General features: G+C 40.0%; 2 protein-coding genes across 10 annotated transcripts in view; one reads left to right on the top strand and one right to left on the bottom strand.

The window, feature by feature from the left end:
• The window catches only part of SLC35F5 (solute carrier family 35 member F5), a 25,301-nt gene extending 11,649 nt beyond the window's left edge, over positions 1–13,652 (bottom strand). Inside the window, exons 1-7 of one of the 9 annotated variants that reach the window (XM_027679088.1) lie at positions 13,596–13,652; positions 10,447–10,517; positions 8,799–8,878; positions 6,240–6,381; positions 4,942–5,085; positions 2,635–2,697; positions 1,118–1,199 (exon numbers count right to left, since the gene is read on the bottom strand). In XM_027679088.1, coding sequence (XP_027534889.1) covers positions 1,118–1,199; positions 2,635–2,697; positions 4,942–5,085; positions 6,240–6,374 — 424 coding nt within the window. In that variant the 5' untranslated portion in view covers positions 6,375–6,381; positions 8,799–8,878; positions 10,447–10,517; positions 13,596–13,652. Of the gene's footprint in view, positions 1–1,117; positions 1,200–2,634; positions 2,698–4,941; positions 5,086–6,239; positions 6,382–8,798; positions 8,879–10,446; positions 10,518–11,194; positions 12,980–13,502 lie in introns of those variants that run through there. The other 8 variants (XM_027679092.1, XM_027679090.1, XM_027679089.1 and 5 more) reach the window with 8 other exon arrangements.
• A 14,366-nt stretch (positions 13,653–28,018) lies between these two features.
• On the top strand, positions 28,019–58,118 carry ACTR3 (ARP3 actin related protein 3 homolog). The gene is made up of 12 exons (XM_027679087.1): positions 28,019–28,144; positions 43,430–43,485; positions 47,704–47,828; positions 48,353–48,463; positions 49,419–49,514; positions 50,656–50,763; positions 52,874–53,017; positions 53,739–53,912; positions 54,294–54,386; positions 54,834–54,959; positions 56,711–56,794; positions 57,198–58,118. The coding sequence occupies exons 1-12, from the start codon at positions 28,101–28,103 to the stop codon at positions 57,291–57,293; spliced, it is 1,257 nt and encodes a 418-aa protein (XP_027534888.1). The 5' UTR covers positions 28,019–28,100; the 3' UTR covers positions 57,294–58,118.
• Positions 58,119–72,089: the final 13,971 nt, after the last annotated feature.

Below are 72,089 nucleotides of genomic sequence, written 5' to 3'. Positions count from 1 at the left end.
TAAAGCACAATTACTGTTTTCCATCAGTACAGTTGTCCACCCACGAAAACCTCACTGAAAAGCACCATCTCTGCTCCCTGTCAAAAAACCCAACATAAGGTAACAACAAATTTTTAGATAGGAATTATTCCATATTGATAAAATATTACACATAAGATTTTCTTTAATTGTTTAGTAGCCAAACAGCCCAAACCTGCACACAACTACACCTAACTGTAAGGATAATGTTTCATTCAGAAGATGAGAGTCCAACAGACCTCAAAGCCTAGCAGAGATCATAAAGTCATTTGTTCTTTTGAAAACCACCCACTAACTAAGCTTGCTAACCAGGATCAGCTCTTATTCATAAGTGTATTGTAAGTATCAATAGTTTTCTGTGTAAAGAAAACATTACACTACACACTACATGTAAATGTTATCCTAATTCAATTTAAAAATAACCTATTTCCTAAAAAATGTGAAGGGAAAAGCTATGGCTTAAACAACTCTGAAGTGATTGGAGTACGTTTTCACAGTACAGCAGGGGCTACCAAAGTGGTTCTTAACATCTAGAAATTAAAGAAGAGGCTTTGCCTTTTATAAGCAGGGACTCTTTTGCTGAGGACCAGATTATTGCCTTGTTTGACAGTCAACTTTTCTACAACTGTCTGGGACAATTAGGCCTGTTTCAGGTACTATCACAAGATAGTGAGGCTTAAATAAAATCAGAATGCACATAGACTGTTAAAATTCTTACTTTGACTGCTTTGCTCCTGCTCTAAAAAGGACAATAGCTTGTTTTTCCAGAGGCTGACTCACTGCTGCTGGTCATACAAGCCCAGAAGGAAAGAATCACAAGTATTGAACCCAGTTGGTCCCTTGAGATAAACATAGGCTGGATCTGCAGTGACCAAGAAAGGTAAACTGAACGACAGGCCTATGTTTTCTCTACCTGAAAGTAAATATATGAGACTGGAATTCATGCAATAAGGGATTTAAGGAAAGGGAAAAAAAAAAAGGGGGAGGGAAGGAGAAAGGGGGAGGTGAGACCTGCAACATGACAGCAGTTATACTAAAGAGGAAAGTACTTCCTTCACCAAAGAACTAACATTTCAGCATTCCAAAAGTCTTTACTCACTTTTCTCTGCATCACTATTATTACTGCCATTTTTTTCAGTTGGCAAGTCATGAAACTTTACAGGAACATATAAAGGTTCACTCTGCAATGAATCAGTATAAGTAAAAAATACAGTTAAGAGGGATATTTAAATTATAAGCAATAGAACTAATCTAGCAAATCTGAAAACTAAATAAAGAAAAACTTGGTGAATAGTAACAGAATCAAACTTAAAGTGGGTTTGAACACAGTGGATAGACTTGTCAAAAATGTGCATGCATAATGTATATAATGTATTTGCACATGTTGGTAAAATGCAGTATTCAGAGAAAACAGTGCACTTCTGTGTATATCGTCATGAACACAAAAATTATGACCAGAAAATTCAAACCTGATTTAAAATGACAAAATAACTGATCAATATCACAGATGTTTATTAGAACTATAATTTGTCCAAAATTTAAATTAGAAACATAAACTAGAAAATACAGAATATATATACAAAAATTACTGTGTTCTCATTTTCTCACAAACTAGAACTAAACGTCAAAAAACTTTGGGAAAGGAACTCCAACATATAAGACACTTAGAAGTATTTTAAGCAATTAAAACTTCTGCTAACAAGACAAGTTTTAAACTGCTTGTTTAGATCGAATTAATAAACTGTAAGAGTGAAGTAATGAAAAAGATCTGGTAGTTGCATTTTCATTAGGCTCCTTGTTAAGGACCAGAATTTTTGTGGATGTTTAAATTAATGCATAATTGTCCAAGATTCTAGAGTGTGGTGATCTGAACAAATTGGGCAGACTAAGATTTTATTCTTAAATGTAGATAGATAAAGTTGCAAAAAAAAAACCCAACAAAAAATTAAATGAAGAATATGTCTGAAAATAATCTCTCTTCAACTCAATTGCATCCCCCTACTCTGTTACAGAGATGGTGCAAACTTTAAAAGTTTTGTGGTTTGGATACATTTCTGCATGTGGCCCTCTGATTCAGGTACACTAATTAAGCAGCAATCTGTGATCAACAGGGGCATAACAAACTGTCATCTTTGGATGACGAAAATCACCCCAAAAATGCTGCCTGGCAGTGCAGCTTATCAGGACTGACACTGAAACCGAGTCTGTTTCTCTCTCAAAATGCAATGCAGGATCACAGTGTACAAAATACTCCACTGATTGAATGATTCTGTTGTATATTTTAGACTTGAAAACTGTTTGGCTTTACCACCAGCTCTCCATATGTGGCTTTGGCAGGTACTGAGCTGAATATTTAAAGGTTTCCTTTGTATGACATAGTATTTCTTTGACAAACTGCTACAGAAACATTCAAAAGTGTTTTATGGAGCTGAGAAACCTGTATTTCTTATAATAAGCCATGTCATCATTTGCAGGACTTATTAGTAGTATATAAGTCACCAATCCCCTTTGCCAAAAACCGTAACATTTAAGACTACCATATTTTAAAATCAGTAATTCAGGTTAGTGGTGCCATGTTATTGTAAAGCATTGGTCTTCACAAATTCAGGCACTTACCAGAGAACTGTTTACAGTGTTATCTGTTGTACAAGCAGCAAAATAACCTTCGGCATCTGCAAACTAATTACAGAACTTTAAATGTAATAAAAACTATCGAGGTAGAGTTATTAACAACTGAAATTTTTTCAGAATAAGTTTTTTAATGACTTTTTCCATAATTCTGTCACAATTCCCTCTCTCCCCTCAGCCCTCCTCCCCAATACCAAGAGGGCTTAAAAGTTCAGTAAATAATTTTGGTATTTCCTTGTATCTCTTGGAGAACTCCCCTGAATTCAACTACTCAGGTATGAATGCAGGACAAGGTTGTTAAGAAAGCCAAAACCTGTTTAGTCTTAGCAAGACATGCTTCACATGTGCAGGAATTAACAACAAGCTGCTCCTTTCTTCATTTTACTGAGGCAGAGTTCCTTTGCATAAAAATGTGGGACTCTGCCTCAGTTTTAACAACACTTAAATTACAATGAAGTCAAGTCCCACTTTCCCCCCTTTCTTTCTGCACCATACCAAACCCTGTTCCCTGACCTGCAGGTTGCTGTTCTACCATTATCCATTAAACAAAGGTAGCAATCTATTAAACAAAGCCTCTAATGTGGAAGAGGACTTAAATGTAAGGTGTGAGTGTTTACCCAAGCAATCACTATTGAAATAAAACCCTATAAATGTATTTTTGTTCCAGATTAATAAACACAAGGCATTTTAAAGGCACTTATAATGATTATACAGTTGAATATTTAACTACACTGCTTGTGGGGGGGAGGGAATCTTCTAACTTCATACTACAGTCCTGTCTGCACTGTACTTCTGAAATAGGCTAACATCAAAGTAATGGCTATTTCCTACAAATTATTTTAATATTATTTTTTATAGGATTAGAAAGGAAAAATAGTGAGATTCCAGCAGCAGTGTCATGAGTGCCATACACGTGACAGACTGAGCACTCTTACTCATAGCTATCCAGTTCATGAGATCATATTATCTCTCTTAGAGAGAGCAGTGTACAAGATTCAGCTGGTCAATGTAACCACTACAACTCACATTAGGCAGCATCTTATTCTTATTATTCTACCTATGTGTTCAGATTAATAAATTTGGTCAGTATAATTGTTCTGCACATCACCCTAATTTGACATTACTGCCAATAAAGAAACTGCAAGCTCTGTTTATGTCCTGATTATCTTATGAAGATCCTGAACAACATCAAGTCTAACACGTGCCATACTATGCACAGACACTTGGCATTGATCTAGCAAAGATTATGTCAAGATATCAGCCATCTGTAAATGTTCTTTGTGTTTAACTCAAAATTTGAAACAAAAAACCCAAAATGTTTATTTTTCTGGGGTTATTTTTGTTCTTTATGGTCTGGGGTTTTTTAAATAAAAATAATTTGGCTAAAAGTCATGTAACACAAATTTAATTATGATAGTGTCACTATCAGTGAAGTTTAATATATCCAGAAGATCTGAAGTCCGTTCCTTTCATATAAGCTCATTTCTATAACAACATGTTGATTAACAGCATGTTCTTGGATCACATTTTCTGTTCTTTTAATGCAAGATTAATATCAGGCCAAATGCTTCACTGCTTCCTGAGTCCTGCTGTTCAGCATTCTGAAACACTGGCACAGAACAAGTGCCCTTCCCAGCATCTCTTAATTTCCTTGCAAAAAAAAAAGTATTTCTGTCATATAACAATAATTTTAGACTCTAGCACAAACTATGCCTAGCTCTAGAATGGGCAAAGGAAGGTCACTCATGCATAAAGGCTATAAAAAACCCAGTATTAACAACAAAAGCATAATTCTATCACCCTTACTAAATATAACTTCAAACCCCTCAAAACCTCTTAGCAAACAGTTCATAGTTGCGCCAGAGACAAAAAGAGTCAGTACTAAAAACCAACTACAGAGTCCAAATTCTGATTCCATTGGTTACAGTTGTAGGGGAAATAAAAGAGAAGCAACAGCCAACAGCAGTGAGGCTCATTAGTTCTTCTTAAAAGGAATTATATTCTGCAACTGTCCACAATTAAATACCAGGTAAGATAGGCCAATGGTCTGGCCCAGTAAAGCGTTTCTTATGACTCCTGGCACATCTCATATTGCTTTTTCCTTTCCTTTCATTCTTTCACAAGACAACTACGACTGCCATGTCCTCCTGTGCCAGGATTCAGTTTATAATTACTTTTCTGAAAGTACTATTTCATAAATATATAAACTTTGTTCCTCTCTAGTCTCTATTTTAAGCTTTTTTTCTGTACAAACTTATACAAATACCACAACATTTACAGAGTTATGATACTTACAAAGGCTGCATGCCTTCCACGAAACCCACGAGTACACTGTTGCCTCCATGGTTTCCAAACAATAAATCCCAAGAGGTATAGAACAAACATGGATGTTTTTGCAAACGTACTGAAAAAAGGTTTGTTGTACTTTGTAAAAACATACTGTGGAAAGAAAATAATTGTAGTATCCAAAATTACCAAATAGGTGAGAATTCACAAAAATTAATGAACAGGTGTGAGAATATACTCCAGAACAGTATATTTGTTATATATTACACATGAATATATATATATTTTGGTTCCCAAAAAGACAGCACTATGAACATTGGCAGGGATGACCAAAATAACCATGTGCCCTACTTGTTCTGGGGGTACCCCCTTCCAAGCTATTTCTAATGCCAACAAGAAGGCACTGAGCCATTTTGTAGAACATAATGCCACCAGAAAAAAATTATTTATTACTTGTATCTAACCGCGTAATATATTTCTATGCCACTGAACTCAAATAGGTCTGAAAACACATTTATATACAAATATTTTCTAAATTAAAGATCCCTTTTGTAAGCAATAATATAGTAATCAAAAATTAGAGAAGATTGATTAAGTAACATTTCAGTACCAATAGCAATTCCATCGGCTCATTGGAAAAAATGTTTTATTAATAATACAACATGTTAAGCACAAACATTTGTATATGTTTAATTTCAAGACTGATACAAAACAGAACAACTTAAAGACAGTTCAGAAACCTGAATTTGATCAGAATTTATTAAAAACTCAATTTCCATTGCTAAAGCTCTATTTTAAGTCCTAAAACTTAACAGGAAGTAAATACCACAACAGTTTCAATATGGTGAACATATGAACTAGATGCAATTACAAGGCTTAAACTCCATGACCTGAGTCCTTTCATCCTGGACTTCTATATGCCCTGATCTACAATCCTCCACCAGCCTGCCATGTTATCTTGTTTACTACTTTTTGGGAAACATATGGGCATTATTTTAATCATTATGGCAATAAACAAAACAAACTCCCTATTTACAGTACGTAGTTATGAGCTTATGCTGCTCTATTTTAAAGTCATCAGTAAGACCTTCTGTCTCAAAAGCAGCAGTCACTGAGTTGATCTTACTTGCAACTTTTAGTGGATACAGGCTGGTTCACTAACCCAAAGGGTATCACCTTCCCCGTACTGAAAAGGTTAAACACTACACAACAACACCCACTGGGTATTTGAGTGACCATGTTTCTGCTGCATCTTTCTCTTCAACAGGCTTCTATATTCCCTTTAAGATGTGTGGAGCAGTACTTACAGAAGTGAGTTCCGAAGAGGCAACCCATATCACATCAACGAGGAGGAGGATGACGATTCCCAGAGCCAGTCGCCGACGCTGAGCGGATGAACTGCTCTGGGAGCTCATTCGGTTCATGATAAAAACCCACACCATTTGTAACCTGGTTAAGGTCAATAAAGAAACAAACACCAAGAGATTACAAACAGTGACACAAAACCCCCCCAGTAAACAGCAGGACAAGTGTTTCATATACGTGAACTGGGCCCATATGTAAGGACACATATGCTTGTGCTTGCTAAAAAGCAAATCTTTGACAGATATGGCATGAAGTTTTCATTGGGGCAATTAGAAAGTAAATCTTGACTTTTAGAGAATTTATCAACTGCTCTAGCACTGAAGTAAGCACAAGTAAGTAACACATACAATACCTTTTTGGAATTTCTAGGCTACAAGTTCTGCTAAATTTGAAACTACTATATTTTGGTAAATTCAGATACCAGACAGTAGAAATAAGTTTGATGTCTTGGGTCAAAAATAATTCTGCTAAAGGTAGTCAGAAACATGTTTAAACTTAAGTATTCAACAAACATTTCCAAAGTCATAGCAGGACATTTGGATAAATTATGATCCCTCAAAGCATGAAGAGTTTAAAAAAAAGAAGACAAATTGATTGTAAACTTAAAGTAGTCACCTTTACAGAGCAGCTCCTGATTTTCCCAGTAAATAGAGGTGATCTACTTTGCTAACACAGTTTGATGAATTTAAACTAAACTTTGTTTTTTCCATGTGTCAACTTACAAATACTTACTATCTCTTCATTATTTAAAATTATTTATGAAAAAGACAGTGTCACAATGTCTTCAGTAAGGAAGCTCCATTTCTTTTTTCCAGAGTAGCCTGTTCGTCAGATTAATGATTCAAATGCCCAGATATGCACAAGTATATTGCAGAAAATGGCTTTGTTTCCTGGTTTGACTCATGCCTCCCTTTACAATACAGTTTCTGCCATGTTCAAATCTTGACACTTTTTCCTCCATTTCTCAAAGGGTTTCTTTCCAAAGAAAAACGAACAGGCAGAGTTCCTGAAGTGTAATTATACCACTAGATCTATGCTGATATATTCCATGTGTGGGCATCAGTTCTGGATAATTACTCTGCTTTCCTGACAGAATGGCGGGATTGACAAAAGAAAGCAGAAGTCTGTAAGTAGGGAGGGGCAAAGTTATGAAAGGCTCAGCAAGGAATTACAGTTTTTACTCGATAAGGAATAAAGGAGAACCATTTGTTCTCAAAGAGAGAATAAATCGGTGTATTAAACTCGAGCAAACCAACAGAAAGGTTTTCATGCTTGAAAGCTTATAAAGGTTTTTTCAGGTTTTATGAATTGGTCTAATAGATGCTACATATTATACTCTACAAACTTTGCCTTCATTTTATTATGACTAATAGCCTATGAACCATTATATTAAGTTATATTATATACAGCCTAAAAATTGCTCATGTGGTTGCATAATGGGAAGCAAAAACGGAAGGTGGGCATGAAAGGGTTCAAATGAGCTGGAAGGAAGAAATCTCACACCATGTCAGGCTACAGCACGATTCATGAACAGTATTAAGGTGTACTAGAAATGGAACCCACTCCAGTCTCCCACCAGTTACATGCTGCAGGAGGGAGGGGGAGATACAGCTGGAGACAGGAAGGAGCAGCAGTGGTCTGATAAACTGGATGTCTCTACATCAGATGTTCACATCTACAGCTTTTCTGTTCTCACCACAAACTGCTTCAAAGGGTATAGCACATACACACTGTGAACAGAGATCATGCAAAGATATCGTGCACAGTCTGTAGTTGCTCAGTATTGTACTCAGCTTGTCTACATCAGGCTTGTACAAATCCCTTGCTCTAAGATCCCTCAGCAGGAAGGAAGTAAAGAATGATAGAATATCCACTACTTCTTAGAGAAGAAGTTACATATAAAGTTATTCACAGTCTAACTACACACTGCACCATTTCTTTTGTACTCACGATAAGTAGATTCTAAAATTCTAAATAAAGAGCCCATAATTATGTCTTGAAGTTGAAATTTTTTGTATGTTACAGTAAGAGCAGCTATTACTTTCTCATCTGACTGCAAAGTGTCTGTTTAACATTTCTGTGTGCCTAATACAGCCCTTTCCTTGATTCTTCCATAACAAGGTAAAAAGCTTATGGAGAAAGGGTGAGTACAAAGTCCTCATTGTGCAGCACGATGCACCTTCAAGCTATAGGCAATACTTAAAACACCCATAATGCTCAGCAGAAAAACAGAACCCTATGGAAACTGGTATACTAAGTTTTAGGACAGGATTAAAACCCTGTAAAACATCACACAAAATGCAAAGACAGAAAGAAACTACTATTTTGAGAAGTTTTAGACAGATACATTGTCCTACTAATTAACAAAGCACCAGTACTGATGAACTTGCAATGACATATATCTCCACACATTTCTTTATGTTTGGCTTCTGTACATTGAGGGCAATATAGTCTGACAAAAATGAACACAAAAGAATAAGATTTACTTTTCTCATACATACCTTTCACAATAACAGTAAAAGAAAAAGAAAAAATGCTGACTAAAAAGCTTCACACATCATGTCAAAGTGAAGACAGTCTCCTAAAATGAAAAAAAATAAAAAAAGCGCAAAGTTTAAAACATTGTGTGCACGTGTATATTGCACGTCTCTTTGCAAAACATTTCCTAAAATGTTGAGTTCCGTAAGTTCTGCTGCAGCTCAAGTCCTAAGTGTTGAGGACAGACAGGTCTACAACCTTAAGAATCGACCTTCATAAAAAATGCTAGGACAGTATTGAATCACAAGAAAACAGCTTTTTTAACTTTACTACTTTTGATATTTCAAAGAACATGATCCCTTCCTTATTAATTAAAGAGGTTCACATGAGAAACAAGAACCTGATGACGTTAAATTCTGATTTTTTTAAGCGATGCAGAGAAAGGCCCTATTGTTAAGCCCACATTCGTAAGCAAAGAATCTAAACATTAGAGTTAGGAAGGCAGTGGAAGACTGTATAGGCTTTTTGCCCTTAATATACTCTAGAAACATAAGGCATCTCCATGTTATGTCTTGTGGAAACCCACTGAACTCAACATGTACACACTGCTCAACATCCACCAAGTTCAAACCTTTTCCACGCAGTTTACCAAATCACTATAGCTGATAAAAAAAAAAAGCCAACAAAAAACAATAAACAAACAAACTGGAAGATGTATTTTGCATTTTTAAGACACAAGTATGTGACTATCCATCTCCTATTCCACAAAGCCTAAGCTCACTGTAGATCCTGAACACCTGTTTAGTTCAGTGCCCTCACATACAAAGAGTAGCTGCTAGTCATGTTTTTCTTCTTACACTACCAACCCAATTAGAGATTAAGGTCAGTATCTCAGATAACCAAGACTTAAACCAGAAGACTTTTATTGATACAAAGCTCAAACAGTTTGAACATGCCCAATTTAGGCATCCAAAAGAACCAAATATAACAATAACAAAAATAAAAAGAAAGCAAAAAAGATACTTAAAAATTCTTCCCTCCATGTACACCAACACAAAGATCACTAAGGGAAAGATACTATTCAGTTGCTTACTTCTCACCCCTACTTAATCCATGTTTTAGTTATATTCAAGTGACCAGGTGCAGAACTTGCACCTAAATTCAGTTGTTATGCCAGACACATCTCAACCCTTTATCAGCACGCACAATCTACTGTGGGCTGTTCTCACTAGAGCTGATCACACAGAACCCTGTTCAATGTTTATTACCAATAATTAGCCCATTTCAGGATAAGGACAAAGGTTTAGCATATTGACATAACATCTGACACCTAAACCAAGAACTGCTCAAGACATTTCTCCCTAAGATCATGGTTTTACCCTTACAAAAGTGCACAAGTTATGATAAATCTAAGCCACTAGAAGATATATAGGCTGAAATAGAAATGATGGTTTAAAAGTATTAAATACAGCAGAAACTTCAGCATGTCTGCCTTTTGTTTCCATTATTAGGAAATAAATATGCTTTCCACATGCTGTAACTTTAAATATACCACTCAAAATTTGACATTTAAAGGAATATTCATTTTAAAGGCATTTCTCAATATCATTATCATTTTCAGCAAATAGCATGGAGATGTTCTAAAGTGGGGTTTTTTATTCATTTATTTACCATTTCCACAGTCTTAGATTTGGTGCTGTCATCTTGTGGAACCATTTCTAAGCCAGTTACATGAGGATCTTCTGAAAAAAAAATTAAAAATATACTTAACATTTCTTGTCATGACACTGTACTTTGGTTTTAAAATGTTGCAGTATCTTAGATCATGTAAGCAGAGTCACTGCTTTAATTTATGATACCAAAAAAAATACAAAAAATGGTCTCACTATGTAGTCTACAATGTACGTTCACATAGATGATTGCACTAAAGCCACCAGGCTCAGCAGCCTGTCAAACTCTGCTGTTCCAAACGTGCAACAAGCAACCCCTGAGGGCAGAATGTATAACTGCATCATTGACACTTCATGTATAATCTTATTTTAATAGCATTAAATATTTCTTTGTGCAGATTATCACTTTTCCACATTAAAAGTTCCACCCCAAAAAAAAGAAAAATCACATGAAACTCACAAACTATGAAATCACTTCTATTGCATTGACAGTTAGGGAAGAGAACATTATAAGCCAGAGAACTGCCAAATAACTGCAAAACAGAAGTATTGCATCTGGCTGTTCTATGAGGAAAATACAGCCCCTCCTGCCCCAAAAGAAAAAAAAATAATCAAAGAGTACATAACAAGAATGACAAGAGACCGAGAACAGCAGCTCAGTCACAAACCATGGTGCAAGCAAGTCAACTTGAAATTCTTCCTTGTATTTACTCAAGATTATTTCATATACAATTTGAAAGACAACATACCAAGATAAGGCTTGCACACAGAAGAAATGGGTTTAGTTTTTCCAGTTATACTGGCTGCTCCAATAATACCAGTTCTGGGATACAACCTCCTCCCCCCTCACGTGCTGTCATCAGGTGATTCTTGTTTCACATTTGATTACTTTTGAGATAAGATAAACAGAGACACTGCTTTCACTCTAACCAGAAAAAATCTGAAAGTAAACTCATTTTAAACCTATAGGAAATGTACATTAAATCAATGCTAATCTAACACAGCCCTAATTTCCACTACAAAGGGTGTCACAAGATGAGAAAAAAGGCAAGAACCTCCAGGAGAGGTGGAAAGCTGAGCCTTATGCAACACGACTATTACATTCACTACAGCCCTGTCATTTTTACTCAAAGAAAGTTTCCTGTAGGATCTTTAAAATATAGTGAAGCAAAAGATCCAGAAAACACGAAGCCAAGTTTTCCATGCCAGTATTGAGTACCGCAACAAGAGATCACTGTTCCTAGCTAAATAAAAAGTTATACAACACCAAAGTTTGAACACAAAGGACGTTAATTGTATTACCAAAACAAGAGAATTTAGCTTAACATAAAGAGACATTTTAGGAATCTGGCACTACACAATGTAACAGTTACACTGTCAAACTGTCATGGCACAGCTGGATCCTGGTATCTAAGGAATAAAAAGAACACCTGAAATTCAAGTTTCCTATCCAGCACTTACCCAAAATTCATGAAACAACATTTCTTACACAGAACTAGTAACACAGAATATTAACTTATTGCATACTTCAGAGTATTTACCAGCTACCAGAGCATCCAAGCACTCAGTTCGTTCTCATGTCACCCCAGCAAGGCTGTGACCCTGTTGGACGCGAACAACTCAGACTGCACTGAGTTAGAAACACCCAAGTTTCAGGTCTGCAGAGTGAAAGCTGACAAGTGGAACTGACACTGATCTCCTTCTCCTGCTCGTCCAGGAACATCAGAAGAAAAAACCCCATGTCAAGCTGCCAAGGTGTTACCTCGTACAAAGCAATCTCTAGCCACCAGTAGCTATATATTTAACATCAGCTGAGGATTACATATGACATCCCTTTCACATGCTGCAGATCTAATCTTGTCTAGTGCAAGGACTAAACATATCGTGCTTTGTCACAGGATATACAGCCATGTATCCCTGATAACGACCAGCAGGGCAGCTTTCAATGGGACACTCTGGCAGCTGAAAGCTGAGCCCTCCAGGCACAGAAGAAATCGGCAGAACCATCACACTCAGAGTTAAGGGAGGGTCTCCTCCTTCCTTCCTGTCACTGGTATCTTTAGGGGAAAGTAGCGGGAAGAGAGGGAAGGAAATGAGTAAGTCTCCTTAATGCACTTAAGAGAAAAGTGGATGCCTGAGGAGAAAGAAATGTGGATCAAGCCCTTGGGCTCTTGGAAGAGGAAGGAAGGATAAGTATCGTGCACTTGCAGCTAAAATACTAGAGACCACTGGAGCAAAGGGAGCTGCAGCCCAAGCAGGAGGTGCACAGACCCCACACACACACACAAGGAGAGGCAGGACAGCGGTGCCAGCTCAGAATCAATGAATCCATCAGGTTGGAAAACACCTCTGAGATCATCAAATCCAACCTATGACCAAACACCACCGTGTCAACCAGAATATGGCACTGAGTGCCACATCCAGTCTTTCCTTAAACGGTTCCAAGGACGGTGACTTCACCACCTCCCCGGGCAGCCCATTCCAGTGTTTAATCATCCTTTCTGTGAAGAATTTCTTCCAAATGTCCAACTTAAACCTCCCATGGCGCAACTTAAGACTGTGTCCTCTCGTCCTGTCACTGGCTGCCTAGGAGAAGAGCCCGACCCCCAGCCGGCTAAAACCTCCCGTCAGGGAATTGTAGGGAGCAATAAGGTCGCCCCTGAGCCTCCTCTTATCCAGGTTGATCCTCTGCTCAGCTGCTCCTCACAGGACTTGTGCTCCAGACCCTTCATCAGCTCCGCTGCCCTTCTCTGGAGTCTCTCCAGCCCCTCAGTGCCTTTCCTGCAGTGAGAGGTGATGGGGCTGGGCACAGCACTCGAGGTGCGGCCTCTCCAGTGCCGAGTTCAGGGCGGAATCACTTCCCTGCTCCTGCCACACTATTCTTGCCACACGCTGGGTCTGGGCAGAGCGGGACCTCTCCGTACGCACCCCCTCTATCCCGGGCAGGGGCTACCCGGGGCGGGGAGCGCAGAGCGCCTTCCCCGAGCCGCTGTCACGGGCGGACGGGGCCGAGGGGCGGCGGCACCGAGTCACTCACTCACTCACACACACACACACCCGGCCCAGGCGGGGGGCAGAGCTCCCTCCCGGCCTCGCTGCCCGCAGCCCCGCGGTTTCTCTCTCCCCTCAGCCGGTCGCCCCCGACGGTACCTGAGGCCGCGCCGGGCCCGGCACCCCCCGCGCTCCGTCCGGCGGCGGCACCGCCCGCCCGCGCCGGACACCCCCAATCCATCGCCGAGACAGCGAGCGATCGCCCCGCCCCGTTCTCGGGACGGCCCCATCGAGCCTCTCGGCCGGCAGCTCGCCGCCCTTGCCGTGACTGCGGGAGGAGATGGTGGGGGGGCCCGCGGTGGGAATGGAGCCGGTTGTGTTCCCATCCCCGGCCGCACTCCCCTTCCTGGTCGCATCCCTAACCCCGTCTCCATCCCTATCCCTGTCCCCATTCCCATCGCCGTTCCCATCCCCATCTCTGTCTCCGTCCCTATCCCCTTCGTCGTCCGCATCCCCATCCCATCCCCATTCCATCGCCGTCCTCATCCCCTTCCACATCTGTATCCCCATCCCCAAACCCTTCGTCATCCGCATCCTAGTCCTCATCCCCATACCCATGCCCGTCCCCACCCTCATCTCCATGACCAACCCCAACTCCATCCCTATCCCCGTTCCCATCCTGTCTGTCCTTTGGTGCTGTGCCAAAGGCTGAGGTCCCGGTGCCCGCACCGCGGTGTCCCCGGGCGCGGCCGGGGGCGGGCGGGAGCAGCTTCGCTCCATGTCCCGCTGGGAAACCCCGCTCCGCTGCCGGGAATGCCGCGCTGGGCTCCGGCTCCTCTCCCGGAGTCCTCTCCGGCCCGGCGGGAACTGGGGGACAGCGGGAAGAGCCACAGCGGGTGGTAAAGCCGGACTTATAGTGGTCCCACCAGGCGTGGGACATCCCCTGCGGCTCCCGGGCAGCTCTTCCTCGGCTCCTGGGAGCAGAACTGGCTGTTCCGTCGAGATGGACCCATGGGAATGGGTAGAACACCTCTGATGAAGGAGAGCTCCCTCGCTATAGACGGGCAGTTATCTAGGACTTATACGGGCTTTTCCAAAGCACTGAGATAAGCAGGTCAAAAAAAAAAGGAAAAGAAACTAAAATATGAGGGAGTAGAGAAGGCAGAGGAAGAGAGCACGGACTGAAGAACTAGAGATGGAGAAGTGGGATGGAGCTTGAAACCAGTCTGTCAAAAAAAAAGGGAAGAAAGAAAAACCAACGTGTGCAAGACCCTTGAGAAGTGTCCTAAAATGCAGTGAGATGGGGGAACCTTTATTTCATAGTTACCATAATCTTTACACTCTGTGATAGAAAATCTCACAGGACTGGGAAGTAGTGTCAACTAATTAAATTCTCAAAATGTCTGCTTCATAACATGCTTTTAATAGTATAAAAAAGTGAAATTGTGTAGATGTATAAGCTATATTAAAGCAGACTTCCCTTAAATTTAAGATGTGTAAGGTAGTGACTAACAAGCTGTAAAAAGAAATACTACACAAAATGCACCAAAAATAATGAATAAAAAGAACTATCATAGGCTTAGGCGAAATTGCAAAATCAGGTTCTGGTCTTGTTTGTGTTGGTTTTGTAGTCCATGTTACCTCCTTGTAGTCAGTGTTGATTCGTATTTAGGAAATGAGCTCATAATATCAACCTAAAGATAACCAATGGTGTATGTCATATGTTCCAGATTATTCAGTATTCACCTGCTAACAGAAATAAAGCTCTTTTTAAAATGTAACTACTACATATTTTGGGAATTTTACAGTAAAAACTGCTAGGAAATAATAGTAAGCAATGTATACATATGAGTAGAAAGGTAAATGATGTTAAATTGTAATTAGGTGATACATATGGTATAGCTGTGAAGTTATTAAGTGCTATTCATACTTACAAAGTGTTGAAGTCAAACATGATATTTCACCCTTTCTACAAGTTAGTGATTGAAAAAATCCATTATCTCATATAAAAATGTTATGTCTTATCATCATCTACCTGGGTATTACTGTTGGGCTTGAATTGTTTCCTATATATAAACAAAAGTTACTTATTAAGAAGAAAAGAAAAAACTTTTAAGCACTTTTAGTCTCAAACTGCTTTGGGCTTTTTATGTGAGACTTAATTTCTTAATATAGCTGTATTTTAATTTGCATATAATATCCCTAAGAGACTTCTAACAAGCTTGATGCCTCATAAAACTGGTTGTTAAAAGTAGTAAGATACAATCCCTACCCTGAAGCATTTATAGCGTAAATGACACAAGGAAATGTAGTGAATTACACTTTTGGTTCAAACTGTCCTTTTTTGATGTACTCTCGAGTGTATACATTATAAATGATAGCGTATTGATTTGTTGTGCTTCTGTCCTCACTAACTTCTACCTTTAAGCCAATATTGCCAAAATGTGCAGTATGGTGCTTTTATATGAAATTTTGACTTTACAGCTTCGGAAAGAGATTTTAGGTAAAATGAATTTTTTAGACAAAGCTGCAGGAAAATAGCACTGCTCTTGAAATAGTGCATTCTGTGAGATTTGGAGGAGCTGAAAATTACACAAAATGTAATTGCAAAAATGTGTGTACATCTGACAGCATCTAATTTTGTTGGGTCTCGCAGATCTTTGCTTTAAGTATTTATGGTGAAACTCAGTAAACTTACATGGCTTATCCAAGGTCAGCCAGTTATTAAGTGGCGAAACCTGAGAAGACAACCAAAGAGTTATGACTACAGTATTCTGACAGAAAAACTACACGTAAGACTTCTTTATAGCTAATAGTGCTTTTACTAAATAATATATTGAAGAATATTATGCATAATTTATATTAAAATAGGGTGAATGTTTTGTATTAGAAAAAAAGAAAAACGCTGTGTTTGTTCTTGTGAACAGGGAGATAAATAAGGCAACAGGGACAGTTGAGATTCTCTGTCTTGTTAATGTGTTGATAGAAAAGCTCTGGAAAAGGGGAACTCATCTTTGAGAACAAGCATAATAAAGCTTGGCTTGGTTTGCTGCCCCTGGAAAGTGTTGTCCCACAGTGAGTGGCAGTAGCTGGTGCTAAGGATAGCAAAATAACTGATATGCAGATTTTCTGTCTTTTCTTCCTTTAGTCTCCTTTGACAGTGGAAAGTATATGAAATCCCAACTGAATTAAAACAAGCTTTCTGGGTGTAACTCCATGTGTCCTCTCCTGTATGTGAGTTTTCTTCTTTAGGAGGCTACACAGTTTGCATCTCAACATTGCAACACAGTTAAATCTACCTTGTCAATGTTTTGATTTTAAACATTTTGACTGGGGCAGGCAAACAGGAGAGAACTGCAGTCCTTAAGGTGGAGTGCCCAGATTCTCTTCATCACAGGATGAGGCACTTATGCTGTGGTTCCTGAAGCATTTGAAGAAAAACAGGTCAACACTGTCAGAAGCCCAGAAATTTGTACTTATTGCACATATAAATATTACAGGACTTCTGTATTTTTAGCTCTTGACTAAGTAATTTTCTTCCTATTGTAAAAGTTCACATGATGATCTTGTGTCTTCTCTGAAAGAAACTATTATAAGAATGATTTCCTTTTTTTTTTTTTAACTGTTCCTTTTTTAGGAATTAGATTTCAGTAAACACACCTCATAAAACTATATGTATCTTGCAAATATACACATACTGCATATTTATTTTTCTTGCTGTGCATATTTTAGTTACATAAATAGCACTTCTTATAGGCAAAGCAAAATTACATCTACTTCCCAGGAGCACTGTAATATTTTCATGAGATAAAACATCTGCTATTTTTTACAGACCTGATAAATTGCACTTATCAAGAGTATTTGAATTTAGTTTCTGCTCATATACGTTCTACTTAAAAGAACATAGCTGATTTGGATAAAATAGATGTGATCCCCAGAAGGAAATTTAATACTCTGTAGGTCTCATAATAGGTCTCTACAAATGAATTGAATCTACTTATTTTAGAGAAATGCTTCCTTCAGAAGGATTTGGAACAGATCTTTGATGAACAAGATATTCATGTTGATGAACAAGGCAAAGCAGCAGAAGAAACTGTAATAAAATTTAAACTGACAAAGTCAGTTTTGATCAACTTCTGTTCTCCTTAGGGAAAGGATGTAGTCTGAGTGTTGAGGATGTATGACAGCAGAGTTTTCCCCTGTTCTGTTGGGTTAGATCAAAAGTCCATTTAGCTCAGAATCATCGTGTCTCCACATGACTCATAATAGATGCCTGGGAAAAATGGTGTTGGAAACAGGGGAATAGTTATTTCCATGTCACACCCTTCTAGTTTTTAGAAATAAATGGTTAACAGCATCCTTATCTGGAACTCTGTAATTCAGCCACTGTATTTAATAGCTCTTGATGGACCTATGGATTTGGCCAATCCCTTCTGTGAACCCAGTTATACCGTAAAACATGAGCTCTTAAGGATTTATTTAGGCAGAGTCTTGTGGTGTAAAAGAAAGTGTTTTGTTTCAGTGGGTTTAGGCCACCGGTTAATAATCTTGCCACATAACTCATGATCCATGTTCCATTTCACCTTCTTTGCATTATTTGTCTTAACATGTCTTATATTTGTCCTCTACTGCCCTTGAGGTGTCCTCACATCCTAGGTCCTTCTCTGCATGAAGCCACTTGTGACCAAGGGAACGATTCTATTGCTGCCTTCCCCTCCTCCCAATCCAATTCTTGAGATGCTGAAATGAAAATATTCATATGAATATATGAAATATAGTTAGACTGTTACAGTTACAATTTTCATTTTGTTTTCAGTCCTTTTTTTGGTGTATTTACAAACATTTTGTATTTTTGACCCTTGCTAAGCCTGTTATATGGCTGTTTTCTTAGCTGTTTTACCTGATGACAAGGCTCTAAGAAACCTCAGAGCTTAAAAATGTTTTATTTTGAATAAAATTTATGGTGATTACTATGAAAACTACCAGTACTTAACAGGAAAAATGTTACACTGCAGATGTAATAGAAGCAAAAACCACAAATATTTTTGTAATGTGCTTTTTATCAACTGTTACTTTTAATACCTGTAGAAAATTAATGGGAATTGAGAGCTTTTTCTGCTTCCTATTGAACATTACTTGCAAATATTAGCTAGTAATAAAATTACATACTAGTAAAACAACTCGTTTGGGGAACTTGTCATCACTTATTTCAGTCTCTTTACTCTGCTGATTTATAATACGAAAGAAAACAGGAAGCTTAATTGGCAATGGGATTTCCCAGACTGAAAATTACTAAATTGCTATCACTCAATTATTTTCAGTAGATGAGTTGTGATCATAATTTGTTAAAAAAAAAAAGACAATTTCAAAAACCATTTGGAAGCTTATTCAAGCAAGCCAAAAAGTAAATGGAAAGTAAACCTTTCAGAATTGTTCTGAATTACAGAATTACCATGCCATTGAGAAAAATCATACACAGGAGGGGACTGCGTGTGTAACCATCGTGTGGGTTGACAATTAGGAAGTCATTTGAAGCCCAGAGCTAAAATGCATGAAAAGCATGAATAGCTGTGCTGCTTGGAGATGTGATCCAAAAAACCAACAGGCCTTAACAGAGTCAAATGTGATTTTTACTCACATCAAGTATCCCCGTTAAAGCAACTTTTCTAAAGGTGGAGTCAGGCAGTTTTCCCAGCACAAGGTTAATCAGCTGGAATTGGGTGTAATTTGACCCTGTATGTTCAGAACACAGAACAGTTTTTTGTATTTGTGCTTTTGCACATTCCTGGGTGAATAATCACAATGATTCACTGGGGCTCATTGCAACATAAGGTGCTATTCAAAGGGAATTGAAGTATTGCCCAACATGGTAATAGTTAACTGATCCCTTGCTGGGCATGCATAATGTTCCAGATAAGGCAGGTATTCTCCTAAGGAGGGCCCAAAGCAAAGGAATAAATGTCCCATATTGATTTTTACAGCATTAGCAAGGGAGACTAACTATGTATATACAGGTTCTGTATAGAGAGCACTCAAATGGATTAACCTGGAAGGCATTCTGCAGGGAAATACAGGAGGGAAAGTTTCGTTTTTCACATCTTATAATTTTAATATGTCCCTCTGGCCTTTTCAATGCAGGTGCTCTTAACATGCATTGAAAATGAAATTTTATCAGATGAGAAATTGCACGGACAGAGCTACTGATTTGGGGCTTTGCCAGTGCATTATTTTTAGATAGAAGGGTTTCAAAATATATCATCCTAAAAGGTCAAGTTGATTGGCTTGTTAGGATGGCACAACAACTTGAAAAGGTGTTTAGTGCTCCAAATAGGGATTTTAATGCCCCTATTCTTACAGTAAATTAATTCATGTAATCTGCCAACTTGCCCACCTTACATATTCATTAGCATAATTTACCACAGTGTTTGCTTTTAGTACTCTTTTTCAAAGCAGTAGAGTGAGCTAAACACTTGGATACAATGTTTATGTTAGTTTTGATATATTTTTGATACTGCACACGTGAAGACCACATCATTAAATGTGGTCTTCTTCAAAGACATCAATGTAATCTTTATAATGGTTGACACAGCACTGTAGAGCTGCAAATCAGCTTTTACACTTTTTGGTGATCCATTAAAAGTATTATTTCAGTAAAATTTCCTACAGTCTTTCAGCAGGACAGCAAGAAACCCCAGCTTTACAGAAATGAGTTAATGGTTTCTTTCTCTATATATTACCAAACAGGTTGAATAAGCCCAGTATGAAGCTACCCGGCACTCAGAAATAGTGCTTTGAAATTGTTTCCATTTTTTATGCATGCAGCATTGTCACTAGAAATAGATAGAGTTATTTATTTATCAAAGAACACAGCATTTTAAAGTGTTCCACTGTTGACTAACTTGACTAGTATTGTTCATTGTTTCTAAATAAATCATGCATCTTAATAAGAAACTTGGACTCCAGATAGCTGTGATAATTGAAAAAGATACTGCACGAGCTGTTCATTGCCTTCCCACAGCTCTGCTGGAGAGAACATTCCTTATTCTGTGAGAGAGAACATTCCCCATCCTGATAGAAAGAAGGCAGCCAAATTATTTAACCCATCAGAGGGGATATTTTTAATTATGTCTCATTTTGTCTAGAGAGGGACTGCTTATTCATGCTTCTGCAATGGAACTGTTGATGCTGTAATATCCAGCTGAGTGGAAAGGCTGGTACCATTTTCAAGCAGCACCCTGCTGCACCCAGAGGAGAGCCGTCTAGGTGAGTTCCAAATTCTCCTCCTAGTTCTTCTCTCCTCCCTGCATTATCTTAAGTAAGAATAACACGGCACAGTGACCACAGTTGTGATATAATAACTTTATATCATCTATTGTCTTCCAAAAGCTAATCTGAGGACTCAAAGTTTGGATCAACTGAAAAGAATATATTTTTTTCAAAAGTCACAGCTGAGGAGAAACCCAAATACGCAAAATATGAGTGTTTCTAAACAATCCTCTTATGAAAAGCCATTTAGCAGGAGAAGTCCAGTATTAACAGCCAAACACTCTCAAAAATTGGTAAACGTCTGTTAAAGCCTGAACAAGTGTCTCAGAAGAGAAACTCATTTGTTTACCTGTCACACACTCAATTGCTTGCAGTTTCAAATGGTTGGATAGCTAAAATAAACCATGATGCCGTTGAACGTTCTGTGACTCTTCACGGTATTCTTTTGTGAAATGACTCACTTGGATCATCTTGATCCTCTCTTCCAAGCATTGAAGATCAGGCACTTTTCTTGCTCTTATACTTGTCACTGTTTTAAGGCTTGGCTTTACCCCGGTGAGCTTCTATGCTCTGCTGGAAAACTCATTGGTTACAGATAAATGCAACAGCTGCTAAACTGCAAACTAGCAACATACTGGTTTGATTTAGCACATGAATGACATCTTTGAATAAAAAATAAAAATTACTAAATTAAAAATGGTGGATTTACATAAATTTGCAAGTTTTCATGGGGTTTACTCAAGTTAATGGTTCATGACATGGTGAACGTGCACATTGATGCCTAAAGTACAACCACTAAGGCAGGTCAGGTACTTACAGCTGTTGCTGATTTAGGTTCTCAGTTCTGTTGAAATGAGTAAGTCATATGAAAATGGTAGCAATAGACATTTGTTCCAGCCAAGAAAGTAAATAGATACAACTGAGAACATATAATATTGTTTCTATTATGTACAAAAGCATTTTCCAACCATGGTCAAGCTGTGTACTACTATTACTTGGATACCAGGTGTGACTGTGTGGAGCTTGTGCAGTATAGATACAACTCCAGGGCAGAGGTTTGTATCCTGCTTTGCTATTGTAGGAATCCTGCTGCCATTGTTCTGCTAATTCCCTTACAGAAGCTTTTTAAAGGAACAAGATGTACTGGTTATGAGAAAGCACAGAACGGCAGCATAAAGATAACAAATTTTGAATGGAAAAGCAAGCTGTAAATAGGAATCCAGCATTTCACTCGACTGCAGGACTTTTGCAGATTTTGTCTCAGCCCAGAATATCAAATTACTATATAAGCCATCATATTTTCAGTCAAATTCTTTTTCTAGGTTTATCTTTTGACACACGTTTTGCTGTTATTCCCATCAATTACAACAGGCTATAGCAGTATTATCATATAATAGTCCAAGGATATAAACAAGACCCAGCTTATAAGTTTCTCTCTCTCCTTGAACACCTTGTTTCAGTGTACAAAGAATCATAGTTGGTTTTATTTCCCATCCGTTATGTAGAAAGAAATTATGATTAGACTAATTATATTTTGAAAGTTAATGGTTTTAGTTGATCTAAGTCAGAACTCTTGGAGAGCAGCCACATCAAATGAGTTCCTGGTAATTTGCCATGACTTCACCATGTGCAGCTCCATGAAATTACATGCCTCCCATATGGCTGTTGCTATAGCTATGCCAAAATCAACCACTAACACTGTAATTTTTCTTGTGGCCCTTTCTGGAAGAAATCTACACACATCTTATATCTGGGTAGATAAAGCGTGGTTTTTTGTTTAGGCCTCTGTAGTATCCTACCAACAATTGGAAAAATTGTTTATATTAAAATACTCAGAAGATGATGGATAAGTGATTAAGCAATGTACTTTATAATAAAAATTCACAATAAAGGAAAATTGTCTAATGGATAGGCTAAATCTGATTTTCTTTGGCTGTTTCTCTGGCTTTTATTGTGAGCTTTACCTGGGCTCAAGGGCTGTTCAGTGTGATGTACTGGATATTAACGTGCCTTTTAAATTCAGTTTATACCAATTTAAATGGCAATATACTGTCCTGGGCAACATCAGATTCTAAGCCCTCCTGAGCATTTCCAAAATCCTTTCGCCCCTGCAACTTTTACTTCCTTTTGGTTTTGTTTGTTTGTTTTTTCTTTTCTTTTTCTCTCTTGTTCCTTGCACTTTACTGTGCTTCCCAGGCCTGGATCTATATATGGATTCACAGCGTTGTTCTTTCTGCATGCTCAAAGGCAGGCCATTAACTGCATGAAAACGATCCAGAATGAGCAGGACGCTGAAAAGCTTCCCACATAGCTTAGCAAGGGATTTGAAATGCTTTTGTCTAGGTACTCACTTCATCAGGCTAAAAGACTTGTTAAATTTTAATACTTAGTATTGCCAGAGCTAGTAAATCATACCTGCACCTTGGGAAACTTTGGAGCTCCAAGGCTTTGTATAAAAACTGAGGAAAATTATCTGCAAATTCTCTCCATCTGAATCAAATTGTTAGACTGCTTCTGCGTTTACCTGTTGACTAATAGAATCACTTCCCTTCTGACTTTTATCCTCTCATTCCTTATTCATTTGTATTCATCTGCACTCCCTTGTTTTGTGTTTAGGATGTAAACTGCCTGAAGGCATATGGCAACAGAAGGAGGATGCTCTGCAATGGTAATTACTTCTGTTATCATAGATATGTAGGAAAAGATTACCTGCAACCCAATCCTGCTTATAAAAGCTGGACCTGATGCATCACAGAATGATGCTATTGCTGGATTACGTGTGCTGTATGGGATTTCACAGAATCATTCAGGTTGGAAAAGGCCTCTAAGATCATTGAGTTCAACTGTTAGTCCAGCACCACCGTGCTACCACTAAACCATATCCCCCAAGTGCCACAGCCACATGCCTTTTGAACACTCCCAGGGATGGTACCAGATAAAGGCAATTCAGGGTTTTATTCACTCCCATTCCATTGGTAAGATTGAGAATGTACTCAGACATTGACTCTACACATTAAAAATTTGATTTCTGGTACACCCTGAAATGGTGAAAAGCTTTGCATAAGTTTGGAACTGACTTCTGGCCAAATAAGGACTAAAAGATTCAGATAGTTACACCATGAAAACAGACTGTAGGCTACTACTGCTCCTGTACTGAAGAAATAAGTAAGGATTGGAAAATATTTCCATTCAAGAAAGTTTTGAAATATATCAGTCAGCACTGCAATCTTGCTGGATCTAGCTGAACTTTAGCTTTATAAGCTCGGTTTTGTAATTTAAGCACAAGACTTCTATGCTAAAAATATCCACCAAGACAATCTAGATGCCAATGTACAAAACTCCAAAGGGTCTATACAGGAAGCAGTATTGAAATTTAGATTGATCTATTTGAATTTTGATGAGTAATATGTCAACCTTGTGTTTATGGCTTAACAATGTGAGAAAATATTGCTTAAAGAGAAATCTTGTCCCTTTATTTTATTGGACTGGCGCCTGAGTCCACAGCCACCTGAAGAACTGCATCTGGCAAGACTAATAAAATGAAACATGAGCTCTCATGGCCAGGGAGTTGAGCCTTTCAACTCCTTCCCTTGCAAAACTGTGATTGACTTGGCACCTTGATATTGAGAGAAATCCTATGCTTTTTGGTCCTCAAATGTAAATTCCACTGTAATTCAGTAAAACGAAAATGACCAGCACTGCTGTTTTTCTTCGTGCAGACTCAGGAAGAACAGAAACTGATAGCAAAAGATTGCAATGGAATTGCTTAACAGAGTTGTTTCACTTTCCATATGAACTGCAGTATTTCTTTTTCTGCTCAGTGTCCTACCATTTCACAGAAAAAAACTGTACTCAGAAGGACAAAAAAAATACATACAGCCGTGGGATATTTTCTGCAGAGTGCATTACATAAGTGCTTTTGGGTGTGATTTAATGTTTTATAGTGAAATGATGCTTCTGTTAGCAAAAAGTCATCAGCATACTTTTATAGCCAATAGTTCTAGTGTCTTGTCTTTTGGCTTTGCTATTAAGGCTTAGCTAGACTAATCAGGAGCATTATTTGGAAATATTAGGTAATAAAGACCAGTCAGCTATGGGACACTAATGACTGCTCTGTTTAAATCTCACTGCAGCTGGGCAAACTAACTCGGTGGTGCTGATCCCCTCTGTACCGGCTCCATGAGCTGTATAGCCAGGACAGGACCTGCCAGCTCCATCCTTTCTGCCTGCCTCAGGTTTTTGGCCCTTGCCTCATGCTCCTCCAGGGGGATACTTGAACTCCTGCAGCTGGAGCCCTAAGCTGCTCTCTCATTCCAGGGCTCCATCTGCCAGACGCAGCAGTTGAACCTGCTGCATGTATAACCCTGACTATCAGGTAATAAAACCAAGACGGAAGTGAAAAGTCCACGTTCTACTTTATATACTAACTGTATTTATTGTAGATAAATATTCACCTATACACAGAGACGTGTACATAAAAAAGGGCTATTTGCACTTTCTCTGAAAAGCTTTTAGAGATATTCATCTTTAATATTCCAGCACAGCATAGCTCACAAGATACACAATATCCGGCAGAAGTCCCTTTCATTATCTGTAAAATGCCTCACAATGTTCTATTCATAATTTGCTCTGACATTAAAATAAAAATGTTAATATTCTCAATGTCTCCTTTCCTTGGTTATGTTCCTCAGGAAGATCTGGCAGCCCACAGAAGCCAGATGGTGACTTGAACTTCCCAACCAAACGGCCTGGCTGCTGCTACAAAAGGGGATGGTTTTGCTTCCTCCTATCTCATCCTGAAGGGCATGTACCTAGTCCTTCCTTTGCACTGGCACTGACTTATCTAACCCTCCACTCAGGAAAAGAACCTATTAATTAGAGATAGCTTAAATTATGTGAGGAGAACCAATGCTTGAAGAAGGGAGTCAGACCACTGTGAGGGTAGTTGGAGGGCTAGTGTCTTCCTACAGGACATGGGGCCGCCTCCAGTTGCACAGGTCTGAGATGAAGCCAGGCTGTCAGTCAGCAGACCAGGACTTGGACCAGTGGTGTTAACCAGGGAGGCCCACAGGAACAAGCCAGCAAGCAAGTCAGAACAGCACACACCTACAGCATAGCTCAGACAAAAACTGAGGGCCCAGGGCTGATCTTAAATGGGTCTCCTCTTCTCTCAGACAGGGACTGTGGAGTGGAGGCTCCTGGTAAGGCTGACTAGAGCCATTAAGGTCCATTAGTGCCCACTGAGCCCTGTCAATGGCAATTACTCCTTTTGATGGACTATCAAATTTGTCCCCAGCATGACATCAGATTATGCCATGAAGCTTACATCCTCACATTGCCAAGGCAGGAGCAGCAAGGAAAGAATTGAAAATACCCCAAAACCTCAATATCAGAACCATTAAAACATTAAAATACTTTGAAAACAAGCAAAAAAATAGCGTGTGGCTACAGTACACCATGGGGCAAGGACTGGTTCAGATGTGGTAGGCACAGCACCCTGTCCTTCGAAGCCTAAAGAGTTGTGGAAGGTGGAAAGAGACAGAAAGAGAAGAGTACAGACTGTATTTTGTCCACCTCAACACCAAACCTGAACAGTGGATTGCCCCTTGCCCACTTTGGGACCGAAAATCCTTCCAACAGTGGCTGGTGGCCTATGGTTAAACCCAAGAAGTGGTGGACACCACTGATCCCATCAGTGCATGTGCTGGGATGGCTGATCGTGGCAGGGCCACGCTGGTTTGCTCCAGTTATGTGGGAGCATGGCACGGAGACAGCGGCACTGGCACATACTGGTGGGCAGCAGAGCAGGCTGGTGGGAATCCGGGAAAAACTGCTGGCTTGGTGGGACTGGCAGTGCTCCAGTCCACCCTGCCTCAGGCTGCAGGATTTGAAAGGACGGGGAGCATGAAGTGGGGGTTTGGCACTCCTGTGGAGGTTTATGGATGGAAGGGGTTCAGGGTTTCCTTTGGATACACCTGAGGGGAATCAGGTTCCCAGGGAGGCTGGGATGGGTATTTGGTCCCTTTCCGAGCAGGTGTTTCATTCCCCAGCCCAGCTCCTGTCCAGCCAGTCTCCATGAGGGGCCCAGCCTCCTGCACTGGCTGGTCAGTGATACTGTTTCTGCAGAGGACTTTCAGTCCTGCAGCAGCAGGACCTGCAGGAATCCACCCCCTTGTCATATTCAGCCCCCTCCTCACAACACATAGCCCCTTGCCCTGTATCCCCTCAGGTTTTCAGAGATGAGCAATGAAGCTGTTGAAGGGTTTGGAGCACAAGTCCTGTGAGGAGCAGCTGTGGGAGCTGGGGTTGTTTAGTCTGGAGAAGAGGCTCAGGGGTGACCTTATCGCTCTCTACAACTACCTGAAAGGAGTGTGTAGCCAGGTGGGGGCTGGGCTCTTCTCCCAGGCAGCTAGTGACAGGACAAGAGGATACAGTCTAAAATGTGCCAGGGGAGGTTTAGGTTGGACATTCTGTAGAAATTCTTCACAGAAATGGTGATTCAACATTGGAGCACTGTGACTAATTCTGGGCTCCTCAGTAAGAGAAAGACAAGGAGCTACTGGAGATGATCAAGTGGAGGGCCACAAAAATGATGATGGATTTGGAGCATCTCTCTTATGAGGAGAGACTGCAGGAGCTGGGCCTGTCTAGAAAAGACTGAGAGGGGATCTCATAAATGCGTATAAGTATCTCAAAGGTGGGTGCCAAGAAGAACAGTGCCAGAGTCTTTTCAGTGGCACCCAGCAACAGGACAAGGAGCAACTGCCATAAACTAAAACACAAGAAGTTTCACTTGACCATGAGGAAGAACTTTGAGGGTGGAAAAGCCCTGGAACAGCTGCCTGGGAGGTTGTGGAGTGTCCCTCTCTGGAGACATTCCAAACCCACCTGGACACGTTCCTGTGCCACCAACCCCAGGTGACCCTTCCTTGGCAAGGGGGGGTGGACTGGATAATCTCCAGAGGTCCCTTCCAACCCTGACAATACTGGATTGGAATGGGCTGCCCAGGGACGTAACAGGAAAGACTGGACGTGGCACTCAGTGCCATGGTCTGGTTGACATGGTGGTGTTCGGCCACGGGTCGGACCCAGCGACCCCAGCGGTCTTTCCCAACGCGATTGACTCCGTGATATCTGTGATTCAGCACTAAACCCCCGCTCCCGCCCGTCCCGAGGACCCTCCCGCCCGCTCCGCCCCGGCGGGGCGTGGCCGCGCCACCGCGCGTCACGGCGGGCGGGGCGGGTCAGCCATCTTGGGCTGGCCGGGCGAGCAGCGGGCGGGGGCGGAGGCAGCGCCCGCCCTGCGGAAGTCCCTCGGTGCCGCCGAGCGCTGCCCGCCGAGCCCCGCCGGAGCGCCAGGGCCGCCCGCCGTCCCCAGCACCGCCGCTACCGACCAGCATGGCAGGGCGGCTCCCGGCCTGCGTGGTAGACTGCGGCACGGGGTGAGCCGCGGCCACTGACAGCTCGGGGCCGCCCGGGGCGGGGCCGGGCGGGTTCCGCCGCTGCTGCTGCAGATGGCGGCGGGGGTCGCGCTGCCGGGCCGGGGAACCGACCGCGCCCGGGGCCGGCGGTGGGGGGAACTGAGCCGGGCCGGGCTGGGCTGGGCTGGGCCGGGGGGAGCATTCACCGCCTTCCCTTCCCCGCCCCTCGCTCTCCGCCCGGCGGGAGCCCTGCCCTTCCCTTTGCTCTCCGGGGCCGCTCGGAGCCTCTCGGAGCTTCCTCCTTCGGTCCTCGGCCGAGGTTTGGGGTCCCTGTGCGGCTGCCGGGGTCGGGGGTGGCCACTGGGGACAAGGCTCCGGCGGTGCCCCGGGATGCGCTGGCTCAGGGGAGCGGCCGCTCTGCCCAGCGCCGTCTCGGGGGGGGCTTTGTGTATTTATTTTTTTTTTTTTTAACGTGCGGATAATGTCATTTATTCTGTGATACTTCTCTCTCTCTCTGTGGAAGGGAAAAAAATCCCCTCCCCCTCCCATCGAGCAGGCGCAGAGGAACTTCCTTAGTTTTGTCAAAGCCTCTTCCTGCTTTCGGGCTTTTATACCTTATAAGGCAGTTTTGAGTGTCAAACCTGAACCAAATCCGCTTTGGAAACGCTTCTTTTCGTTCAGCAGCTGCCAGGCTGTGCAGAGAACGCGGTGCCAGTGGTATACACCGTAAGGAATGATTCGGGAGAAGGCCCTCGGGATTCGGGCTCCCTTCTCCCGGAGGTTTGGGCTGGAGATGTCTGCAGGGAGCCGACCTGGGCGGGTTCCGCGGTCCCGCTTCCAGGAGCGCACTCGGGAAGTGAAAACCGCGCCGTGACCTCCCGTCTGCGGTGCGATTTAGGCATCGTGCATCAGTTTTTCATTGGAAAGGAAGGCACTGGTATATTTTCAAGGCTGTTTAGCTACCACTGATGGCATGCTGCTTCTTTAACTAATTTTTGTTTTGTTTTGTTTCACTTCTTATCCGTCTTGCCAAAAATAAAGAATTTTCTGTGAATGCACTGTAGTGTAGGTACAGGTATTTATAATACTTATTTGAAAGGGCGTGTTCTCTGAAACTTGTTTTTGAAAGCACGTGCTTATCTTCCCCTCAAGGGAATCTGTTTGGTCTAGGACATAAATAAATTAGTCTTTAAGAAGAGGAGGTACACATGTGTCTGTCTCTAATGTGTGTGTCTAACAGTTGTATGCAGAAATCATACCTGTAGTTAAAGAAGAACTAAAACCTTGAATTTTGTGGGATGAAGGAAAGTTTGCACAGCAGGAATGAGAGTGTGTAGCTGAGCGTAATGGAGGTATATGCGAGTTTAACGTGTATATTGCTGTTTATCTTTCAAAGCAAAAGTTCTGTAACACACTCCACCACATGCCGCCAGAGGCTTTTTCCCATCACATATGCTTGTGTATCACAGGTAGTCCCATTAAAGTCAATAATCATGTCTGTATAGATTTGCAAAGTACAGGTTGTGACCACTGGCGTAGAGATTCACTGAAAGCTTTCAGTGGTGCCCTGCAGGAGCAGCATGCAAGCATAGAGCTGTGTAAGAAATGTCTTTGTCTTCATGTGAGAGGTGTACCGAGGGACATGTGTGTTAAAACAAATGATCCTGGGGAAGATGTGTGTGTAAGTACACCATTAATTGACTTCAGTGCACAGGGCATACTCTAATCTTCTTGAATATGATGTTGACCAAGTCTTGCTCCTGTTTTATTTATTTCCCTCCAAGTCTTCACAAAATGCTCCAAGATGCTGTTTTATTGTGCACTAGTATTTTGTATTTTTTAACACAGCACGACTTATTCTGCTCTTTAGGCCATTCATTTCAGGTGCATTTCCTAATCCAAGGTTGTTCATCCTTGAAGTTCTGCTTCAGTACAGTGAGGACAAAGATTTGTAGCATTGGAATCATTACAGAGTGTTGGAGTGGTTTGAATTCATTGAGTTCGGTAGACAGAGGTATCAAGTGGTGAATTTACAGAGGAAAGATCTAATATTATGGTAAAGAGCAAACAGGTGGGTGGTAGTGCAGTAGGATGTGATAGCATAATCATGCTCTTAGCTTTTAGTTTTTAATTGTTGCAGCCCTCCCTGTCCATCTCATTTTGTGTGTATAAGTGAGAGTGAGAACATGACATGTAAATTATGTCAGCTGTGTGCTCAGTGCAGATCTGTTGAGGTCTCACCCAGGGTACTGTCCTGTCTGCCAAAATGAAAGGAAGCAGACAAATGAAAGATAGCCCCTGAAAATAGGAAAAGATGTTTTGGAAGTGCAACCAAAGCAGAAAGGGTGAGCAAGTAAGGCGTTAAATGTTCACCGATTTTCCTATAAAGAGGCTTTTTTTAGAAGGGGTGGTTGATTATTAATTTACAATCCAAGGAGCATTTACCTTACTCAGCAAAGGAGTAGATGTAGAAGAGATATTAAGGATGTCTTCCTATCTTGTGCCTGTTGATCTGAGTGTTTAGTTTGGGGTTTTTTATGTGTAGGTGCATTTTTGCCACCTAAGACAGAGGCATAAGGAAGTTGACAGAGTTGTGCTTTTCAGCATCAGCCTGCTCAGATACAAATGATAAGAACGTCTTTCAAAGCATAAAGAGACCAAAACACAGAAGAGGTTGGGGAGATTATGCAATCCCTGTCACTTGAGGTTTTAACAGGTTAGTCAAACTTTTTAGGAGTCATCTAAGTACATGTCATACAGCTGGAGCTGGGAAATGGGTGAAGTCAGAGACATGGCAATCAGATTATGGGTGCAGCAAAAATTCTTCCAGTGTTACATTTGTTACCTTGAAATTTGCATTCTTTGCTTAAGCAAACTTGATACCTAGAAAATAAGGTAATTGATACCTAGTAAGAGCAGGTAAATACTTAATTGTGGTTTTAAAAAGCTGCTTGTCTGACGCAGTGTCCTCTTAATTATACAGTAAACTTATAGACATGAAATGAAAAATCTGAAGAGCCCAGTTAGTTTAACATAACTGTTAAACCCAGTATTAATTCTTTTATAATCAGTAGCCTTGTCTGATTTAGTTCTAAACATATTATAGTTTTGTTGGGTAATCTATAGAACAACATTGTGGACCTTATTGTCAGGAAGTATATGTCCATGTTAGTGCTGAATTTGACTTCACTTGGCTGCTGAGAGCTCTTTTCTTTCCCTTCTTTGCACAATAGATGAGCACCCTGTCTGTGAGCAATGAGCTGTGAAGTAGCACCTGTGTGGTGTTCTCTTTGTATCCTTCAGACAGTAGATTTTTAATGATTTTCTCTAAGTTAGGTGTGCTGTGAATGGACTTACTTCATATTGTGGTGTATCTAAGGATTACATGCATTTTAAGGTAAAAAATACAAAATAGAAGAATAAAACGAAGTTATTTCCATAAAGTAGATGAGCAACATACCAAAGAAGGAAAAAGGCTCTTACTCATTTTTTAATCACAGTAGGCTGCAGTCTTTTGCTCTGTGCCTTTTGGGTATTTGAATAGTTCTTGCTGCCTGTTGTACAGGCAAACACAGCACTGCCTGCAAGTCATGATTAAAAGCTCTTCCTACGCCACTTTAGAATTTAGCTTGATTAGGTTGACAAGTAGATTTTAACTGTGTCTTTCTGTGTGAATGCACTTTTTTCCTTTAGTATAACTTATATAACACTGAATTAGCTCTTTCAGGATGGCAGATAATTGCAAGTGTTCAAATTAATGGCTCTTCAGCTGAGCTGAAGTAAGTGGCTGTATAACTACTGCAGTTCCAAAATGAGAACTTAATTTTAACAATGAAAGGGATATGAAGGAAATGACTTGTATTTTCTATACCTGAACTTTCCATTTCCTCTAGGCTTTTGTGCCATTTTTCTGTGGCTGTCAGGGGCATCCATTTGATACTTGAGTGTCACTGGTGACCAGCTTCTTCAGTGTACCCAGGAGTCTTTTGTTGGGAGGGTCGTGTGTGTTGGTTATCCTCTTGAGTCAGTTGGTTATGTGATTGTGGAAAAAACCCAACCTGTTGTCGTGGATCTTGCTTTCTTCTGCTTCTTCTCCTATGCCAGCCTAGGGCCCTGTTTTCACTTCCCATATGCAGGTCACAGAAATGGGTGCGGTTTTTTAACTTCTTCTGTCTTGAATACTAGGGAAGAATTAAAGATTTTGGGGTTGACTGGAGAAAGATTTCCTGTTCTTGACGGGAGCACAAGATTCCCTTGGTACCTCATGGCAGTCTGGGTTCCCTCTGAGGTGAGAGCCAGGAGAATTGAGGCTTCTCAGGATGTCCAGGATTTCTTGACGTAACGTTGCAAGCTGTTCTTTGGAACGAATCACATTTATCTGAGAGTTTCTTGGCTGTTCAGTCTCTATAACTGGTTTTGCTGTGAATAAAGGAAGGATTAACTTTTGGGTACATGGAAACTCAGAAAAGTGGTGGCTGAGTGGTGCTCAGGTGGAGTGCAATGCAGTGAGCTGTGCTTTGGGGCATTTCCCTGCAAATCCTACTGCTCTAGGTAATCTTCATGCAACACTTCTGTAGGTTCATACTCTTGAGTAGAGCAAACTATTTATGGGTTGAATGTCTTCTGATGTGAAAGGTTATGAAAGGATTATGTCTTCCTGTTTCATGTCTGGGTTTTCGCCTGATAATGCAAATAAGAACAAGACCCATGAAAGGCAATAATCTTAAATAGACAGCAAAGATGTGTGAGGGGTGCAATCCAGTGCTATAAAAGCAGGGTGGGGGAAGTTACAGCCTTTATTTTTTGTGGTTTCCAACTTTTTTAGTATCTTACACTGGACCTTGAAATTATTTTTCTTTCCTAATGTTCCAGACATGGGTTATTTCCACAGGTTTTTCAAAGCATAACTTCTGTTTAGTGTAAAGTTTCAACACTGTGATATTTTTGCAGTTAAGCTGGATATCTTGTCATGACTTTTCTGTGAGTTCCAGTCTTCATGAAAACATTCTTTTTTGGGATGAATTTTCTGTGCGTTGTGTCATCCCAGAAGTAATTTTTCAACATGGAAAGCATGGACAAAATATTTCCTTAATGGCATATGGAAAAAATACTCTTCCAGGGTTTTAAGGATATCTTTTGCTTGCCAGTGGCTGAAGTGGTTAGGGAGGGAGGGGAAAATGCCTCATCCTTAAAGTGCAAAAAGGAGCTGTGCTAGATTAAGAATTGTGGTTTAGAAAAAAATTTGCAAAGATATTCTAAAGACTGATGATGACTTGTGGTGTTCTCTTAAATGATTCTAATACATCACAGTTCATGTTGCAACACTAAATGTTCTGAGTGTGCAATATAGTTAAGAATGATAGGAGTTCAGTTAGGAATATATATATATATTCCTATACACACACACACATATATATTTCTTTTGTAATGCCATTGCAGGAATCAGTTTATATCTTATTTGAGTGCATTTCAGAAGCCGTTCAAGATGCACGGCACTTTCCAGTCTTGTTTCTGCTTTGCTTTTCCTGTGTCTCACTTAATGCTTGATACAGAGTAAGTGGGTGGTGGCATTTCAGGGTAGAGCACAAACACACTTGCATCCATGGGCTGGATCTGTAAAGTTAATGGTAAATAAACCTCCTTCTGCATTAAAGAGCTCCTGGCTGGGGGGAAGGTTTTGAGGGAGGGCAGGGTTGTAGGTGTGCCTGGGACAGGGCAGGTTCCGTTCTTGTTCCTTGGTGTGTTTAGTACCTGGCTTGGACTTTCTACCCAGAAAGTATGTTGATTGCCTGAGTCCTATGGACATTTACTTGTCTAAAATAGTTGAAAATAGAGTTTTTAGCAGCTCAGAAATACTGCACAAGTTCCTGAGTAGTAATCCATACTCTGTATTATTTCATAGGCACAAATAAGAAACTTTGCAGTTGGTCATTTAGTTCATGCAATTGAAAAGTTTCAACATAATGTTTCAACATTTAGTTTCATCATTGCAGACTTTCTTTGGGAAATGCTAAAAGGCTTTGACAATTTCAAACAAACTTTTTAAAAAAAACTTTAATGAATGTTTGTCCAAAATTAAAAGACTCTAAGGAGACGATGTTAAGTTCAAAGGTGAAATAACTGAAGATATGCTTCAGTTTGTCCTCAAGGAAATTCCAAGTTTTTTTGTGCTCTGTGTAGGAAAAAGAATCTCTATTGCTATAATTTTTAATTTTTGGTTTTGGTCACTGAACTAAAATATATTTAGGTGTACCGATCTAGCAAAAATCATCCTTGGGTGGATGCTTAAAAAAACCAATTGGATTACAAACTCGTTATGCCCATAGCAGGATTACTTTAACCATCAAAATGAAGTATCATTCCTTTCCAAGCACAAGTGATGTATTGCTGGGGTTTTGTTTATTCAGTTATCAAGGAGGGTTATATCCAAAATTGAAAAAGTCATTGCTCTATCCACTGACTTAATGTAGAGTATAATGTGATTGAATCTTTTTTTCTTTTTGTTCTGATCATGAGTTTGCATTTTCAAGAGTAGATGGAAAAACTCTAGATAAATATAAGTTTTTCATTTTTCCTGAGGTTTCCTTTTTCTCTTTATTATTCTCTTGTGGTCATTGCAAATGTTTGCAGCTGTGCACAGGATGTGTTTTGGCATGCTCAGTTTGTGGAGAGCAAGATGCAGACAGGAGGTTGTCTGTTGATACTTTATTTTGATTGTACCCTGCTATCAGTGAATGAATCCAAATTTTAATCTTTACTTGATGCAGTATCTCTTATCCAGTTTTTCAGTATTAGTATTTTGTCGTGACTTGCCTCAGATGTAGAACGGTGTTTATCACCTGAAAGAGCTTTCACAATAGGACTGCTTGCATATTTACAGTCAGACTTCAGAATCTCTGTGATCCTGTTAAACGAGATCTGCTTTTTATATTAAACAAGATCCAGTGGTGTGGTTTTGTCCACAGCTTAGTGGGGCATTTTTTTCTACAAGCCAACTGTTTCTAATCGGAAGCCGCCTTTTATTAGAAGCGTGGTGTAACATGATAAATATGTAATCTGATGGTTTAGTGCAGGCCTGTTCTTGATGGAAAACATTTGCTTACCTACTGGAATGCTGAAGTGGTAACTGGTGTCCAGAGAAGATTGTCTCAACACACTTCCAATGTCCTTCAGTGCTTGCTGGGTGCTCCTGCTCTCCAGTCCCTACTCTCCCAGTCCAATTGGTTTCATCTTATCCTCTGCTCAGATTGGTGTGATTGGGGTGATAGCAGTGACTGCAGGTTCAAAGTGACTGCAGGTTCTCAAGTGCTGAAACTATACAAATAGCAAGCACAAAAGCTCAACTTTTTTTTTTTTTTTAATGTGGAATAACTTAAAAGGTTTAGCCACTGTATTGCATTTGCTTGGAAAAACCTCCAAGTCAGGTTTATATCGGCTAAGGCTCTTTCTGCATCATGACTTAGATTTTACCTGACTAATTTCTTCAAGTGCAAAATTTTGTTTACTTGCAAGTTATGTATTTGTCCATTCACTTCATCCCTCCTTGCTGTATCGGTTGAAAAGTGTGTATAATTAATTTATTCTCTTGGTTTTTTATTTCTTGATAAATGTCTGTGCAATCATAGAATATGGTTGGGAGGAACCCACAAGGATCATCGAGTCCAACTCCTGATGTTCAGCTTATTTTGGGTAAATGATGTAGAAAGTTGCCAAATAAATCTCCCCCTCATAAGTAATTTATACTATTAAATAATTAATCATTCAGACTTCCAAACTTTTGGGGCATTCTTTCCTCATTATTTGGAAATATCGCATGAAATAGGCAGGCTGGGCAAAATGCTCAGAAAACTTGCAAAAAATGACATATAAATTAATTAAAAACCCTACCAGTATAGGTGAGTATTGTGTGGGTGTGTTGTAACACAGAGGCACTTGTTAAGACACTTGTTAAAATGAATTACTCTAGAAGTCTCAAAGGAAGCAGTAAGTAGAAAGAGAGCATTCTGCTTTTGCCAACACAAACTACTCTACTCTCATTATACAAAGATAATATCCAAAGCAGTTTGCTCTTCTTACTTTGAGGAAAAGGTAGTCAAAGGAATGCAAACGTTTTCTGTGTTAGTATGTGCCAACTTTAAATACTAGAAAGGGGATTTACAAATATAAATAAAATTGACAAAGACTACAAACATCAGAATGCCAGAACTGGGATTTTTTCAGTTGAAAACACTTAAATATTGGCTGATTTTGAGACTCCCATCATAAGCCAGGGTCTTTTGGTAATAAATACGTCTTATCTTCCTGTATACTTTTAGGAGAAGAGAACTTTCCTAGTGGTATGGGGATTTTTTTGAGTTTTCTTTTTAAGTTGTGATGCAAGTAAACATAGAGCAAATTGGAAAGTTGTTTTTCTTATACTCCATCCAAATGTTGGTAAAACCAGAAGCAGCACAATGCAGTAGCTTCCTCTGTTCTCCAGACTGGTATAGAACTGTCACCTGGAGTCTCTTACTACATTGCATGTGAATTTGTTCAGAATGCTGTGTAGCACAGGCTGCTTTTGCCTCATGTTGCTCTTGGACTTGAACGTGGAAGGCTCTGGTCTGGCTGTGTGTGGCTGTGACTTTGTGGTTTTCACTGCCCACTTCAGCTGGATTTTACTAGCAAGCATTATAGTCTTGTCTGTGTTTTGAGTTGTAGATGTAGCTGCTGATAAAAAGCAGCACAGGATAAATTTCTATATAAAAATATAGATACTTTTAAAGATAAGTTACCCTGTTTTAAAGGCGTGGTTTTTTGTATTTAGGAAATAAATATGTGTTAGAAGCACTTCGCTTTCAAGCTGATTTTGAGCTCATTTACTAAATTGCACACTCCTTTAGTCTGCTTATGGTTTGTTTTACAGTAACAGTTTAGATGTGAGGCAAAGTAGTATTTGTCAAGGTGACAGTTCTTGCTCAAGTGGACTGATATTTTTCAGGGGAAATATTGTAAAATAATAGTTTCAGGCATGCAGTAATGCAGTTAATTCCAAGGCCAAGGTTGTAGACTGCCAGATTTGTAACATTTCTGCTGTCCAGGTGGGACCTTCTATGTTGTTGAAATACTGTACTCCCTTTTACTATCCCTTCATGCGTCTCAGCTACAGTTTATCAAGATTCTTCATCTGATAGCACTTCCAATCTTGTGTGCTTTTTTCATTTATAGAACTATTTCTCTGGCTTTCACTATTGATTACTTGAAACACTTGTTGATAAAAATAGTTTAAAAAAGCAGCTGTTATTTAAAATTGCAAACTAGTAGTATGTAAAAGGTAATATATATTAAGTAAAGATATAAAATATAAAAAGCACGACTCACTTCACAGTCTTTCGCTGTCTTGTGTTTTATCAAGGACATTTTAAAAGAGTAAACTAATTTATTAATACCAGTCCCATTTTCCTAATATAATCAGTTCTTCAGGGACTTCTGATCTGCTGCTGCTTAACCAATTTACACCAGATACCAGAGCTGGGACCTTTTTTTAAAGGGGCAAGGTGGCTTTCCTCTTTCACTGTAATTTTCTCATTATTTCTCTTTGCAGGGATTTGAAAAGCAAATACTTCCTAAGCTTTTCAGTCTCATGTGGTGTACAAGAAGGGTGATAGAAGAAAGGCAACAAATATAAAAAATAAAGGCTTGTTCAGGCTTTTCAGTCACATGAGGCTCTGTGTATGAAGATTAGGGATTCATCCATGTTTGAGAAATTTTCCACTTCTTTTTTAAAGCAGCTGTTATCAGAAGACATCAGACATAGTATCTAACTTATAATTGTGTAGAATTTATCCAGTTTAAACAGGAAGGGATATTAAACCCTTTTTGATGAAGTCTTTGATGGACAGACCATCTGTAAGCAGAATCCCTTTCCATTCTGTTTAAAGCTTCAAGTTTTTGCCATATGACTTATTTCATACCCTTTTGAATATATTACCACGTGTGTGTCCTCCTCAGACTATCTCCACTCTGAGCTTTCCTGTAGTGCCTTCTATAACCTGCTTACTTAATTACAGTTCTTCTAGAGTTAAAGTAATGTAGCCAGCAATGAATGTATGTTGCATGATGTGTGTTGCAATCATCTCACTTTCTGTCCTTGGCCCTCCTTTCTGGATGTCTTTTCCACGTGGTTTCAGGAAAGAAATGCAAAGCGCTCCTGCCTCAGGGGAGTTCATAAGGGGATGGCAAGAGACTGTCATGGGAAATGGGAGATTGGCTCTAAAGCATGGAAGAGGATGTGGAGTACAGATCTGCTGCCTGAGCAAGAATGACACCTTGCAAGGCAGTATCAGCTTACGTTTAAGAGTAAATGCATTTAACTCTGTGTAAAGGCTAATCCCATCACTGAATGTTAAACTTGCTTGGAGCAAGACCCCCTGGACAGGTTCTGTACAGGACTTGAGGTGTGTTTAGTTAAAGAAACCTTGCTGGGCTTGATGTGCAGGCTGTGGCACACACCAGAGTGGAATTTTAGAACTTACACATGCAAGCCAACATGTGTGCTGTACAGGTTACTCTGCTTGGGAAGGCTATTGCATCATACAGGCTGAGATACAATCAAAGGATATGTTGCATTTTGAGTTAGAGCTTGCAGAGAAGGGTTGTGGCTCAGATGGACAGTAATTCAGAGCCATCATGAAGAGAGCAATTTGGTGAACAAAAAAAAGCCCTCTGAAAACAATATCCTTATATATGCTTGTTTTTCTAACTTTATGCACCTTGAAGGTAAACTAGAAAGAGACCATTTTGATTTTAACCTAATCCTGACTTTCCTTCTAGACTGTTTTGGGTTTGTTACTCCCACTTGCATTACTCCTCCCTTCCCACAGAAAAGCGTGTTTGTTTTTCAAGTTGCATTGCATCTTTCCAGTGAGACTAACGGTGAAGGTATGTCTTATTCATGTTTGTATGTGCATCTAAAAGAGTGTCCTGTGCATGAAATGGCTTTTAGCTAGGTCATTAGGAGTAGCTGAGGGGAAGGCTGTAACCTGGATTTGCTCTATAGGAGTTGAAGGTCAGGTGACATTTGTCCTCAGGTGTCTTCTCTGCTTGTGCTTGGCTAATTGGTGTCTTTGTGTTAAGCTGTCAGTAAAATTACACACAACTCCTGTTGGACCCCCCAGTTCTATTGTACTTGGAGCAGCTGAACAAAGTAATTACCCACAAAGCAGTTGTCCCCCTGTTCCTCTCTCCTTTGTTACCATTGCAGTTGTGCTAGACCAGGGTGGGTGTATAACTTGGGAGAGTGTATGACCTCTGTTGTGGGCAGGACAGAAATGGAGCAAAGGCACGTGGTCAGTTTGTGGTTTGCAGAAGGAGGTTCTGTTAATGACATCGTCGTTAGAAGTTCTTATCCTCTGTGCTATTTCCTTTTGGCTTTAAAATTGTCTGTGACTAATATGTAAGTAACCTTCAAGTGACATTGCTTTCATGTCATGGCCTTGGAAATGTCTATTCTAGGTGAGAGAGCACATGGAAGAAATCCCATTAGTGCAGTTGAGAGTATTGTTGGAAAGCCCTTTGGCTGTCCTTCCGGAGAGCTCCCAGGCAGATCAGCACAGACCTGAGGTGCAGTTTCAGAGTGTGAATTTGAGGTTGATGTGACACTAGAGATGTTTCTCCACTGATAGCTGAGATATGGGTTAGTGGAGTTAACTCAGAACCTTCATTGGTTGCTACTCACACCCTGTTTGTGCTATGAATGTCCCTTACAAAAAATCATGTTTTGTTTGTCACATCATTACATCTGTGTAGGCCAGAGGGTGGTGCGTGAGACCCCCATTTCCTTTTGGAGAAGGTATTGCAGGGAAGTCACTGGGCAATATTAGCACCATATATGTGTAAATTGATAGATATTATGGAAGGGGTGTGTATGTGTATGGTGCTCTATATACTGGCACATATGTATGGAGACTTTGTGGAATGTTCTTGGATACTCTGTAGCCAATCTTCTGAAGTAAATCTGAAGGTCACTATTATCCAACAATTTTTTTGCCATATTTGTTTTTAAGAGTTCTTTTTCTTCCCTTTTTTTTTTTTTTAAGTGAGCTGATAGGCCACAGAAACACATTCCAGGTAGTGGAGAAATAAAGGAAACCATCTGAACAATCAAGGTTAAATTCAGGTTTTCACCTCTGGGATTTTGTAAATCAGTTCTGTGTTACAGATTTTAATAGAAATCTGCTTATACCTTTATACTCACATGTACAGTGCCTTACACTCTTACTGCTGAGTACCCCAAATTCAGTGTGGGAAAGCTGAATCTGAGGTTCCTTAAATGAAATGTGCCTGCCTGTCTCTGTGGAAGTCCGTTCTGCCACTCTTCAGTGCTATGCTGCAAGCAAGACAAGCCAGGATTTACTGGAAAACTGTGATCTAATATTGGCACTGCCTTATGATATCTTAAATATCAGGATTTTTTTCTGTACTGGCAGTGATTGCAGCTCTGAGAAGACGGGGTGTGCCTTGTTCCCCTGTGAATCATACTTTAGTCAGACACACATTGCCATGTATGAACTGCCTGTGGAAACTGTACTTTGTGGAATCTGGATTGCCTCCGGTATTTTTTTTCATGTGATTTAGATATGTACTTCCAGTGATAGAATTGATCTGATTAGTCTGAATAAAGCCTCATCTTTGCAAGTTAATTTGTAAAGAACCCCATTGTTACTAGATTGTGCATTTGGAGAACTGAAAGTTTTTATCAGCTGTTAATCAGTTTTAAGTTACCTTTTGTCTCACCTATCACATGTTTAGACTCCATTTTGACTCAAGTATCTCTATATGTGTTTAGTTATGAAAATCAGGCTTAGTCTTTATTGTGCCACTGTCCAGAGCCTGGAGTTCTCAGTCTCCATGGGAGCACTGCAGCAGAGTGGATGTGCCCTCAGGCCTGAGGAGCCTGAGGGAGCAGTGGGTCCTTCCCTGACCCCTGGGCAAGCAGTGGTGGCATTCCGGATGCGGAAGGGAGTGTGGCAAGAAAGTCTTGGCACACTGGAGATGTGAAACATTGTGTTGGAGACTACAGTGGAGACTTGCTGATAAAATGCTTTGATATTCAGAGACCAGAAGTCATGCAGATTTTCCCCCCTTTTTTCTTTTTTTTGGAAGTCTAAAAATGCACTACTTTTTTTTTCATGAGTCAGTAGTACACTTCTTGCTGAGTAGGGCATAGCATTTTTATATATGCTGATTTTATGTCTGAATAGAGTCCTTTTATGTAAAATGCATCTTTCATGTGACTGTTTTTCTTTCAGTCTGCTGGCTGTGTGTGTGCTGGGCAGATTCCCACCCACAAGCAACTAGGCTGCCTGTTACCTGCAACAGTTTAGCTTTTGCTTTCTTTGAAATAGTGAGTTTAATGATCAAACAGTTTTAACTTTTTTTGCTTGTTAAGGCACTTCTAATCTAGTTGTAGGTTTATGTAGTCATCAGGTTCCAAAGTTCTTGTGTAGATTTAGCTTTAAAATCTACATGCCACAGTTTTGGTTTGCAGGGAAGGTAGAGGGAGTGAGTCAGTATTTGATGGTTTTCTTAATTGTGGCACTAAAAACCTCTTAAAACGCTCTAGATACAGTGATCAGTTTTACTCTGCATTGTAGGTTTGAAGCATCAGTTGGTGGAATTCTTGGCATTTCTTTGGGGAACTAGATATTTAAGAAGAAAATTAAAACCAAACTTGTGTGCAAAATCTGAGTTGCATGTCCTGAGTTGAGGCACATACAGTGCCTAATGGTGCTATCTTCATGAGATTTGAAGTTCTTTCTGGTATTTAGGGTTTTTTTTTTCTTTCCCGTTATTTATTTTCTTTTGCCTGTGAAGTTTTTTTTTTTTTTTTCAATAAATGTTCCTGTTGGTAATAAGTCAGGTTTTTTTGCATGGTTACTCCCAGCTGTTACTTTCTGTTCCACACAAGATCAGGTTTACAGTTTCAAAAATACATCTCTGGCGAAGCATTTTTGGTGTCAGATGAGGTCCTGTGTTAATGATTTTGCTATTTGGAAAGAAATACACCTTCCTGCTGAGGATATGTGTCTCTTGGCCCAGCACTGATGAGAGCCATTAGTGTCAGTGATAGAAATTTGTGTGGGTGTTGTGTGTGGGCACGTGCACAAGTTGCTCACGGCTTCATGAGTGGCATCACAGCAGAACCTTCTGCAGCAGCACCCCTCTTCCAGCCTGGGAAACCCAACTTCTTGCTGTATTTGTTGCCAGGCATTTTGCTGTGTTATTGTCAGAAATTTATGGCTTGTTAAAGTTAGTCCTGCCCTACACCTCCTAACATATTCCAGTTTTATGTCAGAGTGCTGAAAACTGTAGAGGTGCTACTACAGTGCTCTGTGCTTTTGCTGATGGTGCTAATTTAGTTAGTGCAGCTGTCTGATTGTACACAGAAAATGAGAACTTGTCATGTCTGTGTTGGTTAAAAACATGTAGGTAGACTCTAACTCTGAAGTTAGAGCAGTGCATTTTGGTCTGCATGTTTTAGAGTTTGCTTATGCTATTGGTAACTCTTTGGAAAAATTTTAGCAGCTGGATTGTTTAGTACCCTGAGTTTTGTAGTTACTTTTCATGAATACTTTGTTAATTTCTTCAGTTGTCTTATATCGTGACAATGAAGATGATGTATATATCCACAGCTTGTTCTGGAAATTGGGTGGGTGAAGGCATGTAGTTATTTTCCTCTTGCTTTCTTAACTTATTAGACACATTTTAACACTTTCTCATTTGTTAAATGGAATGTCTTTTGCTACTACTTGTCATTTTCAGCTGTCAGTACTTGCCACCTACAGTAGCCCATCTTGGGAAATCCATGTGATGTGATGATGGCCAGCCCTGCCACATGCCCAGCTGGCAGTCCATGGACAGAGGAGCTTTTTCCCCCATAGTTAGCAGTTACAAAACACTTCTACCATTAATATTTATAGTATGAAAATATTTCTATAGAAATGCTAACTGCTGAGCAGCGAGGAACTGCTCTGACAAAGTTATACTCCTAAGCAGTGATAAATTGAATTACATACTTTGTATTCTTTAGTAAAATTTTACTACAGTAGAAGGTGGCAGTGATGCTTGATCTGTGGTAGGGAACATTGTTTTACACTTTAAAATAGAGTTATTATTTTGCCTGGGTTTTTTTTGTTTCTTTGTTTTTAAAGGAAAATCAGTGGATCTATCTGATAAGGGAAGAGGGGTCTGTTCATTAAAAAGGGAAGTATCCTTGGTGTTTGTGTTATTGAATATTATAACCTAATCCTTTTTTTGCCTCAACAGGTATACAAAGCTTGGATATGCGGGTAATACTGAACCCCAGTTCATTATTCCTTCATGTAAGTATTTGTTACTTGTGTATGAATGCCAAAGTTACTCTTGGAGTTTTTGTAACGTGCTTGTTTTTATGTTTTGGGTTTTTTTACATAGCAACTTGAGAAGACATCTGAGAGATGACACAGAGTAATAATAGCGTGGCTCTGTTCTGTTTTGCTGTGGATACTCAGTGTAGAAAGATACATTGACTAAGAAAGGATACTAACACTTGAAGTTAATTTGTTGGAAATTGAATTCATGTTAAAATCCAGTAGCACGGCTGTATTTACTTTTTAGAAGGTTCTTGCCCTGTTAGTGATTTATCTGGTAAAACTTTAGCTAATTGTAAATATAGAAAAAATTCAAAATTGTATGGTTTAATATTTTTAGGGTTTAAAGTGTTACACTTCCAGGTGTTTGTCAATATTACAGTGGTGTTAATTTACTATGTTTTGCAAACAGAACAAGAAAACATTTCCATTTTTTCCCTATGCAGAACAGCTTATTTATTCACTCCCTGTTTTCTGAACTGTTTCTCCCACTTAAAGTGATACAGTTCTACTCTAGAGTGGAGCTCACTCAGCTTCCTTTAGAAATGCTTCACCTTTTGACCCCCTACACCACTTGGCAGTTTGTCATTGTTCATCGTGCCAAAGTAATCGCGTATTACATCCTGGTAAAAAAGGAGTAATTAGCACACCCAGTTTCCTTGTAAATACAACAGGAAGAGAGCTGGAACTAATACTGCTTCAGCACAGCCACCGTAAAATAGAACTTGGTAGTTCTGGCTCTGTGTTAATTTTTCTAGGAAACATACTTCAAAAAGCAATTTCCATGGAAAGCTAAGGCTGATTCATTTACTTGTATGAGAACAGGAGAATCCATTAACAGAATCTTTTAAATGTCTTCTGCTTTGGCTTTTAATATGTAGTTTTTAGTTTGTTTGGTTTTCTACACTAACTTCATTTGGTTTATCTCAGTGATGTATAAAACATGCTACAGTTTTGCTGTTCACACAAAAATTTTAACATTAGATTAAAAAGTTTACTGAAACCCTCTTATATTTCTCTTTAAACTTCTTAGCAGTCATTAAGTTGTAAATGGCGAAATGATTATTTAATTTCAAATAAATAGAGTTTTTATACTTTTTCTGCATCTTCAGATTTGACTTATTTAATTTTAAAATCACTTTCTTGTTCCAAAAATGGAGACGAAATATCATGACATTTTAAACAAATTTGGGAATGAAATGACCTGTCAGATCATTAAGCAGAGAAATTTATACAACAGTAATGCTGTTAAAATAGAAGAGAAAGGGAGGAAATGAGATTTTTTTGACAGCTTTTTGATCTAGTGTGGTGTATTTAAAAACGGATGCTCAGTTTAGAAGCTTCTAGAGCTGAAATGATCCTTGACTGTAATTCTGTTAGTAAAAAAGGCCTTTTTCTCATGTGTACTGCAACACAAGTTAGATAATTACACTGACTGCGTGAGTTTGTGTTAATCCTCTGCCTCGAACAAAATAGAAGAGCACTGGTGTAATCCACATTAGAGAAATGAAAATAGAGTACAACAGTTCCTAGTTTCAAAGTGAAATGTTCCAAATATTGTGGATGTCTTCAAAGCACATTGGTGTCTTTAATTTCCTTAATATTATCCCCAGTGGAAAAATGGTTTGGTTTCTCCTTTGGCTTCCAGCAGTGGCAGTTGCTTTTTATCACTTTGGTTCTCTAAAATTAATGTTTGCTGTTAAACAGGTTGGAGCAGCATTCCTTCTACCTTGTTTCCTTGCAGCTTATCTTATTTACTCCTGCTCTTAAAAAATTTTTATCTCCTTATGCTGTGTTCTTGATTTAAATCTGAATATGCTTCTGTAGAGATGATAAATGCTTGCATGGAAAGTGAAGTAAATGAGGATATATTGGGCTGATTTTTTAAAAGAGACTTGGGTTCACTGCTTTCTTCCCTGGCTTATTTTTAGATCTTATATCATGAATTTTACTTGATTTTTATTCAGTTAATCAGGTTTTTCCCGCTGTATGTTAAAATAGGAGTCGGCATCTTTCCATTACCAAGTAGTTCCCTTGATTTGTCATCTGTTTATCTGTGATAGTTGATGGCCTTTTCTTTACCTTTAAAAGGAAAAACTGGCTTGAGTAGTGTTTCAGCACAAAAATTGATTTGATGCAAGTATGTTCTCTTTTTTCCTAAAAGCTCTTAATTCTTGTGCCAAGCAAACCAAAAGCAATGGCTCTGGGTACCCCTGGAGTGCTGCCTGTTCTCAGACACTGCAGTAACCCCAGCTCTGGTGTCAGCAAGGTTTATTTTCCTGTTTGTATTTTCAGGATATGATTCTTGATTCAGGTTGTTTGGTTCTAACTTCTGCCTTTCAGACTCAGGGTGAACAGGCTGGGCTCAAGGGCAGCAAAATATTGAGACCTGTCATGTTAGGCTTGTTAACAGAGTGAAACCACTTGGACTTGAGAGTGAATATAATCCTGTGGCAAGCGGGGGATTTTACTTGAAAATTCTTGAAGATAGCACACATCTGGACAGAAAAATTTCCCCAGATGTGCGAAATCTGTAATGATGACGTGAAAAGCATTTGTCAAGATTGTTTTTTCACTTGCAGCAAGCCTGGCCTTGCGACATCTTCCCCCCATTTTTAGCTTCTGCTTCCTATCTGTCCCCCCATGTTGTTTGGCTTTCTCCAGCCTTCTGCTTCCTCTCTGCTCTCCTGTAAGCAGCTACAGAAGTTGCAGTATGATTCAGTTTTCTTCCTGAAGAGCCCAAAATAATGACTTCTGTTTCATCCTGTTCAGTCTTTCACAACGTTCCACTTCTTAGTTTCTCTGGCTGCACAGCTCAGCTTGTGTTGCTCTCTCTGGGAAGAGAAGGGAGGAGGATAGGGAGCATCAGTGAACTCAGGGTGCTTTGGGTCCTAGCAGGCTGTTGTAGCTGTGCTGCCCTGTCTGGTGGGCTGGAGGCTGCAGCAGCTGATTTCATAACTTTAGGTTTTTATTGAGAGCAAACATAACTTCTTACCAAAGGTGAGAATTAGAAAAATGCTTCTACCATTGAAAGGGCTTTTGGAGCACAGCCTTTGACTAGTTGAGGCTGATATTAATGCTTCTCATATATATATATATATATATATATATATATGTATGTATGTATGTATGTATGAATTTCATGATTTGTGTAAAGGATTGTGTTTAAAGGCAATTAGTAAGACTTAAAAAAATACAGCAGATATTGCTGGTTCTGCAAACCTGGTAGCTGGTGGGGGGGTGATGCAGAAGATGAGCGAGAGGAACATCTGTGTTCCTGTGATATCTAATCACTGATCCCTCTTTCCAGGATACTGTATTTAGCCTTAGCCAGTATTTGTCTTATAAAAACTTATATTTGTTATCCTGGAAGGAATAAATTATCAAGAAAGAAGCTCTTAACTTTTGCCAGTTATTCCTTAGAGTGTCAGAGAGATTTATAGTCTTTCTTAATGAAATTTTCTATCTCATTCTTAAAAATAAGATAGGAGTAGGATTTAAAGGGAGACATTATACATAGACTTAGTGAAAATTTGTTTTAAAGCATCTAAAGATGCATTATGTGGTCATACAAATTTCTGTCCTTTTAAAAATGCTACTTTTATTTCTGTCCAGTTTTGTTTTTCTCTATGCCTTACATTTTCTCCTGCTTCTTCCTTCCTGCATTCTTTGTATGCTTTTTTGGTTTAGTTCCTATTCAGTCCCTTTCCCGTGCCATATCTCACTTTCATAGTACATCCAGAAATCAAATTGGTGCAAGTGAAATAAAACATCAATTTATATAAGACAATAGGTTTTCTTTCTTTTTATGCAGCTTCTGTAACAGCATTCCTTTTTAAAGAATAACAACGACAATAATAATGATTGTTGTGGGAGCGTGCAGAAAATTAGCACACTTGTTGAATAAAATGAGATCTGTAGGGATACTGTATTTTAGAGATTCTCTTTATATTTTATATTATTCCCTGATTGCACGTTGGTGTCTAACAATTGAATTTACATTTAGGTCTCAGTTATGTTAACTTTATAAATTATGTTCATCTGTGTTTGGAATTCAAGTTATGTGTATTTATTGTCCTTATGCTTGAAACAAAGGATAAATGCAATTAATGTGTCTATGTTTCAATGCTGGTTTTCTTTCTTTAGTTCAAGATTTATGATCTGCAATACTGTCTGTGTTCTCTGTTGAAGGTATTGCTATCAAAGAGTCAGCAAAAGTGGTCGATCAAGCACAAAGGAGGGTTTTGAAAGGTGTTGATGATTTAGACTTCTTTATTGGGGACGAAGCAATAGAAAAACCAACTTATGCAACCAAGGTATTAAAAGAAATGTTTAAAACCACTTTCTAACACATTGAGAAATCATTGCCTGTAACAGTAAACATCTTGAGAATGCTTTTTGGGTAACTTAGATACTTTTTTATCAACTCTATTTAAATGGTAATTAAATGGTATTGGTTTTGGTGACCTTCAGAAGCCTGTGGGAATTTGCAAGACAGTATGTGAATATATATTTCTTTTGAAGTGAAGGGAGGGCTGGGAGGATGTTAAGCAGAAATACTTCATTCTTTCATATTCCTTAGCAACTTCTGTCAGCAGCATCAGAGTTGCGATGCTGGGCTGGGCGGAACTTTTGGTTTATTTTGTGCCACCATTCTCTTGTACTGAGAAAAATGCGATGTGTTGTCTCTGCTGTTCATGGTTGGAATCAGAATTTTTCATAGGTGTCACATCAAAATAGGGAGAACCTAAAGCAAGGTTTCTTGCATGTTTAGATGATACTGCAGCTGAAAACTGTTGATAAATGATTTCAATTATAATTTGATATTTTTCTGCAACAGTGGCCTATCCGCCATGGTATAGTTGAAGACTGGGACTTGATGGAGAGGTTTATGGAGCAAGTAATCTTTAAATATCTAAGGGCAGAACCCGAGGATCATTATTTTCTTTTGGTAAGTAGAATTATGTCCTACATAAGAAATCGTATATGACTAATAAGAATGTGCTGACTTTTGTAAATTCTTAAATATAAATATGCATACTGTGAAAAGTGAAGTAAATCAATTACCTGGAACTTTCTTGACCTGGCTTATCCCATCCTGGTTCTTTAATTTTTCTAAAAATGTCAGAGTGTCTGAACTGCAAACATTTTTCTGTTCTCTTCTTGTTTCCCTCCAAATTGTGTCTGTTTCATCAGTTTCTTTTCTTTTGCTTCTGCACTGAATTCAATGATCTCAAGTCTACATTTTTGAGGGAAAAAAAAAATTTGTTTAGATTTTACACAACTGCAATTACTTTGTTTTTACAGTGCTGCCATCTGGATGATGTATCTAGAGAGTGAATTTTGGGATTTTTTTTTCTGTGAAATTGGAATGATTGACTGTCATATTTGGGCAGATTTGATCTAAATTAAGGTCAATGTTCAAATCTTCATGGCATATTTGTATGTTGTTGCCAGCTTCTCGCACTTGAGTACTTTTCTACAGCTGAGCATATCAACTTGCTTTGTAGTAATTGCCTTCTGAAGGAAAACAGCTCTTTTCACTGAGAAAGTTTAAAAATTGTCATTTTTAAAGTGTGCTAAACTGCATCTTTTGACATAGTTTGATTGATAGTCCTTGATTCTTTCAAGTGAAATCAAAAGTTGTAATGAGCTAAGCAACTCACAAAGGGGGCCTTCTATATAAATTCTTAAGCAGTAATTACAGTAATGTTTTTATTGCACTTCTGTTTTTCTTTCTTTTAATGCAATTTGCATAAATTCTTAAGCACCCTCTGCATGTTACTATTTTTACATTCTATTGTTGTTGTTGAATGACTCATATTTCAAAACTTATGATTTGGTGGTTGGTTTTTTTTCAAAGTCAAGTGTTTGGTAAAAACTTGGGTTTTTTTTTTGTCTCACAGACTGAGCCTCCATTAAATACTCCAGAAAATAGAGAATATACTGCTGAAATCATGTTTGAATCTTTCAACGTTCCAGGGCTATATATTGCTGTTCAGGTAAGGGCAGGACTGTTGAAAGTTAGGGCTACAGTATTTCTCCTTGGGCTAAAATTAATTTCCTGTTTGGAATAATTTTATGTTTTTCTGGTTAGCAGTTCCACCACTGCGTGTTTGATATGCATTGGTTCTCTGGTCAGTTAGCTGGGTACTGTTCTTCTGTTACTTCTGTAAGGCTTCTAAGCAGTGGAGTATAATATCTGTTGCATCAGAAATAAATAAAAAAACACACTACATCATAATAATTGTATTAATCCAAGAATTTAATCCTTCTCTATATGAAGTAACAAAAGAAGATGTTTGAGCATGGCTAAAAAAGGATCAGGCAGGATTCAAAAACTACATTTCTACAGCTTCTTTTTTCTAAGCTATTTGTAAACATTGATATGGTCTGGAGCTGGCTCCCCGCCAAGTCTCCAAACCTTACCACAAGAAGTCGTCCCCCCCCAAACCAAGGGAGAAAAGGGGGAAAAAACCCAAAAGAACCGAAAACAAGAGAGAGACAAAGCAATATATATATAAATATATTTACACTTATATTACAGTTATGTACAGTTGAAATATATATACAATTTCACAGGGAAAAGGGAAAGGGGAAGGGAAGAACAAAAACCAAAATTATATATCTATCTATCTATCTATCTATATATATATATCCTGATCAGTAGCCTAAGGTCTATCAACTAAAAGAATTAGCAAAGAATATCTTACTACTCTCCTTGGGACAATGGAGAGTCACGCTGGAGCGACTGCCGGCAGCCTCTGCCTCCCAAGGTCGACAAGGCCTTACCAGGCCTCACTCTCCAAGCCGACAGACTCAACAGCAGGGAGATCTGCACCTCCAAAGCCGCCGGAAGGAAAAAGAGAACGAAGGCGTCTCCTCCTTTCTTCTTATACCCCATCTTACGTAAAAATCGTAGGGAATACCGGGTAAATCTGGGCACTTCCTTGGTTACAAGCTGGTCACCAAGGAAGGCCTAGGCCAAACTACCACATATTTAATAATATTATTAAATCAGTTTCCATGCTGTAAATTACCATGAGGGTGTCAGTCTGGGTGTTCTTGGGAGAGCTGATGTAAAGTGGGATCTGCAATACAGTGGTTTTACTAAGATTTGGCTTTGATGTGTGTTTTTCCTAGGCTGTCCTTGCCTTAGCTGCATCTTGGACGTCAAGACAAGTAGGAGAACGAACGCTGACTGGCACAGTTATAGACAGTGGGGATGGTGTCACTCACGTTATTCCTGTGGTAAGTGTGCTTCAAAACTACAGAAACAATTAACTGGAGAACAGTTTGTCCTGTAAGTTCTCCGAGGTATACACCTACACAGACTAAAGTATAGCTAGGAATCTTCAAAAATATGCAGGGGATAATTTCCAGGGTTGTGGGTGTGAGCTTTGGTTTGTTTTGTAGTGCAGAAACTCTTGAAGAACACCCTGAATTTGTCAAGGCATATTGTCTTTCAGTGGCTTACCTTAAAAAAGGTGATTTGCCAAGGCCGTGCCAAGTGATGGATGAAATTATATTGCTTTAGCACATCTCCAATTTGCTTTGCTGGTGAGAGTGCATATGCTCTTTACAACAGTCAGTTCCAAAAATTCGGAAACTTTTTTTCATTTGACTCAGTCAATTTTTTTATGAAATAGAAATAATGGGAAGTATTTGAGGGTAGATGTAGTATTGGTTACAGTTTTTCTCCATCTGCTGCCCAGTGTTTTGTCGTATGCCGTGATGCATCAGCAAAAAAAAAGTTCCTGCCTGACTGAAAAAAAGCAACCCTCAAGGTTAATTAATGTTAAATATCTGTTCCAATATGTCAAGTTGCTAAAAGCAAAAACTTATACCACTGTGTAATGTTTTATTAAATATTGAACACTTACAGCTGCAGTTTCTTCACTGTCAAATTATTGCTTTTACTGCAGGTATGGATTTCCTTTTACAAAACTACATATTTGAAATTTTATAATTTGAATATTTAATAGTGAGCTTTGTTTCAAGTGGCTGGTTATAGATTTCTGCCCATCTTTCCTTGGGAAGTTAATTCATGTCTACATACCAAATGCGTTTTTTCAAAATGAGGTTAGGTTGTAGTTTTTAAGACAAAAATCTATACAAAGCTTTATCATGCCATAGTAACATCATTTCTTTAAAATTCTTTGTTATAACAAATAGTAGCATTGGTGGTGATCAAACATATGCTGTCAGCAATTTCTTATTAATTTTGGTGGAATATAGTGACTAAATCTTTGTTCAGACTGTTCATCCAAGATGGCATATTTTTAATAAGACTTAGGAGACAACTGACACTTCAGACCTTCTATAGGTAAACTTTCAAAATTATACTTCAAAATTCTGCTTAAAAGAGTTGAACTCTTCCTGATTTTTGGGTTTAGGTTTTTTTTTTCTGATTAAAATAAGAGTAGGTATTCCATCTCCCTTGGAAGCATTAAGCTCCTTTGCAGAATGCCATTTGCTTGATTTCTGGAATTTTTAAACATGTTGAACAAATTGTCAACAGTGGTCTATCACTTTTATTATATATAGATAAAGAGGAATTAGCAAACACTTCTCTGTACTGAAGCTAACAATAGTGGTACATGTTTTTATGACTTTATTATTTTCTAGGTTAGTAAGAATTTTTTGTATGAATGTAAGGTGTGTGTATATAGGAAAATTTAAGCATTTAATATCAGTATGGTACCTGGATTCATCTGTTTGGATATAGCAGGTCTGGTAAGATTGAAGGTCAGTCTTTGAAACTTGGTTTCTGTGTTTAGAACAGGTAATTTTAATGCCTTGATACTGGTCCTCAGGACAAGTGTGACTTGCAAGGGTAGGCTGATGGATGAGTACGGGCCAGTCTGATGTTCTAAGCAGTCTCAATTGCTGTGCTGAAATGATGCGTTTTCTCCCTGCTTTCAGAAAATTAATTTTGGTTCATGTGGATTGTAACGCCTTACATCAGTGGCTGTGACTGCAGGGCCACATCATTTATTCTAAAATAATATTTCATGAAAAAGGTTCCTTGACCTTTTTGGTAAGAGTAACCTCATTTTGAAGAGGAAATAAAGGCCAAGGAATAGTGAGTATAGCCATTTGTCTGCCTTATGTACTGTAGTGACCTTTCTGTTCCTCCTAACCTTGTAAGAATTGTGAACCAATGCAATGCAAAGTTAAATAAGGCTATATTGTGAAGAATTGGTCTTGTGGTAATTAAATAAACCAGTCCTAAGGGGCTTAAGCCTCACAGTCACAGGTAGTGAATGAGAGTTTAGACTCCATGTCTTTCTCTTTCCCTCCTGAGCTTTGTTGACAGGAGTTCTTATCAGTGTGTTTCTCCCATTAATTTTATTCACAGGCTGAAGGATACGTGATTGGCAGCTGTATCAAACACATTCCAATTGCAGGGCGAGATATAACATACTTCATTCAGCAGCTGCTGAGGGAGCGAGAAGTAGGAATTCCTCCTGAACAATCCTTGGAAACAGCTAAAGCAGTGAAGGTAATACAAACATTGCAGACATTAAGGTTATTTTAGATCAGAGCCTGATATCTGTTTTGAAAATGCAATAATATCTCAATTATTATCTTTCTGTTTTTAAATGATATAAAAATGTCTAAATGTAATAACATGAAATAGCTTAAACTTAAGATATGCAGTTGGGTTATACTCAGTTTGGCCTAGAATTTCACTCTTGGCTTGTAGTCTCCCCTTTCTCCTCCCCTCTGTTATCATTATTACTGTTGTTATTATTCTTGTTACTGTGGTTATTGTGATATTCCATAGCATTTGCTCTCGGTGGGATGTGTAATGCAAAGAGCTGTAATTACTGTTTTTCTGAATGTTGATATGTTCTTTTTTGTAGTACAAAGCTCTTCTGAAAGACATTCAGCTTAAAGTACACTTAAACTTTGTTTCTATAGCAGTTCTTCAAAGTACTTTAGAATTAATTTCTCACAATCATAGAAGTTCAGAGGAAAAGCAGAAGAAGAGTAATTTAGCTCAGCAAGAGCTTTCAGTGCTGCACGGAAGTGATGTGTACTAGCACAGCCATTATCTACCTGTGTACAGGAAATGTCAGTCCAGCTGTTTTGAGGCCTATTCTTTATCTGCCAGTTTAATACTTATTCTTAAAAGTTTGAGTTGCTGCACTTCTAAAAATTTCACAGCAGGTTCTCTGCTATACTTTGGGTACTTCTAACTGTACATATTCATTTTTCAGGAGCGCTTTAGTTACGTTTGCCCTGACTTAGTAAAAGAATTTAACAAGTATGACACAGATGGTACAAAGTGGATTAAACAGTATACTGGAATTAATGCTATCTCAAAGAAAGAGTTTACCATTGATGTTGGCTATGAGAGATTCCTGGGGCCAGAGATTTTCTTTCATCCTGAGGTAAGTCTGTTTGAATTGTCTACGCTTTCTGTTTTAAGTGCATTTTGGATGATAGCATATAAATTCTATTTGCAGCCTTGTAAAGAAGTTGTTGTCCTGGCTTATATTTCTTCTTATTTATGAATTTATTTCTATATTTATTATAAGTCAGCATGACTTTGATTCTTGATTGCTACTCATCTTTATACAACTTCAGGTTGATACATAAAGCACTTAAAAATGGCAGCAAAAATATCTAACGTAACTATTTCCATTGTTAGTTTTCACGACATCTAGTATGAAAGTATGGTTCTTTTCTTCCCTTTTTTTCTTTTCTTTTCTTCTCCTTTGCAGTATGTGGCCCTCCACATTGATGTGCCTTAATTTTATTCTTGTTTGTAGTTTGCTAATCCCGACTTTACACAACCAATCTCAGAAGTAGTAGATGAAGTTATTCAAAATTGTCCCATTGATGTTAGACGTCCTCTATATAAGGTCAGTAGCTATAATGCATTTTTTTAATACTTGTTTTAGATTAATTGTGCTTTATATAGAAATACATATTTGAAACTCTGACACACACCAAACAATAAAATTAACCATTTTTGTAGAAAGTAATCCAATATGCAGTTCAGTAAGTTGTTCACTTACATTTTTTCAGAATGTGGTGTTTCATTAGGGAAACAGAAATATGAGCAAAAGTGGTGAGATGTAAAAAGATATAAATGGATTTTAAAGCACAGCCAATTTTAATGTGAAAAACTCTTTGTGAATTCGTATTCTGTCATACTTAAGTGTTAAATAATTTAAATCTTACAGTAAAAGCATACCTGCTAACTGGAGCTTTAAAAAATATATTTAGATGCTTAGAATTCAGCAACTGGATAAAATTGGAGACTCACATTTTCAGAAGTGATTAACAATTTTTGTTACTCAAAACAGAATATTGTCCTCTCTGGAGGCTCAACCATGTTCAGGGACTTCGGTCGCCGTTTACAGCGAGACTTGAAAAGGACTGTTGATGCCAGACTGAAACTTAGTGAAGAACTTAGTGGTGGCAGACTGAAGGTTAGTTGGTGCAGCCAATGCATTTAACAAGCATCTGTCTGTCCCCTGTTACCTGGAAAACATGCAAATGACATATTGCAGTGATGATGTTCTTTGAAATGTCTTTATTTTCAAATGAAGTTCTTACAGAACCTCTTCAGAGATTTGTGTACTACACCTGTTACATATTGGCAGTTGGTCAGTCCCCAGCTTTCTTTGTGCTTACTGCATGAAGTAAGATGATTAGTTACAAATCATTCTCAGTCTTTTGAACTTAAACATAAGAGAGATGAAACAAGCTCATTGTTGAGCCACCAGGATAGTCAGGAGCACTTGTCCTGTGAGGAAAGGCTGAGGGACCCTTGTTTAGAGAAAGGAAGGCTTTGGGACTCCTAATTAACCAGCACCTCGGTAAATTTGGGAAGATTATTGATAAAGTGCGACCAGGCCCTCAACAGTGCTGAGTGGTGGGTGTATGAGAGGCAACAGATGAATAGAAACAAGAGATTCTACCTGGATAAAAGGAAAAACTTTTCCATTGTGGGGAAAATGGGCATTGGAACAACCTTCCCAGAGAGGTTGTGCAGTCTCCATCCTTGGAGGTTTTTGAGGTTCAAATGGATAAAACTGTGAATACCTTCCTCTGACCTTGCAGTTGACCCTGCTTTGAGCAGGAGGACAAACTAGAGACATTCTGAGGTCCCTTGCCACCTAAAATTCTGAGGTCCCTTCCCACCTAAGTTATCTTATGATCCTGTGACTTCATGTTTTCACTAAACTGCATAATCCTTAATTCATGTTCTTTCCCCTTCAGACCTCTGATCTAACTTTTACATTTGTCTGTTGACTCTGTATACCAGGAGAGAAAAAAAAATTGTGCTTTTAAAGCAAAATTGATTTCCTCACTTATTTTTTAGTAGTAATCTGGCTAAACAATCCCTTAAACCCCTACTAAGCTTCTTAATATGCCATGTAGACAACTCTGAAATTTCAGTTACACGTGGTTCTCTAGTCCAAGTAACCTTGTTTATTCTCAGTTCTCCTTACTAGACTGGACTTTACTAGACAGGAAATCTGATGTCATTATTCTTCAGAGTACCAGGCATGGCAAGCAGTTACTCACTGCCTTGAATTTTGCAAATGTGTTGCAGGCCATTTTTAGATACTGTTTCAAATTCCAGCAGGTTGTTCTGAAACAAATTCTGAAACTGTTATGTTCACTGCCATTTTTTATAAACACAAGTAAGGAATGAAGGTTTATGTGGATTTGGAGGGAAAGAGAATGGCTGACTGGAATGAGTGTTTTAGTTTAGAAAAGCGTGACTACCACTGCACTGGTTCTAGGTAAACTTTTAATCTGCAACTGATGCTTTGTTAGAATAATAATGTGAAACTTAAAAATTGTCTTTCTAAGGTGTGTTTCTTTGAATGGGCTGGGTAGTATGGATATATGCTTACAACTGCATAAATAAATAGTCCATCAAGAAATTCAGCAGAAAATAGAGTGTGAAAAAAAATTGGTGTGAATGCAAGTATCTCTTTATGTCTGATAAAGGAGGTAACTGGTGATCTGTAAGCAACAGCTGCTTCTTATTCTGGGTTGTACAAGAGAAAATTTGATGCTGTAATTGTAAATTTACATACACAGCATTTAAGAAAATACTAATTTGTGGAAAGTAAGCTTGGTAGATACACTTCTTTAAAAATAGATCTAGTTTTTACCAACAAAAGTGACTTTTAATCTTTCTTTTCTCCCCTCTTACTTTCTATAGCCTAAGCCCATTGATGTACAAGTCATCACACACCATATGCAGAGATATGCAGTTTGGTTTGGAGGATCAATGCTGGCTTCCACAGTAAGTTACCCGTAAAGCTGAGCATGTTTGAACCATTCTGACTAAGCTTTTGGAGTTCTCATCTCCCCTGCATTTCATATTAAATGCAGTTGGGGGATTTCTGATAGGCCTCAGGTAGCAAATACACCCTCCTTGCCCTCTCTGAAGTTTTTGTGTTAGACTTTAAAGTTTGAAAGAGCAGATTAAAGCCAAAGTACAGCTTTATGTGAGTTGTTAAATAGTGCATTTTATTTTTGTGGCAGAACACATTTCCATTGGTGTTTAGCCACACATAATGTATATTGATTTCAGGACTTCTAAGGTATCTGTATTTGTTTTTTTTTTCCAATGGCTACATAAAAGTTAATATTGTTCAAACAAGGTGTATAGACCATAGACTAATTTTTTTTCTTTCCTTTTGCAGCCTGAATTCTACCAAGTATGCCATACCAAAAAAGATTATGAAGAGATTGGTCCTAGCATCTGTCGTCACAACCCTGTGTTTGGAGTCATGTCTTAAAGCTGACCCTGGAGGGGTCAGGGATAGGGAAGTGGGGAGGAGGAAGAGTCTTTCTGATTACTTGTTTGTCTGATGGCTGGTATTAAGATAACAAACATGACTTGACAGTAAGAAAAAGACCAAACACAATTAAGCAGGATTATTTTAATAAGTGTCTCAACATGCGGATGTAGTGGAAAGCCAAAATGATCACATTTTTTCTTTAGATTGATTATTTGAACCTGTGCGTAACAAAACAAAAAAGTGGATTTTAGTTCTTTCTGTGCCCTGATATTTTGTATATTAATGAAGTATCCAAGATTTGATGGGATTTGATGGTGTGTAGATAGTCAGCTCTCTAATGCTTCCATTGCACCCTTTCATGGGTGCAATACAGGAGCTTGTTTATATTTCATACTTTTTTATACTTTGAGGAAAAAAAATATGAATTAAAGAAACTGTAATATTTGAGGAAAAATTTTACCAGTGACCAACTTGAAAGTAAATTAAAAAAAGAAAAAAAAGAGGAAAAAGTCATGACTCATGCAACTAGCTCTTGCAAATCATGACCAGTCTAAATCCTGGGTTCCATACAATGCGAGTGCTTTTGGAACTAAGAAGCTAGTATCTTGGATTAACCGATGCCTGCTAGTGCTTTCTGATTACTTGGTGCATTTTCATACTATCTCTTGCTTTAAAAAAAGAAAAAAAAAGTAAAGACGAGACTGTTGGACCAGTATTGCAGTTCTGTAGTGTCATTTCTAATTAAACCAAATAATCAGGTTATCAAAATTGGTGTATTTAAAGCCTAACACCATTCCAATAAAGGCACAAAATTTCTTTTTATGTTGGTGTCAGACTTGTTAATCTCATGAAGTGGGAAGTTCTGAGCATGGGTTCCTACATATCCACTGTGGCTTTTGAGGAGTAAGATTGGTCTGTGAGGTAGAGATTGTCATGTGCTTTGTGTAACTGAAGTGTGAGCATTTTAGAACTGCAGTTTGTGTGTTCAGCTAGATAGCACTTACCTATAGAAACCTAATGGCTCCTCCACTGTTAGGTTTGTTCATCTACTTTGTTCTGTAACTTTTTTCCCCACCACTTTCTTTCAGGTGGTGGCATACAGGAGTCAGCACTGCATTTTCAATCTCTGTGGTTTTTCTGCAAGAAAATACCATGTAGATAAAAATAAAATGAAAACAATCTCTTTCTCATTCTTTCTAGGAAGAACGCTTTATATAGTGAATTTCTGTTGATATTTCATGAAAGAAAACTCTTTAGACACTTGTGAGCACACAGATGTAGTTAAGGCTATTTACATAGAAGACCACAAGAGGGAGATCTGGTTTCTTCTGAATTGCAAAGATGCCTCAGATTTTTTCAGGGAAGCTTATCAATTGCCAGAGTTTCTGGTTGCTTCAAAGCTTGGTAAATGTGACTCCAAAACAAGGATAAATATGGGAAATTGTTTTTTACAGAAAGCACTGTAAAAATTTACATGCTGGAGTCAAACAGAACATGATCCAAACAAGAAATTGTTAAATAATTGTATTATGAGACTTTATTATTAACATCTTTCTATCAGTGTTACAGTTTTTTAGAGTTTTTCAAAAAGTCACTATTTGAATCATAGCTATTGACTGATTCATGTGGTAAGAAACACCAATAGTCAAATATGTGTAAAATAAAGAAGTTAATTTAAGCTGTGCTTTTCCAGCAGTCCTGGATCTGCAACTGTATCATGCTCTAGTGACTGGGGTTTTTGATATGCTGCAGTGCCTTGAAGATAGGGCAATTTTTTTTCTGTCTAGAAAGTAGAGCCTTAAAAGTTCACTTGAAAAGCTCAAGCTCCTGACAAGCAGGCACATAAGAGTAAGGAATTTTAAAGAAAAGGAGTGAATACCTATTCCTGTCACACCCAGCTGTATGTAGGTTGCTAGCATTATGTGCAAAGATGCACAGAATGTGTATCTTAGCTGAAGATAAGTACACTCTTAGCTGAAGGATGGCCCTGGTGTGTATTAGCTGAAAGCTGTAAGCAGGCAGCCCTAGATGTAATCATAGCTCTGGTTTGTGGATCTTTTGGAATAGAGATCAGGTGTGGTTTTCCCGTCATATTTGGGCCTCTCTTGCTGTGTATGGGATGAGCTGAGACAGTTGATGAAGAGGCTCCAGCAGAAATGAGTTGATGTGCAGGGGTGGGAGTTGTGGTGCAGATGATTGAGTGGTCACAGATGACTTGGGGAGACTCTGGGAGGTGCTCTGGGTGAGACTCTTAAAGCAAATGTGGTTTTCTACAGAGCCTTCACAGGCTATAAGGATTCCGGATGCCCTGGGCTTGGGTGCTGGGTGGATGTGCTTTGCAAACAGCTGCCAGGATTAGAGTGGTGGCATCCAAACATTCAGAATTTGGCTATGGTGGGTAAGGAGGAGGTGGGCTGTTCTCATGGACTGTGTGTCAGCTGGGCTCTTGCAGGATAGGGGAGGAATAGGGAAAGACAGTCTGCATCAGGAGGGAGCAGTGTCTGACGCAGGTCTGTTAGGGTGGGATTTTACAGAAATGCCTTCCTTAGAGCTGAGGAGCCCTCCAGAGCTGGACTGTGCATCTGGCACAGCCATAACTGGATGAGCAAATGGCTGGTATGTCAAGGGACGGAGCCAGGTCATGTGAGCTCTGTGATGGGAGGGAGAGTTGACGTGTCAGGCTGAGAGCAGGACCTGCTGCCAAGTGTAAAATAAGATGGTTTTTGCATTCCAGCTGTACTCAAGTACAAAAAGTGCAGGTACTACCAGGGTTTTCATCATGAATGCCATATGTTCAGGAGTAAGGCTGGGAGTTTCTTCCTGGGTTAAGGGATCCCTGCTGCCAAAATAAAAATAAATTAATAAAAATGATGCATCCCACGACAGTGTGGTTTTTGACACCTTTAGCACCGAACTCTTGATCCTGTGCCCAGAACTAGAAATCTGCTCTAAAGAGAAACTGTGTCTGTGTTGTCTCTCTGATGGACCTCAGCTCTTGGAAGAGGTGACATCTGCCCCAAGTGCTGAGAAGCAGCCCACGTGTTGCCTGACTTGCTCAGGTGAGATGTGTACAGTTTTATTTAGCTACCTGCACATGAATCGGGGATATAGGAGTTCAGTCTTTTGTTATACTTGTTCTAATATGTGTTCATCTTCCTGAGGCTCCAAGGAAGTTGCTTTAAACTTTTGTTAGTCATTTGTGTGGATGAAAATGGAGGAGAAAGCAGAAATACCCTTACATAGAAGTTAATTTGTTGTAGCTGTAAACTAAAATTATCTGAAGTTTCTCAGAGAATGAAGTAGCAGTGTTTTGCAATGTGTTTTCTATTTTTTTTTTTTAATACTGTAGAGATAATTTCAGAGAAGTTACACAGCCACAGCTGACTTCTGGTGCATTAAGGAACTAAAAAAATCTATGAGCAGCTCCTATTAATAACTTGGACTGCACAAAGAGTCATTAATACTTATACACACCAGACATAATACTCAATTACAGTCTTGTACGCTGGGAATAGCTCTCTGGCAATGGTTCACATGAGTGTTCTGCACCTGTAACACCGCATTTGAATCTGATCTACTGCTGGTGAGATGGAGAGGCTGAGCAGCCTGTGTGTAGGTCATCCCAGGTATTGTGTAAACCACACACTGTACAACATGAAGCACAGGTAATGTCAGAAAAACCCTCTGCTCTCCTGAAACTTGCACCTCCCATTGTTGTTCTGTGCTGGGAATGGACTTAAAGCATCCAAAAGGTTAATTGCAAAGGCAGTCATGTAAAAAAAAAAAAAAAAAAGATATTTTTCTTCTCCTAAGGCTCATCACTGGGGAGGTTACCTGAAGAAGGCAATTATCATTTGCCCCCCTGTAATTTAAATAAAGCTTGGAGTACAGAAAATAGACATGCAGAAATGTGAGATGGCAAAAAAACTATGTCGCCGTTTCTTATTAAATATTCCACAAAGTGACTGTGCTTGTTCTGTAATGAAAGATTTAATGGGACTGATGTCACAGAGCAGTTTTGTGGCCTGTTCATGAGACTGGTTGACAGAGCCCCTTGGGAAAGAGTCCTGAAGGGCAAAGAAGTCCAGGAAGGCTGGAAATCCTTCAAGAAGGAAGTCTGATTCAGAAGCAGACTGTTCCCATGTGCTGAAAGATGAGGTTGTCTTAAAGGCCTTTTCCAATCTAAATGATTCTATAACTCTGTAAAGGAGACTTATACTTTTGTTGTCCGGTGTCTGCCCAGTGACTTGGAGCAGTGCTCTTTTTGCATGGAAAATTGCAAGGAGCACTAAAAAGTTGCTGACTGGCCTGCCCAAACTTGGATCACTTTACTGTTCTCCAGGAGTTTGATTTTATTCCACTAGTCGAGGTAGGGCTCCAGGTTTAACCAGCTCGATGTGCTTAAAAACTTGTATTTTCATGCAGCTGAACTTGGAATTAATCAAAGGTCACTGCCAAGTCGGTTTAGGCTCATCTCTTCATTTTGTGAAAACATTTGTGACCAAACATTGAGGTATTGTTGGGATGAATGAGTTATTACTTGAAAAGCTGCCCGAAGGCGACTGCTGGGCAGGCTGAGCTGAGCGTGCTCCTGCTGCCAGCTGGAGGGGTAGGACTGTACAAGTCTGCCTGATATCCATGGCCTTTGCTGTGCAGGACAAACTTATGTGGCAGTAAAAGTAATAGAAATATGTTGTTAGCATCACTTTGTTTGTTTTTTTTTTTTTTCTGTAAATTTCCCTCAGAAAAGCAAAATGCTGGACTAATCAACTCCAAGTGCCAGTCACCCCGTTCTAGTATAAACCTGGAAGTTTCCTGTTTTAAACAGCAGAGATCCCAGCTCCCATGTGGATACTGCAGATGTCTCTTTCCTCTCTTAATATTTTTATCAAAAACTTGGTTACCAGAGGGAAGGTACAACCTGACCTGTGTTAGCTGCAGCTGTGCCTTACCCCCAGGAGAAGCGATGCCCTGTGTGTTTGGATGTATTGCTCCCTTGGAATCCCAATACCAGCACATAGATGGCAGTTTCTGGAATTTTGCTCTCACTACCCCAGCTGCTTTTTCCAGTGTTATATAGACTGTCTATGTTTCCTGGTAATTGTAGTGCATGTTACTTGTAGCTGTTTCGTCAGTGGTGTTACTCCAGCTGGAAAATGCCTTTCTGCATCTTTTCTGAAGCTGGACTAGAGGGAAACTTGTGAGTCATGTTTTGGATGAAGATTCAAGATGCTTTCTGAGATTTCTGTTTTACCACAGTGGTTTGGAAAGCTACCTTGTCTGCTCTGGTTCACAGTAGCACACAGAGTGGCTGTAGGTTTTTTTTCCCAAGGTTGTGGTGTTTTCAGTGTAAATGCTGGGGGGACACCCAGAGAATGCAACAGCAATGAGTTTGTAGGAGCTGAAGGCGTAGTGCTTGGTGTGGAACATTTAACACTGATACGGCTGAGACAAGTGTGTTTTTTTCTTCTTCTTTTAATGAATTAAAAGAAAGATCAAGAAAGGTGTATTGTTCAAAAGACAGACCAGCAGAGAAGCCATTTTCACTTCTCCAAAGCCCAGAAGTCAACCTGCTTCATGAGCATCCAGGACAAATCTCTTTTAACATCTAGTTGAAGTTGTTCCAATTTTTTAATAAATTTAAATGGAGCAGGGGTTTAAATACATCTCTCCTTCCCAGCTAACTGCCCTGGCTACTCAGCTGTGTAGAAAGTTTTCTCCCTGGTCCTGTTATTTGGGTGACGAATCCTAGGAGAAAGCTTACACCTCATGACTCACAGCCCAGGCTTGTATCTCCCTTGGTTTTGAACTGGGTGGATTTTACCAGTGACCTGGGGGCAACACCGTCTCTTTCTTCTGCCCTTCCCTGGCTGGTTGGGGTGAGCAGCTCCCTGCTCTGCTTGCTTACTTTGGGAGCCTCAGCTTGGCGCTGCCCACAGGGATGGACAAACTTGGGCAGATCCTTAGGGACTCAAATTCCCCCACAGAGCAGAATCTAAAAACTGCAAGAGCAGTAACAACTCAGGGTGAGGACTCCATTCACTGCTGCTGTCACTCCTCTGCTCGAGGTGTGAAACACCTCGGAGGCTTTGCTGAATCCTCGGCATGTTTGTGCTCTTCTTTGTTGGGGTGGTTTAGTGTGTTTTACTTGCTGAAAGGTTCCAAGTGTAGCTGGATTTAAGGGGTAAGTAAACACTGAGGTCAGATTAAAGTACATTGTCCTCTTGATCTCCTTTCACATGGAAATTCTGTAGACATGGGCTCAGTGCTCTGCAGTGTAGAGGCCTTGTGTCTTAAACCAGCTATTTTTAATGAGCTGATGTCTGAAATTTGGTGATTCGAGGCAATGACAATCTGGCTCTTTCCTGACCTGCGCTTGGTGCCCAGGGGAGGAGGAGTTCCTAAATTGGCTTCAGGTGGGAAGGCAAAAATATGTCCAGATGTCCAGCTTTGCTTTTCTGAGCAAGTGTCCCAAAAGTGTCCCCATCCTTCCCTTGTGGCAGAACCCCAAGGCTGGGTGGTGCTGCCCATGGTGCTGCAAGGGGTCTGTCAGCTGTGACTCTGGTCTGAGATGAACCCCCTGAAACCCTCCATTCAGCAAGGTGGCATTTAGTTTTAGCTTGGTTTTATTGTTTTCTCCAACTTCTGAATTCTGGGATTTAGCCAGACCCTGTTAGTGGTGAAGAATAATAGAAGTTATACCGCAAATAATAATAAATAACAACTATGAAGCATCTGGTAAAAAATCCTAGGGAAGCCAAAAAATAAGGAAAATGGAAGAATCTCTTCTAAAGCAGATTTGCAGCTGAACCACCATGGGGATGGGTGAGGGCAATTGGCCTTTTTGGCACGGCTGCACTTAAATGTCTCTACTAGTCATGTTATAGTTGTCTGAGGAGGCTTTGCCTGGTGTGAGCAAGCAGGCTCAATGCAGTCAGAGTTTCACACTTAGCCACAGGATGGCACCTTCCCACAAGAAATCCAGCATTGTTGCAGCCTGGAAAACCCTTTAGCACAACCTGCCTGGAAAAAAACATCTAACTGAAAACATCTGATGGCAAACCTTCAGGGAAAGGCTGGTGCCTTCTAGTCACATCAAAGTGAGGAAGATTGGACCCTTGTCTTCCTGTTTGGAGCCAATGAATCAGTGTCTCCCCACAGATATGTGGGTGCTCAGCCACCTGCAAGTTGCTCCAAGGGAAGTGGTGTGAGATTGCCTCTGGGTGTCGAGCAGAACCGAGTCCATCAGCACAGTGAGCATCAGAAGTGCACTGGAGGGGAATCAATGAATGGGGAGATGTCACATGCAGTATGTGAAGCCACTTCAGGAGATAACTATGAGGAGGTTTTGTACTCTCATTGCAATTCACTTCTGAATTAATTCAACCTTTCCTTGGATCTGGTTGTAGGGAGTGTACAGGGGACAGCACAGGGATGCTGTGGCCAATGCTGATGTCTTGTAAGACCTGATGCACCCACAAGCAGAGATAAGGCCAGGCAGAGCTCTGCTCTATCATGGCCCTGATAGAGATTTGTTGTAACAAGGTGCATGTTGTGCTTGTCATCCACAAAGTGCAGATAGTGATAATCTCACCCTGCTGTGGTGATACTGCGGGGATGTCTCAGCACTGCTGTCGTTGTGGCTCATCAGGTGTTTCTGAGAAAAACGTGCTGTTATCTGAGAGTTGGTTTGTGGAAATGACTCAGGCTGATGAACTACATTGAGGAACTTGTCATTTCTACTTTTGTTGTGTCTCTGATTATATATCTTCTCTGAACGCCTGAGAAGTTTGTGTGGCAACTGTGAAGCTTCCTAGGTTTACACAGACTTCAGAAAGCCTCCTGTGGGATGGAAAGCACCAGTCATCCCACCTGCACACTCATCCCACAGGCAGAGTGGGCTGCTCAGACCCTGGGGCAGCAGGTGGGCAGCAGGGATGGGGCTGACCCTCTCCCAAATGCAAACAGCCTATGTGACTTAAATGTGTCCAAACTGTGCCTGCCTAAACCAGATTAGTTATTTTTCTTGGAAAGGACATTTTAAGTGGGATACATAAGTATCTCCCTGGCCATCGCTTTAGAAACTTGTTCTGTTCTCTTGCTTGTGTAGCTGTTGCAAAACCTGATGCTCTTGGTGGGTAGAAAGATGAGACATGGCCAGGAATATGGTACTGGTGGCCCCCCCACAGCTGTGCTTGCCTGGCTGCAGACACACAGAACTGGGATTAAATGCATACAAAAATACATTAGGATTTACTGAATGAGAAGTGCAGCATTAAGGAGCCATGTGCCAAGACAGTCTGCACCCTGCAGCTCTCTTTTGGGGAGCTGAGCCATAACCAGGCTGTTTTGATATAATCACAGGGCTCAGCCCCGGAAGTGATCCTGGGCTGGGGCTGGGCAGCAGCTCTGTGTGCCTCTTGTATTTTACAAACCACTGTGTATTTATAGAACTCCTCTAATTATTATCTAATGCACTTTGATTTCATCAAAGTCATGACCTGACAACCTTCTGCTCTTCTCTCACCTCCATTAACTCCTCTGACCTACAAAATGTCAAACATGGCTTATTTGCCAAACTGTGCAAGCTGACAGTGAGGTCCAAAACATCAGAGCACACCTTTCCTCAGCTGTGAAGTATCCTGAGGGGAGGATGATTTGTGCAATCACATCCCACTCTTGGTCCTTCCACACCTCTTATACTCTCTCTGCAGTGCCCTGGCAGCTGCTAAAATCTGTCAAAGTCAGACAAACATAGACCTGTCTCCAAGGAAAAAGTGAAAGAGTGCACTGGGAGCTGAGCTACAGGGACTGAGCACAGGTTATGGAGCAGGTGAAGGGGAGGTGCATCCCACAGCACAGCCCATGTGTGTTTTCCCAGGCGATGCTGGGATTCCTGGGGCCCCCACAGGGGTTTCTCAGGTGGACTAAGTCACTTGATTCTTCAGCTCCCTGCTGCATGGATGTGGCAAAGGCCCCTGAGCCTCTGTGTGGGAAACTGTGGTGATGGCAGCTCTCTGCTGGCACAAATACTGCCCCATAAATACCTACAGTCCCTTGCTCCCCCTCCTTTTCCTGTTGTACTCAGGGAAAGTGTTTCACATTTATTGTCTGTGCCCTACAGAGCTAAATAGATCAAAACTAATGATCAAGGAGACTACAGGGGACAATACTCCTTGACCTGTGGGGTCGATGTCTCATTTTGTTGCACTCTGTAACTGCCTTTGTGTGTGTCTCTTTTAATTTTTTTTCCAATGTGTCCATAATTCCCCTAATGAACGGGGTGGGGTTGCCATGGCAATGGTACCAGAGCTGAGAGGATGAGAAACCAGACATTGGGCTGGGGGAATCTGTGCCATTTATGGTGAGGTCCAGACCATGGCCATGTGTCAGGTGTGCTGACTGGATACAGCCTTCCTCTGCATGCCTGCCCCCACCTCCTCTCCCAGCTGAAAAACCTACTGGATAGCAGGTTAAATACTTTCTCCAGGTAATAGCTGTCAGAGCCCACGTGCTGTGACCCTCTCCAACCCTAATGAGAAATGCAGCAGTGGCTTTTCCAGTCTCTGAAAGACAGAGAAACCAAATGCAACACTATTTTCTAATGCCCTTAAAGTTTAAACGTGTTATAAATGGGTGTGTTAGAGGGACAGATAAAATATAACTAGATCTTGTGTAGACAGAGAGATTGGTATGCAGTGAAGTGGGATTTGAATTGGCAGCCCTGCCACTGGGGTTTCCACAGTTTTCCCAGCAGCAGCACCTCTGTGCAGTCTGGACCCCTGGTTTTCACCTGGAAGGTTAATTGACCTTTAAATGAGAAATCTATTTGGCCCCAGCAGTCAGAGCAAGGCTGAGAAGTCAGACAGAGGGATTGCACAGGGCTGAATCCTGCAGGTCGTTGTAGGTGGGCATCCAGGGCCAGACTGGGAAGAAGGAGCTGCTGGTCCTTAGGCACCAAATCTTTGTTAAATACATAGCTGTGGAGTAATTTAATAATTTTCAGAGTTCTTGGTCTTTAGAAACTCAAGCAAGTTGAAGTAGCTTAAATAAAAAAAACTGAGGGGATATTCACAAGAAAAAAAATTAGCTGTTAAAAGTTTCATTCAAAACATGCTGGAAGTCTGAAATTTTGTTGGCAGAAAACACTTGCACCTGTCTGATCCTATCTGCAGGGTTTTTCTCTCTCTGGTGGCAGGTGCTGGCAGCTGCCTCAGCCCTGATCTAGGAGGAGGAGGAGGTGCTGCTGCTTCTGTTGCAAGACAGCAGCATGTATGGCTGCAGTGAGTCCCCTGAGTCTTTTCACACGTGTGACCCCTGACAACCTGCTGCTGTGGCCAAAGCCAGAAAGTAATGAAAGTCACTTTACTGCTTTGCTCTCTTTTCCCTGAGGAAAATTTTTTTATTTTTTTCTTTATTTGGAAAAATTCAGGGGAATTAATGAAAATGCAGGATTTATTTTACTTCATTGTGCAAACTTTTTTTTTTTTTATGTAAAATGTTTGAAATCGGGATTTTCTTCTCTGGGAGCAAGGTTTGTCCATGTGGTATCTGCCACATGGCTTTCAAAAGGTGGTGTCTGCGCAAACTTAAAATGATTTTGAGGATGCTGGCTGAGCACTCTGATTGGGTTTGGTTGGGGGGGCTGCCACACATGCAGGGAGCCGGAGACTCCCTGTAGGTGGCTGACTCACACAAGACAGTCCCTCTCCCTTTTGGCAGAGTGGAAGGGAGTCTCAGGATTGTCTCTCTTTGCCTTTAAGCCCCGATTTGCATCAAGTACTGTTTGGTTTGGGTTTTTTCCGCTTGCTCAGCACAGAGATAACTTCACATATTTTGTTTTGGGTGTGTTTGAGCAGCAGAGAAGAAGAGAGTGGGACTGGGAATTCCCAGAGATAGTCCTGAGGCAGGACAAATGTCCAGACATAAGGAGGAAGGTAATAATGGTACAGGGGCTCCTCTCAGTGACTGGGATGGTAGGTCAAGAAAGGCACTTTTCCAATACCTGATAAACAATCAATACCTACTGAGGAAGCAGAAGGCAGGGCTGCACGACTGGGAGACTCCTTGCTTCAAACCACAAGCATTGAGCTTTTGGACAGCATTGTGGCACCACCAGCCCAGCCTGGTGACTTCCATCATCTTTCACCCCTCACCCAGCACTGCCAGCAGGATCAAGAGCCACCTTCTTGGGGCTTTTCTGCTGGGATGAAGTTATAACTTGATGTGTCAGTATTTCAGCAAGGGAATGGTGCTCAACTTCACACAGGGAATAAAAAAGGAGCAGGAGAATGTAAAATAGGAGACATCTACAAAGATATAAAAATTGAATTAAGTTCTTCTATAGTACTTGTGTTTGTCTTAACAGCTTTGGCTTGCCACTGACAGTGTGCTGGCTTAAGTAAGCATGTAAAAATGTATGTTAAGTAGGTAAACACATCTGACTTTTCAATATTGTCTTTATGTTGGTGTGTACAGGCAATATTGAAAAGACATTTTACACATTCATGGCTGGATCACACGCTATGAAGCTGTCATGTAAACTAAGCCTTAGATAAAAGTGTCTCTGATAACTCTGAATCTGCCCTTTTAAATAAAAAAAATTAAGATGTGATGGAAAAGACCATTTAACAGTCAGGTCTTTATACGATGAGTGCAAGTCTTCAGTGATTTGCTGCATAATGTTTTTTTATATGGTGTCCCTCTGCCATGACATTTTAGGGTATTTGTTTTTAGTTTGGGTGGGTTTTGTTGTTTTTTTTTAATGTAGAAATAATGAGGTGATTCAAATCTAGTGTGGCTTTCGAGTAAGTCATGCAGTAGGGGAGTGGGTCACTTGGGGCACAAAGGTGCCTGAGCTCTTTGTACAGGAGTGGGGAATGTACTCCTGCGGTGTGGGGCCCTTAGCCCCAGGGTTTAAGGCCTGTGTGCTCCAGATGAAGTTTCAGATAAGCAGCTCCACAGTAAAAGGATGAAGACAATCATGAGAAAAGGAGGGGAGGGACTGGCTGTTGTTTTTCTTAGTGGCTACAGTAAATAGAAATTTAAATTAGATTGCTCTCCAAGATTACTAATCAATAATTGGTTAAGAAGCCACATAACTTACAGAAATCTAATTTTTACGCTTTATGCCTATAAAATGCCTCAGGATGCATCTGCTCTCTACTCCTATCCTGCAGAAGCATGGCCTATTTTATCTGTTAAGTCTGATATTGGATACAAATGCTAATACTGCTTGGACCATTGGTCTGTGTGTGTTCTTGTGCAGCACTGTTTTGGGGCAGACCACAAAGCCTTTAGGGTATGATGTGCTGCAGCAGCAAAACTTGTTCATCCCTTCCTTGGCTCACCTCAGTGGAAAGTACAATCTTCTCTTAAAACAAGCCTGTAGACCGCTGGGTGTAATTCAGCCCACAGCTTCTGCCGCTGTAATTCACAAAGATCAGTTTACAGAGAAAAGCCTCCAGCAAACCGATGTCAGGTGGTGGCTCTGGCTTCCTGAGGGGGTGGGTGACAAACACAAGTGGCCTGAAACAAATCAAAGGATAATGCTGTGCCACAGACTGGTGCTGGATGCCTTCTGTCTGCAGGTATCTAATACAGCTAATAAGCAGCTAACATTGCTGCCTGATTTGGCAGGAATTATTACCTGCTGAATGGCTTAATAGATTTCTAGTCCTTGGGCGTATAATTTTCACTAGTCCCCCAAAGGAAAGCTCTGTACTGTTTGTCATAGTTGTTTGCAGAATTGGGATGCACCACAGGTGTACTTTGAACTTCATAAATGCACTGGATTATATCCCATTATGCCTCTTGTGGGGCTGTAATTACTGGAAGCTCTTCTGGGGCAGTGGCTGCTACTTGGGATGTGATTTTCCAAAGCAGGACCTTTAGCAGGCTTGGCCTCCCTTTCTCACTGCAGTGTTCACCTGGATTAGCTGTAATGCACAGATATTAGTAAATCAGCCCAAATAACCCTTGGGCATCTTAGAAATATGTTTAGTGGTCTCATTCAGAGTTTTTCTTATGAGGGCTGTGTTTTTAAATAAAGCAAGATCTTGAAAAATGGCATTGAAGAGATGTGGATGTTTTTGCCCAGCTTTTAAAACTAGTATATTTAAATTAATAACATGGTCAAAGTTTTAATTACTTAGGTAGCCTACCTTACAGGAAAATAATTGTTATTTCAGACTCTAGTTCAAGAGCAAGAAATTCATTCTAGTAATACTTAGAAATAATAAATTAGATTCTGACAAGATGCCCTGTCCCTGTATTAGAGGGGGAATCATGTATTGCAGGTGTGAAATGAAGAGAAGGACCCAGGCATTGAACACAGAGGGGTCCTGCTCACATTCATTAATCAAGATCATTGCAGCGGCCAAATGTTTGATTAAAAGGATGCATAAAAATAGCCATTGCATAAAATAAGCCTGCGTGGGACTTTGGCTGCTGTGTCTGAGAATGCCATAACCCTGGAACCGCAGCGTGCAAAGCGAGTGAAGACTCTCTGAAGTGCCCACCTGAGGGACCTGTGAAAATTAACGGCACAGCAGAAACGCTCTGTAAAGGTCAGCCAGGACTGTACGTGGAGCCTGGAGCTGAAAGCAGTTGTTTTTTAGCACAGGGCTGCCTAGTGCAATTGTTTTTCGGCAAGGGGGTTTTAATTACAGTTACACTTTTCACATCTGATAGTGCTTTCTGAGGAGCTGGAGGAGGTTGCCTGTAAAATGTCTCCTTAAAAGTATACTGGAAGTATGTTATCACTAGAAAAATACTGCCTTGAAAAAACAAGGAAGCAAAAACTTTGATGCTTTAAGGGCAGAAGTTAGGAAAATTGAAGAGCTGTAAAGAGTCTTTTAGAGCTCTGCTTTCATTAACACTGCCATAATAATTGTCAGAGCTGTGCTTAAAAAAAAAATGTCCATGTCTGAGGGTTTTTGCAAGTAGAAAATGTAATGAAAATCTAAACCGAAACTTTATGATAAGAACAGTCACTATTTCATGTGAAGAAAAGCATGTTTTCTTGCTATGGACAAAAAACTGCAAATGCCTAAAAAGATCTCATTTCTCTAAGGGTTTTTCATGCTGAAGCTTCACCCGAAACTGCAGAAAAGGGCAGCAGGAATGTTTGAGATAGATGGGAAACTGCTGGAGCAGTGTTGTCTTGGGCAGTCCAGAGGAGGTGACTGGGGCAGGTCTCTGTCTGTACCTGGGTACCACTGTCCATGTGGAGATGTCTCCCGCTGGTCCAAAATGTGTGAAGGATTCCTGCCTCTTGGAAGCTGTATGACTTCACAGACAATTTGATCTGGCTGTCAGGAGGTATTCCTGCTCTCCCAGCTGGCTGTTTTACATTCCCTCCACACACAGCTGTACTGAAACCTGCTTGGATTCCTTTGGATGTTCCTATTTTGCAAAATCCTCAAGTATGTTGCTGTCATGTCTCCTTCTTCTCCTACACAGTCCTTACCATCCTCCTCACCAATCCTGCCAGCGTACCCATCCAATATTAGCACTCTCTGCCTTTATTCCTTGTGGGACAGCAGAGCCTGCAGCTATTCCAGGGAACAGCCCTGAGTCACAGTCACATTTTGGTGACATCTGCCATTTACACTCAGCTTATTTATTGTCTGTTCTTGGACTACTACTGTTTTGCTGCTTTCCAAGTTTAATTTTCTTTCTAAACAAAAATTCCACATTTTAGATTGTATTTCTTATATTTACATGGTGGCCTTTTCCTTCTCTCATTTAGCTAATACCTGTCTGACTTCATTATCCTCTCTGGATTCTCAG

This window comes from Neopelma chrysocephalum, unplaced genomic scaffold (assembly GCF_003984885.1).
Source record: "Neopelma chrysocephalum unplaced genomic scaffold, ASM398488v2 Primary Assembly neopelma1_44, whole genome shotgun sequence".
Taxonomy (NCBI): Eukaryota; Metazoa; Chordata; class Aves; order Passeriformes; family Pipridae; genus Neopelma; species Neopelma chrysocephalum.
This window is presented reverse-complemented; position numbering and strand designations above follow the sequence as displayed.

Excerpts from the sequence above, each read along its gene's own strand:
- ACTR3 (XM_027679087.1), top strand. The coding sequence starts at position 28,101 with ATGGCAGGGCGGCTCCCGGCCTGCGTGGTAGACTGCGGCACGGG. Across the intron at positions 48,464-49,418 it reads AGGATCATTATTTTCTTTTG|ACTGAGCCTCCATTAAATAC; the intron begins GTAAGTAGAATT and ends TTTGTCTCACAG. Across the intron at positions 54,960-56,710 it reads TTAGTGGTGGCAGACTGAAG|CCTAAGCCCATTGATGTACA; the intron begins GTTAGTTGGTGC and ends TACTTTCTATAG.